Source organism: Onychostruthus taczanowskii, unplaced genomic scaffold (genome assembly GCF_017590055.1).
Source record: "Onychostruthus taczanowskii isolate IOZ18803 unplaced genomic scaffold, ASM1759005v1 scaffold140, whole genome shotgun sequence".
Classification (NCBI taxonomy): Eukaryota; Metazoa; Chordata; class Aves; order Passeriformes; family Passeridae; genus Onychostruthus; species Onychostruthus taczanowskii.
The window spans coordinates 731,079-803,167 of NW_024498574.1; the positions used below are offsets into that span (position 1 = coordinate 731,079).

The 72,089-nt window shown below is 40.0% G+C and overlaps 1 protein-coding gene across 6 annotated transcripts; it reads right to left on the minus strand.

The window, feature by feature from the left end:
* Positions 1 to 445: 445 nt before the first annotated feature.
* Positions 446 to 49,466, minus strand: FAM174A (family with sequence similarity 174 member A). 6 transcript variants are annotated; one of them, XR_005952167.1, is made up of 5 exons: positions 49,107 to 49,466; positions 44,317 to 44,454; positions 44,100 to 44,212; positions 4,439 to 4,476; positions 446 to 512 (listed from the first exon to the last, which is right to left on the minus strand). XR_005952167.1 is itself a non-coding variant. In XM_041398140.1 (3 exons), the coding sequence occupies exons 1-3, from the start codon at positions 49,418 to 49,420 to the stop codon at positions 4,458 to 4,460; spliced, it is 471 nt and encodes a 156-aa protein (XP_041254074.1). In that variant the 5' UTR covers positions 49,421 to 49,466; the 3' UTR covers positions 4,443 to 4,457. The 6 variants fall into 6 exon arrangements, 4 of the variants coding, with proteins under 4 accessions (XP_041254074.1, XP_041254071.1, XP_041254072.1 ...); XR_005952166.1 differs by lacking the exons at positions 446 to 512; positions 4,439 to 4,476 and adding an exon at positions 40,506 to 40,911; XM_041398140.1 differs by lacking the exons at positions 446 to 512; positions 44,100 to 44,212 and having other exon boundaries at positions 4,443 to 4,476.
* Positions 49,467 to 72,089: the final 22,623 nt, after the last annotated feature.

Below are 72,089 nucleotides of genomic sequence, written 5' to 3' on the forward strand. Positions count from 1 at the left end.
CTGAATAGACTGAATACTCAGCCTCTGTTCAAATTTACATTTATCAAAGCAATTTTTTTCTTGAATTAGGCAGTAACTGAAGAATATATGTTAATGCAAAAAAAAATCTCATGAGTTCCATTCTTCTTCTATGACTATCAATTTTTCTGCTGTGTTGGGTGTCCTGGTTTAGGACAAATTAGCGGAAATCTCCGAAAGGGAGCCCCCTAAAAAAACCTCCAACCACCCCTCCCCCAATACCGGGTTCGGGAAGGAATTCCTCGGAGGAGCACAGTGGAAAACAAAAACTATTTATTAACAAATAACAAAAGAACACTCCCCAACACAAGAAAAGAAAAGAAAAGAAAAGAAAAGAAAAGAAAAGAAAAGAAAAGAAAAGAAAAGAAAAGAAAAGAAAAGAAAAGAAACCAGGCAGTGCTGTGGAGGGCACTGAGCTTCTTTCGCAGACTCCAGGGGTCCTGGACGCCGGGGGTCCTGGATGTCCCAGGTCAGGTCCGGAGCCGGTCCAGTATCTTTGGGGGAGGGTAAGAAAGAGGGAATGAAAGAAAAAGAAAAAAAAACAGCATAGAAAGCAGAAAGCAGCAAAACAGCAGCTATCAGCTAGCAGCCGAGGCAGGAGCAAGCAAGCCAGCCAAGCCAAGCAGCCCAAAAGCAAAGGCCAAGGTGCCCGGTCACCCTCACCCCTTCCTCCCCGCCCCGCCGCGGCAAGACGGCCGGGGGAGGAGAAGGCGCAGCTGCCAGACACAACACACGATATTGGGAAAAAGGCTGTCACCCCATGACATTGGGAAGCTTGACATATTGTTAGTGATGGATAGGTTTTTCTTTTATTGTTTCTAGCAAAACCAAAATAAAACAGACCTCTTTCCCCAAAATTCCTAGAGAAAATGTAAGAAGAGCCCTTCTTTTTCTTTTTCTGCAGCTACTTTTTTAGTAGATGTGCTCTAACTTAATTCAATGTAATTTTATTTGCTATTTAAGCTACAATTCAAGAGACACTTAATACAAGTAAACTGGATTTTGGAGTGAACTTCTGTCATATAATATTGGGAAACTCTGACAAAGGATTTGTTTGAGAACTTACATTGGACCAGACAATTTAGTAAAAAATTTTGTTTTCACATTGAAATTAGGAATGTTGGAAGATGTGAAGGGATTGTCTTTCGTTCTGGAGTTGAGGCAAAGAGCTAAGTACAGAGCACGAATCTAGAAAAGTAATATTTAACCATTTAAATAATGAATCCATAAGTAAAGATTGAGTTGTAAAACAACAAAAACAATCTTGCTCTCAAGAGACATTGGTAGAATCGCATCTTTTATTATTTATTTCTTCTTCTTTGCAGATATTCTTTGCAGAATATCTTCCACTTAGATACTGTTGACAATAAAAATCCCTTACGCTATATTAAAAAAGATAAAAGTTATATATGGTAGATATGTATCCAAAGTAAGTGAAGTGAAAATCATTGTCTGGTGAATGTGCATGACTAATTAGACTTATGCAACTGTAAACTAAGTGGAGGTTATAGGAAAAAATTAAAATTCATTACCTATTAGCCTATATCTTAGAAGTTCAGCCTCGAGCTTTTGGTTTGCTTTAGAGAGTTTTTTGGGTAATATTTTACTCCAGAACAGTCTCTATTTGTAGAAGCTGAACCAATTTATTGAATAGCTGTAAAATGAAACAGGAAGAAAAGCAAAAGAGGTCTTTTGAGACCTAGGCGCTGCCTAGGAAGGCATTAGCATTTGGCCACATTTGCAGGCATGGTGCTATTATGCTTTGAATCTCAGGAAAATGAGCTACAAGGAGCTCATTTAGGACCTGTGTACCACAACATCAAACATACAGAAAGTATTCAAGCGGAAAGAGGCGTTGGAACATCTTGAGCCCTGCTTCTGACTATAGCAGGTTCGGCTCTGATGGCAGAGCTGGTCCTGAGGAGTAATGTCAAATTCTTGCTTCCTCCAAGCAGGGACAATGCCTCTTAACTCCTGCTCTGTGAGGACGCTAGCCTTTGGCAGCAAGATTTTGATAGCTAACGTTTGGAGGAAATGTCTGAAGAGTACTAGGTGTTAACTCCTACACTATACCCAATATATTTTTGAAGTGGTATTGGGACTTCCAACAGCACTTCATCTGTGCTATGATTTAAGCTTGTAGTATTCCAGTAATAAAATTCTAAAAGGTATTCTGTCATAATGTTAAACTTTCCAAAGGCAATTTTAGAGGACCAGAAACTCTGTTCTAGGAGATTCTCAGACCCAGTTTAGTACTTAGAAACTGGGTTCCAATAGATGGCTTCCTATCCTTTTTAGGACATAAAATATATTTAAGTGGAAGAATGAAGACTGTTCACTGCTAGTGTGCCAAAAACCAGCCCAGTTTGTGTTAATTAGCCATACTGGCAAAGGAAACTGCAAAGGAAGGGAAGGAAAGATCTAAATGAGCACCATGAATCAGAAAAATTAAATGGTAACTTAAGCTTGGATCTTTATCAAGCCTTGCTTTTCCCCTTCTATTCTTTAATGAATCCTCCAGGTCTGACTACTTTTTCTTTACTTTTCATTTCTACCTTGTATTGGATAAGCTGATCCTCCTGAAAATGAAGATGGAAACCATTATTTTTTTTTCAGTAAACTCTTATAAATATGTTTAACTAACTAAGGATTTCTTATACTACCAGCTCCTTCAAAACTGATTTTTATGTTTTTGTTTTTGGTTGGGTTTTTTTTACATAAGCAAATGCTTAGTGAAAGAGAAGATAGTGAAAGCATTTTAAGAAAGTCATCCCCAGCTACAGTAGAGGTGTGGATGCTGTATTAATTCTGTTAATAAAATTTTAAGATTAAATAAAATTTAGTTCTGAATGATCAAATGGTTGTCCAGTCACAGCTCATTTGTGTGATGCCAACTGCTGGGGTGGAGTGCCTGTGTTAGGAGATCAAAATTTAGTCCACTGGATTTCTCTAAAATGCGTTTAGAAATAACTTAGTAAGTCAGACATGGGAAAGACCGTTCATTCTGTGGAGTTTTTCAGCCTTTCAGTGAAGGTCAAAATAAGAAGAAATTATTGGAAAGTGAAGTTAGGCAAAATCAACCATGAATGCAACGGCCATTTCCTAGAAGTGCCATCTGGCACTAGAAAAATGTATCAGGAGAATAACAGGATCTCTGTCACTTACTCCTTCAGGAAAAAAAAAAAATTGACTAAATGGAGAGGTAAAGACAGGACTAGAAAGAAAAAGGGAAGAAAATCTAGTCCAGCCATAATGTAAACATTAGATGCTAGGTGCAATCTGTAGTTAGTGTGATTTGTGGAATATGTGCAGGCAGGCAGTTAGAGCTTCCTAGGGAGGTGGTTGATGCCTCAAGCCTCTCAGTGTTTAAGAGGCATTTGGATAGTACCTTTAATACCATGCTGTAATTTTTGATCAGCCCTTAATTTGTCAGGCTCTTGGAGTGCATTGTCACTATAGGTCCCCTCCAACTGAACTATTATATCCTTGTCTATTTTAGAGCCTTATGCAATGCTACTAATACTGGACCTCCAGTATCTGCCATGTTCTTTGCCAAGTTTTATTCCAGAAGGAAATTGTTCTGCCATACTAGATTGCCTCCAAAAGCACAGTCTTTTACCACATTTATAAATTTTCTTGGAATGAACATCTTTCTTTTGAGATTAACAATCCCTGTGTATTTCATGGGTATGGGCCTTTGTAAAAAGTCTGATGTTTTTTTCAGACCACCACATGGTGAATTATGATTGCATTTAAAATTTCTGCTTTTGAAGTTCCTGCTTTTTAAGTACCCTCTCTACAGAAGAATAATTGCATTGGAAGAATGGATCTAAAAGAAAATAATTTTAAATCCCACGTTCACACAGAGTGATAATTTGAAAGAATTTTGGAGCTGGAAAAGCTGTTGAGATTTTTGTTGTGCACAAACACTAAGATGTTGTGACTAGGTAGCCTCACAGTTTCACAGGAATAAAACTGAATTCAAATGTCTGCATACCTGCTGTACTCACAAAAGTCAACACTGTTCTCCTAATTTCTTCAGGCTAAACTCCCAATTTCTTCATACATGCATACATACATGCATAATGAATGCTTTGGCAGTTTGATAGAATGTACACTGCTAGTGTGGCCAAAGGAAAAAACAATTCCATATTCAATTGAACTTTTATATTCTGGTTTCCATAGAATACTTGGTGTTCCGTTTGAAAGATTAATTTTTTTGTTTTGTCTCTTCTCTATTTGACTACCTCTTTTTTTCTTTTATTTTTTATGTGTAGGAAGATTATACCTTCAAGGACTCATTTTCTCAGGGCCAGTGTGTTCATTATTAAGAGAGGCTAGCAGAAACACTTTTATACCCATGCAGATAATGTGGTCATGTTTGTTCCCTTAGGAAGATAGGCTAAACCCAGGAACTTACCTAAAATAACAATTCCACTTCAATACTGTGTAATCAAGCTGAGAACCAAAGAAAAGCAGAGATATTTGACGTTTCATTCTACTGGGAATTATTTTTTGCATCAAAAAAATTGCTTGACAGCCATTATACAACTTTACAGTAATTAAGTTACAAAAAGAAAAGATGTCTGGTAAAGGTGCAATTTTACACACAAATAGGAATAGGATTCTATCAAGCATAAAAACAATCTTTAAAGTCCATCAGTAATACAAAATATTTGTCATACAAAAGTGTACTTCTATGTATTTTATTACTTCCAAAACATATTTTGGAATACCACATATTTTGATAATGTAAATCCAAATACAAAATGATCTCCGTAATGATGAGATATTAGTACTTCAGATTTATGTTAAATTTATCATTTTGAATATTATCCAAAAGACATTTATGCACAAAAACCCAAATCCAATTTCAAGTGTTTGATGATATTTAAAATAAATATTAGAACGAAAAAAAAAAAAAGAGTTCTTCTCATCCTTATCTTTCCTCAGGTATTTTTTATTCTGTCCTGTTGAATCCTCCTCAGATTAAATGAGGAATAGAAAGTAAAGTCTGAATTTGGCAGATAATAGATATTTTTCAAATTTTATTAGTCACCAAACAAGTACACAAAGCTTTTACTGAAAGTAGAACACAAGATTGACATGACTCCTGAATAATAGTACAGAAATAGTGTCAGGACACTGGGCAGGATTCAAGAGAGCTCTTTGTGCCTCACTGTATGTGCAATAAAGTGCCAGTTTGTTTGTTTGAAGAGAAATAGAAAACAATGAAAATTATAGCTCAGTGAAATACATAGGTTGTTTATGCAGTCTTAATTGCTGTTGCAAATTCTCAGAGAACGCTACTGAATTTATACCATAGTGTGCATGTATGTGTGTGTTTAAAAAATATAACTAAGAATGGAAAGAGGGTGAATGGTTATGTATGGATCAGACAATTATATGGAAGGCTACAAATTTCTCCATGTCCTTTCACTCACTATATATGATTTCTCATTAAATTGAAGATTTTCTGAATCTATATTGTTGATAAATACTAGTTCTACTTATGTCAAAATGCTCAAAAACTACCCTTTTCCAAGACAGTTTGCGTGTACTAGAAATTATTTTTTCCATTGTTAAAAACAGCTACAGACAGAAAAGAATGCTGGACACTCCTGATTTTTATTAATATGTAATATTTATCACACCTGTCAAATTTTGAACATGCACTTACAGAGGCATTTTCTGCCTTACTAATGTTACTAATCCCGCTGGTGAAAAGCAAAGGCTCTTAGACCAATGCTTGTTCTCTTACATATAGTAGATTATTAAGCATGCTCTCGAAAGTAACTGAAGTATGACATCCAGATCTGTTAGAGGTATGCAATAAATAAAAGACATCTTAAAAAGAGATTCTCAGTTAATCTATTACTGTTTCGTACTAAAGACAAATATAAAATGAAGTTCTAAAGAGGACATACGATAAGGATCTAAATACTTAAAAAGGTTGCTTATGCAGCACCTTTTCCCTAGGGGTCCAGTTTAAAGTAGGCCAAGCTGAGGACAAAGAGCAAATATAAAAAAAATGCTCAAACCTTGAGGAAACATGAAACACCATTGAATGGATGCATAGATATATAGCAGATAAAGCAGCTGCTTTACACAATCAATTAGGAAAAAAATCTGGAAAATTATAAAAAATTGTAGTAGTATTTTGTTCATCGTAACACATTCAGTAAAAGGAGTACCACCTAGTAAAACAAAGATCATTCAGAAAAAATATTATTTCTCTTTGCCAAACTGGTTGCATCAATTTACAAAAATCTGTCCATTTGTCTTAGACTATAAGCTTGCTGCAGGCATTGCCAATAAGTCTTGTTGTCACTTTTGACATCACAAGTATCTGCCAGTGGAAATGACAGAGTTGGTGATCAAAGCATAAATGCATTGTAATGCTTAAAGAGTTTACAATCTGCATATGACTTATGCAGTCAGCAATGTTCATTTCAGAGAACAAAAATACGTGGGAAGGTGAGGCTGTATAGGCACCTGAACACATACATCAGAAAGAAAATTAATGCTGATGAACAATATCCAAAGGATGAATATTCCTTTCTTTCCTCCTTTCTTTGATAGCGTTTCAGATTTATAAAAAATATAAAACGGAAATAAAAAAATACACTGACAAAACCCGAAACTCTTGTGAAGTAAAAATATGTAATTAATAATGTGAGTATTTAATGTTTTACCTTCATCCCAAAACACCTGAGCTCATGTTAGAGATTTTTTGTCTGAATCTACAAGCTGCCCTGCAGATTTTTTCTTTTTACTGGTGTACCACACAAACACAAAAGTCTGTCTGCAAACCTAGGTAGAGCAGACCTTGTGAAACTGAGCTGATACACAGACATGTACTTATTTTTTCATGCAAAATACGAAGTTTTTGTATTATATGTTCAGAGACTTACTCTGCTACCTGGAAGCATTCCTTTTCCAAATTCCCTCAACTCTTCATCTAGAGCAGGTAAACATTCCTACTCCTCTTTGGGAGTAGATAAAACTAATATCCATCCATCCATCCATCCATCCATCCATCCATCCATCCATCCATCTCTCCACCCACTTAATTATATATTAGTCATACTACAGGCACTCTAGAGAAGTGATCACATCACCAAGCCTTACAGAGTTCAAGTGTTTGGACAATGCTCTCAGGCCCATGCAGCAATTCTTGGGGGACCCTGTGCAGGCTTAGGAGTTGGACTAGATGATTGTGATGAGTTCCTTCAAAGTCAGCATATTCGATGAGTGTAAGATTCTAGGATTCTATATAAAGTGATGAGCCTCTGTGTGTTAGAGGGAAATAAGACACAGGTGAGCAGAAATATCACATCTTTTTGTAAACTGAGTATTTGCCCATTCCTTCTATAAATACAGTCTGCTAAAAGTTTGAATAGGTCTTCAGATTTTTGACCTATTCCAAAATGAGTTTACAGCACAAGTTTTCTACTCTTGGTTGTAAAGCTAGCATCTAGAATAGCTAATATACAAATTTTTGCAGAAATACATCATATTGAAATTTTAAGCAACTGAGACTGAAAGAAAGATTGTACTTACAATTTAGGCAGTCAGCCACCCTTTCAGACTGACAAATGTTAACTCTTTTTCAATAAAACTCTAATGATTTTTAAACTCTGAAATGATATGTATTTCTTAGATTCATATTTAGTTTATTCCATTCTTCACTACATCAGAATACAAACTTGCTGCTTTTGAGGGTTTTTTTGGCTGGCTTTAATTTTCTTTCTCTTTTTTTTTTTTTCCTTTTCTTTTTTCATCATGAGCATTCAAGAGGGAAAAAACATTTGTTAGAGTGCATTCAGGTCATTAAAAATTAACTCTACATTCACATCTACAACCTTCAAGATTTTGCAATAGGGGCAGACAGCAGTTCCCTTAAGTTGGACATTTCTTCTGGTATGTTTCTCAATAGGTTATGCATCTTCATAGCTGCTACCTAACAACTGAAATAAGATCCACTGTCAGTTTCCATTTGTTATTGAGGAAGTACTCTACACCATGGTGAAGAGGGTCCTACAGAGATTTGGCTGAGTAACAGCAATCACACCAATATGGCTGCATGTTGTTCTCCTTTATTAAGCAATTTTGGCTTACTTATGCTTCTCTATACACTGTTCCATGCCACTACTGTTTAATGCTCATTGGTTAAGTGGCTGCATTCGCATATACATGTTACTTGCTGATTGGTTGTCACGCTATAAGTGTCTCTAAGGAGCGCTAAATTAGTAGTTCTCACATTGTGTTTGGCATCCGGCTTCATCCTTGCACAATGCTCATTCTTCCTTGTTGTATCTATTCGAGGACAGTACATGGTCTATCTTCTTCTTGTTCGAGGATGGTACATGGTCTTCAAAGTAACTCTGTAATCTGCAGGCCAGGGTTGTCCAGTCCCTGGAGGGGTACAGAATGCCCTCATTCTGCCAAGAATTCTTCTACAGCATAGAATCACAGATTCATTAGGATTGGAAATGACCTTTAAGAACCTTACGTCCAACTGTCAAGCCAGCATCACCACCATGTTCACTGTTAAACCATATCCTCAGTTGCAATATCCACACATATTTTGAACATTTTCAGGGATGGTCACTTCACCACTTCCCTGCGGAGCTTGTTTCAATGTTTGGCAACCTATTCTGCAAAAGAACTTTTCCTAATATGCAATCTAAACCTCCCTGGCACAGCTTGAGGCCATTTCCTCTTACCATATCACTTGTTGCCTGGGAGAAGAGGCTGATCCCCATCTGGCTACAGCCTCCTTTCTGATTGTTATACAGAGTGATAAGGTCCTCCTGACCCTCCTTTTCATTAGGATAAACAACCCAAATTCCCTCAGTTGCTCCTCATCAGATCCTTCCTTGTGCTTCAGATACTCCAGACCCTCATCCAGCTCCATTGCTCTGGACTTGGTTCAGCACCTCAGTGTTCTGAATTGAGGGGCCCAGAACTGAATCCAGTGCCCAAGGTATGGCCTCACCAGTCCCGAGTACAGAAGAGCGGCCACTGCCCTGGCCCTGCTGGCCACAGTATTGCTGATCCAGGCCAGGATGCCCTTGGGCACGGCTGGCTCATGTTCAGCTGTTCGCCAGCACTCCAAGGCCCTCTCATGTTCACCAGCCCCCCAAGGCCCTTTTCCCCAGGTAGCTTTCCAGCTGCTGTCACAGTTTGTAGCACTGCCAGGGGGTTGTTGTGACCCAAGGGCAGGACCCAGCATTTGGCCTTGCTAAACCTCATCCAGCTGGCCTCAGGCCATCAATCCAGCCTATCCAGATCCCTCTGCAGAGCCCTCCTGCCTTCCAGCAGATCAACACTCCCTCTCAGCTTGGTGTTGTCTGTGAACTTGATGAAGATGTACTCCTGAAATGAAGGAGAAATAAAGGAAGACACTAATAAGAACATTGCCAGTCTGAAGAATCAGCTCCATGAACTAGCAAAATTAATCTGACACTTTTAGAGTGTTTATTTAGTAGCTCACAGACTTGGGCCATACAGTGTATGACCAGCCTTTCTCAGCATTGTCACTAAGGTTGATTTTTCACATACCAAACAATCTTCAATAGCAGTAATCACTTTCAGGGGCACTCAAAGAGCAAGAAGAGTACTGGGAAGCCTCAGTAGGACAATCTGTGCATGGCAAAGATGAACAGGAGATATCAAAGCATACAAGGACTTTTAGAAGGCTGGAAGTGATAAATGTGATTGGCTGTTTGTGGCACAGAAGGAAAGAATTTCCTGTATTTTTTCCCAGCCCCTAAGCTGCATATTATTTTGCCTATTTCTTTGAACCAACCATAGCACAGACTTTCTTAACAATTCCACAATAAGTTTTTCATATAATTACTGGTTTATGCCAGACATAACATGGCAGCAGAATCTTTATTAATATGTTGAGTATGCAATACACAGGCACAGTCAGAGTGCCAAATATTTTCAAGAATCATGTAATTGTCTTTGTCTAAGGGTGAAGGATTGTGCTAGTAAAGAAAAGATCTGTATCTTTGAGGAAAGAAGGGAGGGAGAGGAAGAGAATGGATGAAAAAATATGAATTAAGCAGAACATGGTAAAATGCTAGGAAATGCCACTAAATATGGAAGTGCAAGTGATATATTATAAGTGATCTGGTGCCTGCAATATTAATTTTAGGGACCCAGGAGAGGGGATGAAACCATAACTAGAAGAAGAGTATGCCCTTTCTGCATGTAAATATCTATATACATATCTACACAGAGATACAACTCCTATTTTTCCCATTCCTGGGGAATTTTCAGCATCTGTACCTGCAGTGGGGGCGGCTGACCTTAAGGTGTGTCCTGGCTAACTGCGGCTAGCACTGCCGGCAGCACGGGGGCACTCTCCCAATCCGGGGCTCGGTCAGGGGAGCGCCTAAGGCTTTCGCCTTAAGGGACGAGGATCCGCACTAAAAGAGAGGGCTGCTATCCCACAGGAGGCAAATGAAGAGACGGACTCCGGCGGTAGCGCAATCCAGGTTTAATGTCCAGGGGAGCTACCAGCTGAAGACAGCCAACTGGGCTCCGACCTGGGTTTTTAAAGATGGGTGGGTACAAAGAGTCAAGATGGTCTTCAGCCAATCACAGTAAGGGTGGGAGTGGTGGGAGGATAACAGACAGGTAGGGAAAACCAATGGAGGAAGAGCAGTGGCGGACTCCTGGCCCCTGCTCCAATCACTCGATGCCCAGGATGGAAGATTCTAGACAGAAGGGCTGGGGCACCGAGTGACAGACAGGGAACCAGGGAGGGACTGACGGAATGGATACATCAGTTGCTAAGGGTAACAGGGAGGAGAGATTTGATGGATGGGGCGATCAAGGAGAGAGAGAACCAGGGCAGAACCATTACAACTTAAAGGGGTACAAGGAACAAACCAAATCGGCATATAACATAACAAAACACAATACAACATGTACTCTACTCCATTTTCCAATTACTAGCCCAATGATCACAGCTGAAGTGGTTGTGTGACCAGCACTCAGGCAGAGAAAGGAGGAAGTTGAGACTTTGGCTGTGAGTTACCCTGGCCAGACTGTATATTTCTGTAATGATTTTGTAATCTCATCTCCCATCACAGACAGATGCAGCAGATAAAAAGAGAAGTGAAAAAAACCCAAAAAAATTCCAGACATGTATGCTGCCAAGTACATATTTTGGTTGCTTATTCACCTCTATTTTAGTATTTTATGATTTTAGTATTTAATGATTCACTTTTCATCTGGGAGTCCGTTAAAACTCTGTCTAGGCTATGAATAGTCTACACCTAGGTTTTTGAAACAAAAACAACTATTAGTGGTTCTAATACAATGTTATTTTGTTAAAGTCAGGCCTGCTTGTTAAAGCACTACCACATTTGTCTCTTAAGACCCATCTGCTATTTAAGAGCATAAACAGAAATGAAGGTTTTCTTAAAGTCTAGTTCCAGCCCTGCTGAGTCAAACAATGTTTAGATTTATTGGAACTACAGGATCAAGCTTGTGCAATCAAGCTTGCCTTCAGAAACTGAATGTCATGAAAACCTCTTCTAGGCTCATACTTCATGAAAAAGAAACAGAATTCTGAAGTTGAGAGAAAATAAAAATGTTAACCATGTTATTACAAGGGCATTTTTACTCTTCAGAAATTTCCAATACTACAAGAATTGCTCTTTCAAATAAGAACAAAATAGAAAAAGGCAGGCATTTTGCAAATGTCAATACACCCTAAATTATTTTCCAAAATTTACTTTAAAGAACATTTGAATATTTGACTCAGTATTTCAAATTAAATATTTCAGATGTAATTGAGAGCTAAAATGGAAAGACAAATACCTATTTGACACTGGAAATTTTTCTTCACATCAGGAATCAAAAAAAAAAAAAAAAGTAGAATATTCTTGCTTGGAAGAAAACACATAAAAATGGAAAACAGTTTTGTTGCAACAAATATTTTTCTATGTTTTATTTTACCTTCAACAGGTAATATTTTTGGCTAGCAAGATTTCCAAACTACTATTTTTAGTCTGTGTTACAAAAACTGATTCCTGACACTTGAAATACAGGAATGACTGTATTTCAATACAGTCATTCCTGTATTGAAATACTTTAACAAGCATATCCAGTGATTGAATATTTATTTTCTATCAAATTAGCATGATTTTTTCCCCTTCAAACAAAACTTAGATATACACACAAAACCCATTTGTTTGAAATACAACCATATTGTTCTAGCCAATACTAATTCCTCAACTATGATTTAAAATTGTCATAAGACTATAAACAGGGAAGAACTCTCCCTGAAAGTGTTCAAGTCCAGGCTGGGTGGGGCTTGGAGCAACCTGGTCCAGTGGCAGATGTCCCTGCCCTTGGCAACGGGTTGGTCCTAGGTGATCTTTAAGGTTCCTTTCAACCCAGGCCATTCAGTGATTCTGGTTCTATTTTAATACATCAGTCAATAAAAGTCACATTATCTCTTAAAGAAAGGTAACTTCAGCTGTTTTCAACTGAGAACAGTAAGATAATTTTGCAACTAAATTGTATTTTATCTAAATATAATGAAAATTATTGTTCTCTTCATCCTTCCTATCTAAAATATATGATGATTTGTTCCTAGTGCCAAGTTATTCTCCTTTACATAATCTGGTGAGAATTTGCAAAACTCACTCTCTTAGTCTAATAGTTGCCACATCAAGCAGCTCAAAAAAGGTCCTTTCTTTCAGTTGAATACTTATTTCCTGCTGCTTTCAGCAAAAGTAAGCACATCAACTGGTTTTGGATGCTGGTGTCAAGATGTACCTGTCAGAAACCCAACTTATTAACAATTCTGAAATCAGAATTTACACTTGGCCTCAGAACTGCGTCTGCAAACACAAAGAGGGAGCTCTTGAAAGCCCTTCATTTGGATGTGGGGCTCTTCAGAGGGTTTGGTGCTCCTGATTCCTCCCTCCATGTGGTGATGAACTCCTAGGAAAAGAGAGCCTTAAGCTTGAGCTTCGTGCTGCCACCCCATGGCCAAGGAAATTATTAAGGATGGTCTCTAAAAATTCTACACTATTACATATCAGAATACCTGGAAACTGGGGGCCAAAACCCCTGTAAGGTATATAAACCCCTACTTCTGCCCAGTTCACTAGAAGAGCTGTCACTGAGAACTTTCATGGAAATCCTCAATAAATAATTCTTCGGAACTTCACACGGCCTTGTCCTCTCTGCCCCTGTGTCTGCCCAGCACCTTGCAAGCTAAAGAGCTGAAATCACAAAGAGCTGATAATCACTAAGAGCTGATATCACTTGAGGTTGCTAAGGTTGCCTGCAGTTAGCAGCTTCTTGGGAGCTCGGACAGGCTGTGCTAAGCAGAACTGAGCTATCCTGGCCAAGGCAGCCCACCGGGCATACCCTGGTTGAAAAGAGAGAAGTGTTTATACTCCTAGAAAATGAAATAATTTCTAAAGGAGAATAACTTGGCACTAGGAACAAATCATCATATATTTTAGATAGGAAGGATTAAAGGAAAAAAAGAAAAAGACTCAGCCACAGAAATCTTGGATACCAAATGACAAACATAAATTGTTAAACATTGGATTCAGACCAAATATTAGTAAGCATGCATTGTAACCAAATTTGGTTTATCTGCCAATCTCTGTATACACATCCCATTTGTCGGGATTAAACTTCCTTTTGGAAGGAGTAAGTCACCAATGATGTTAATCCCCGGCTATCCATTACATCTTGTTGTTGCTGTGGCCTCAAATATAAGCAGAGTTGAAACTGAAATTTTGATACCTTCTGAAGCTGAGGTATCCAAAATGTTTTCAGAACCTCTGATTGATGGAATCTGGGTTTGCTGGAAGCACTTTTCACTTGCAGCCACTCTGACTCAGACATGTCTGTGTCCACATTCAACCCAATATGACCAAGTATTACACTCAGACACATAAATGGGAATCTGAATAATTTATTTCTTCTCAACTTTGCTCTACACATTGGTAGTTATGCCTAGAACTGATAGGCTGAAGCTATTTCCTACCTGGTCCCCTAACTTGTCTTTTAACTCAGACCAAGAGTTGCACAGTTTGTAGCTCAGTTGTGACCTCTGGAATCCACCTTAACTAGCTTTTTAGGCATTGATGGTAAATTTGTTACTCAGAATAAAAAGAAACCTTTCTTATTGTCATATTTCATTATTCATCTATGCAGAAGTACACTGGTTAAACATTCAATGGAATCAACTTTAGTAGAGAAAGCTGAAATCCAGCCATCTAATTTGTGTTACATGGTAAGATGGGACATACCTTTCACTAGTTCAGAAAAGTCACCTTACTTAAAACTGACCCTTAAACAATGACCCTTACACAATTCCTATATTTCATCTTCATTAAGAGGGAAAAAGGAAAAGGAAAAGGAAAAGGAAAAGGAAAAGGAAAAGGAAAAGGAAAGCCTCTGCTCTCACTCTTCTTGAGTGAAAGATCAGACCAGGTCAGCTCTCGGAATCTCCTCTGGTCTGGTCTGGTTGGGAAGATCCCGAGGTGTGTCTCTGTTAAAAGTCTCTTTTCCCCAACCCAGCAGCCGAAGAACTGATCAGGAGTCTTCGGTTCACATTCTCAAGGTTGTTTATTATTTTTTATCTGAAACATTTCTGTCTGGCCTGCCGAGATCTGTTCTGCAGGTCAGTCTGAGGCATTCTCCCTGCCTCTCGGGCTGGTGCTATCTTTTATACTAAAAACTATGTATACTATGTTTACAATTATGTTCCAATACCTATCACTTATGTTAGACAGTGACTTTCTACTCTAAACCAATCTGTGAATGCCAACATCATCCTGAACATGGATGCCAGGGAGAAGAAAGAAGAAGGGCAGGGCACGCCCAAATCCCTCCATCTTGGAACCCCTGACCCCCATGCACAGAATTCCAAACCCCCCTGTACCATGCTCCAAAATTTTTCCCTTTACCTGTGATTGCTACTACTATGCTACTTAAACTTTTGTGACCTGTAATTCTTCATATAAAGTTGGTAATTTGCTCCATGAGTTGAGATCGAATTCCCAGGCGTCATTGGCTTCCTGTCAGGGTCTCCAAGTCCCTGCCAGGGCCTTGAGCCATCCAGGGCATCCAGAGGGATGTCCTGGGCTCCGACAGTAAGCAAATAATTTATTGTTTACCCCTCTTGATGCAAAGTCTGTGGCAGATCATAGTGGACTCTACACATTATAGTGGTAAACTGAAGACACTGCTGCTTCTTGTCTATTAAACCTTGTCTGCTTCACTTACTTAATTTCAAAGCTCTTGGTCTGACATATTTATTTGTAAGTAAACCAAATACCAATAGCTGGGAAGGAAACAAAACAGGTATCTCCAAACAGACGACATAGCTACACCAGAGCAAGACAGATTGTCAACATATATGCACAGAAACTGGAATAAAGCATATCCTCAGAGAGAATTTAAAATTTACAATCGCAGATAAATGGTTCCTTCAGCCTTTTGGTGCAGGTTTGCAAGAGGTTATTCAAAGCAAATAAATTCAGATTTAGTTTCTCTTGGACAATGAAATAAATTGAAACCTGTGGAAAACACTCCAAAGACTGTTTTTTATCCTTGAAAACATCATCTCAAATCCCCTTCCCTTAAAGAAATCCCTCCTCCTTCAGAGGAATATTTAAACAATTGCAAATTTAACAGTTGCCAAGTTCATCCTTTCTGTTTGTTTGTTTGTTTGGTTGATTGGGGTTTTTGTTTTTGTTTTTGGTGGGTTTTTATGACTCCTCAATACTAGCTTAGTTGTCCAAACACAAATAACTTTTCTTTAATCATAGCTGAAGAAAGTTGCCCCTTTGTGCATATCACTGCAGTACAGCCCTTAATTACATAATTAGAAAGTATTTTTCCCTCTTCATTCAGCATATCAGACTCAGTACAATTGAGGAATGAAGGAGGGATGCATGGAGATTACATCTATGTGCTTTATTTCAAGCTTAAAAGGAAAAAGAAAGGGAAACAAAATTGAACAATGCTCTAGAGAAACTGATTCCACTCTAAGCTCTGCCACTGAGTCTCCAAGTGATGTCAAAGGAATATTTTAACTCAAAATTTGTCCACTTTGCCATTCACAATGTAGTTCTCATTTGCTGATCAGTCAAATTAGGATTCTGGGTCTATAAAAATCTCACACAACACAAAAATGAAAAAACCAGCATATACACAGAACATATGAAATGTTTCAACACCCTGGAAAATCATCTCTAGCTGTTTTAACTGAAGAAAACTTACTAAAATTAGTAAAAATTTAATTTCTCGTGGTCTTGGTATCTTAACTGTAGAGGTGGAATAAGAACTTCTCGTGTTTCTGTGAAAATTGATTTGGTTTTTATTCATTTGAAGGTCTAAGACACAATTGGTGTGGGTGTCTTGAAATAAAACTAAGGAAAAACTAGTCACTCTTTATGTAGAAAAACATTTGAAACCTGGAATATGGCCTAAATCATGCAAGTGTGTGAGGAAAATAGTACAATATTTATTTCTCCATCTGCCAGTAAACAAGAAAAATCCTGTGGAAAGAAAAAGTAGACACAGTCACGAATAATATCATTATATATGTAGAGAATTAAAATAAGATTGCTGAGAAAATCTGTACTTTCCCAAAAATTTAAGCACTTGATCTTTTGTTGTAAATTCACCTATTCTAACTGCTTTATAGGCAACAAGGACATACATAAGCCACGAAAGAACCTAACTAAGGTCAGAGGACTTCTGTTTTAAATACTGCCTTTATAAATATCAACAATCAATTCTCCACTAAGTAATCAAATATGTTATTGTAAAAAGTTTATATTTAAAATTTAAGATTTAAAATAGCAAGTGTGTAAAACCAGACCATTGATACTCGTAGTAAATGAAAGCCAGCAGAAAAATCCCCAAACTTCTGATCATGAAGACCAAAAACACTCACCACCTTATGTCAACAGTGAGGATTACTTGAAACAGATATTAAGGAATTCATGTAAGTATTTCCATCTGTCTTATACAGAGACTCATAGCAAATAAGAGTCTTCAAGCAAATTAATTTCTTTTTGACAATATAAAAAATTTTATTATCTTGTAAAAATTGATTGCATTTTTACTTCAGTATAAAGCAAAGAATAATGTTTAACACATGTAACTAAATTTTTTTATACTGCATACTACTATTAAATATGTAACTGTAAATTTTAAGTTGAGTAAGCGTTCCTCAGTCATATTTCATTATTCATCTATGCAGAAGTACACTGGTTAAACATTCAAAGAACTACTGAAATGCTTGGATGTTCATAAATCTATGGGACCTGACGGGATCCACCCCAGGGTAATGAGAGAGCTGGCAGATGAGCTTGCAAAGCCACTCTCCATCATTTACCAACAGTCCTGGCTCACTGGTGAGGTTCTGGATGACTGGAACTTTTTGTACACTGAAGCATCTGGCCTTCTGAATGTCTGTGGAGCAACATGTGTAATCAAAGTGGTTAGCAAGTTCTTCATATGTTCCAAATTTTTATTTAAGTACACCTACTTCATATTAAGCCTATGATCTGTCATAAGGCTTATGACAGATCTCTATGATCTGTCATAAAGCTTACTTAGTACTACTAAGTATGTAATTCCTTGACATGAACAGGGTAAAAATTGTCACACCTTCCACTGGCACAGAAAAACAAAGTTATTTCCCCTGAAAGAGAATCCTCTTAGTGAAATTCAAAATAGGATGAGAAGGCAAATGATATGCTCTTTGACCTGTAAAGGAAGATAAAGTAGATGGCAATTCATGATTGTTTTGAAAACACCACTCAAAATACCATTGTTGTACCGGTATGACAATAGTTACAGAATCACAGCCTAAGATTTCATGGCAGCATCAGTGACCTTTGATAATAATGTCTGCAAAAACCTCATACAGACCTGGAGATTTTTTTCGGAACCTGAAAGATAAAAATATCCACTCCAAAATATGCAATTTGGCTTCGCATTTGTCATTCCATTGACACAACAATCCACATGGTATTTAATCATCTCTCAAAATAAATAATTGCATAGCAACAGAAACATCTATCCTGGTAACAAATTTAGATGTCAAGGCCAATTCAACTTCTTCTACAGCCATTTTTGCTGCAGCGGTCAAATGTCTCTCATTGGTAGAGGAAGTAATCCCTGACAATAAGTGATACAAAGGTTGCAGTTGAGAATTAGTTATCCTCAAGTATGGCCTAAGCCAACCTATTGCACCAACCAATTTCTGTACGTCAGCAGCAGTTTTAATTTCAATGTCCAATTTTACAGGTTGAGGCACAATTTGTGTATTGGTGATTATCAACCCCAAATATTTCTAAGGCATCTGTCTTTGAACTTTTTCCAGGGCGGTAACCAAACCAAAGGCTTGTAAATTTTTCACAGATCATTGTTCAAGAGGTGTTGTTTAATAACAATAATTGTTTAATAATTGTTGTTTATTTTTGGACGCCAACAAGATAACATCCATATAATGATAGCAATAACAATTGCTAAATTGCTTTTGGACCTTAGATAAAGCCTGTGCCACAAAGCATTGACAAATATTCAGAGAATTTCCCATTCTTTTAGGCAAAACGGTCCACTGATATCTTTGGCCCAGTTCCTCATGATTTAAAGAAGGCACAGTAAAGACAAATTTTTCATTATCCTGATCAGCCAATGGAATTGTAAAAAAGCAGTCTTTCAAACCAATGATAATTATTTCCCATTCCTTGTGGAACCATTGTAGGGAGACCTGATTGTAAAGCACCCATTGCGGCCATCACAGCATTTATCTACTGCAAATAGTACAGAAGTTTCCATTTACCTGATTTCTTCTTTATTACAAACACAGGTGTATTCCATGGGCTAAATGATTTTTCAATATGTCCAGCTTTTAATTGTTTTATCACTAAGCCTCTCAGGGCAAGAAGCTTTTCAGTAGGCAGGGGCCACTGATCAGTCCAGACAGGCTTATCTGTCAGCCATGTTAAGGATACAACTGGATATTTAAGGCACTGCATCTCAGTGGCCCCCCACTAAAAATCCGTTGTAATTTTAACACCCCATTGGGTTAAGCAATCACGTCTCCATAAGTTAGGTTGAGCATTAGTAACATGTTGTTAGCTTGTTGGCCTTCAGGATGTGTTATAGGAATTTTAACAACAGACAAAGCACCACCTAACCTAACAACTCCAAAGGTTGATTGAGTGAGGGGCCATGCTGGAGGCCAAACAAACTGTAAAATTATAGTTACATCTGCTCCTGTGTCAAGTAAACTTGATATTGTAGTTTCTGGGTGACACCTCTTAGCAGTGACCAAGCATTGTATTTCCGGATGCTGATCTGTCACCTTTTGAGTCCAAAGAACCTCAGGCAGTCCTGTAGATCCAAAACCTCCAGTGCCACAACTCCGGCCCACTACAGTTGGAACAGAACTCATAAAAGGAACAAGTTGAGCAATACAAGTACCTTTCAGATAATAACAGGAGGTTCACTAACAGACACCATAGCATGAATTTGTCCCACATAATCAGAATCAATAAGATTCTGATTATGGACATTTTAAATGGACATTAATACCTTGAATAGTGCTACTAGATCTTCCCATCAGAAAAGTACTCAAACCTTGGCCTACTGGACCATACTCATCAAAAGGTGCTTCACATATACCTCTTGTCAAAATAGTTACTGTGTTAGCTATCAGTATATCAATCCCTGCTGAGCCTCTTGTGACCCCTGTGTATCGTTCACAAATGGAGAGTTTTCCAGTGCTGGCAGGGCTCATGATTGTCGTTGGGGTATTTGTGTCTCCATGCGCCCCTTTGCATTCTTCTTCCAGTTTCCCTGCGCTTGTCGACCCCCTGAAAGAGATCTTAACTTACAAAAGTCAGCAATATGGCCAAAGTTACCACAATGATAACAAGGCACTTTACTGTTCCAAATTACCCTAGAGTGTACACATTGACCAGTGGTTTGAGGGCATTGTGTCTTCCCATGCCCTGATTCTTCACAAGCAGAATATCTGGGTGAAGACTTCATGACTATTGCCAAAGCAGCCATTTTATGCTCAACCAAACCAGCCGTTGAGCAAGCAACTACAAGATCAGACAGCGAGGGATCTCCCGGTAAAGAATCAGTAATTCTCCTGCAATCATTGTTTGCGTTGTCCCGGGCTAACTGCATGAAATTTGCCTCAGCTTATCATCTTCTATTTACTGCAGCAATCCTCTCCACAAACTGCAGAAAAGGTTCCTTCACCTCTTGCTGGATGGTAGTATACCTTGGTTTAGGAGCTGCCATTTCCATTGTTTTAAGTAAGGCACTCATACCCAGATGCTGGGCCTGTGCCAGAACCAGGGGATCCCATCTTGCCTGCAAATCTGGATTAGAGAACGGTCCATTGCCCAGCAAGGCATCAACTCCCACAGCATGACATGGATCGTGCTGAGGTAACTGCATATTGTCCAATGCTCTTTCAACCACTTGTTTCCAGGTAGCTTGAAACACACCATACTGCACTGGCTGAAACAGAATCATAGCAAGGTGAACAATATCATAAGGCACAAGTATATCAGCATTTAGAACACAAATCACTTGCACCACCTGTGAAGAGTTAATACCATACTGATCTGCTTTTGACTGGAGATCCTGCACAACCCTCCACGCAAAAACCTGATGGCTATCTTGTTGTCCTGAATTAGGAGCAGCTTTGAAAACAGGAAAAGCCACAGGCCCACCAGAAGCAGCAGCAGCACCTGTCTCCATCCTTTTAGGTGGACCTATTTTCTCTAAAGAATTCCAATCTCCCACTTCAGCTGCTTTCATTCTCACATGCTCCCAAAATTACAAAGGGTGCCAAGGAGTCACAGCCACCTGGCAGGGAGGCAGAGTTCAAGAAGCAGCAGGCTTGGATCTGCTACGAGGTCTCACAGAAACAGATTTCTGCATCTTTCTAGATGTACTTATAACCAGCAATTCATCATCAGAACTATCACTCAAATCAGGCGTCTGAATTAGGTCTGGACCTCCACAGTGTACTTGCTGCCTTCACTCATTTTAGGGTACCCTTCAACTTTTCTTCTCTTTTTTTTTTTCTTTTTTACAGTCCAGTTACAATCATGGCAGGCGGCCACCAGCTGTCGCTATAGAGCTCAACACGGCACAAGCACCAAAACTCAAAGCGGAAGGCTGTGTAGGCTACTTATAAAGGCAACATGTTGCCTTTATAGTTTTACAGGATATCGACATTTGCTTAACAAACACATACACTGCCCACTGGTCATGAAAAAGAAACAAAATTCTCAATAGGTTGTAGTGTTTGTGAGGGTCCCAGGACGAGGGAAGAGATGAATCTGACTCCATGTTCTCAGAAGGCTGATTTATTATATTATGATATTATATTAAAACAAATTATATACTAAAACTATACTAAACTATAGAGAAAATGATACATCAGAAGGCTTAACAAGAAAGAATAATAAAAACCCATGACTGACTCCTCAGAGTCGACACAGGTGATGGTGATTGGTCATTAAGTTAAAACAATTCACATGGAACCAATCAAACAACCACCTACTACATTCCAAAGCAGCAAAACACAAGGAGAAGCAATCAGATAATTATTATTTACATTCCTCTCTGAGGCTTCTCAGCTTCCCAGGAGAAGAAATCCTGGCAAAGGGATTTTTCAGAAAATATAGTGACAATACGTGAAAAGGAGCCATGTCACTCTGTGAGCCAACCAAAGTCCGTATCTTTTGACTTCTCTCTTTCTTCACATTGTCATGGTGATAGCCTTGAGAGACATACAAGGCTTTCCTTCAGGAAGCCTTCACTGGCTCACAAGAACAGCACAAAAATGTCTTTCCTATGTTGCAAGGCAAAGCTGTGAGTAGCGCAGCTGTTTTGTAAATATTTACACAGCCTGTAAGTAAACTGGATCTCCTCTTAGTACACTGTATTGTCAATGTAGAAGAATCTATCTCCATTAGAGCTACTTAAGAGAGAAGTAAATACACTGTAATGAGATACAACTATTGTGTCTAGACTGCTCCTTCACATCAAATCTAGTTTTTAAATTAAAATGTTATTATCTGCCACCTGCCTGTGCTGATATCTATGTAAAATGAGCTAACACAGATGCATTCACCTTGTAAAAAGTAATCTCACAAATATGAGCCAAAGACCTGCACATGCCTGAGAGACTATGTATAGGTCAGCCAGACATTATTTTCAAGGGTTTATTTAAGGCTACACATTTCAACTGTATGCGCAAAACATGCCCACATGGAAAAACACCAATATATCTTCACTTACACCTACACTAATAAACCACAGAGGGACCACTAAATCAAGATTTAAAGAGGCATGAAGAAGGCATGATTTAAGGCAAAATTTACAAGATTTGCTTTAAGTTTGGCAAGCCTTTTCTGGGCCTCTTTTCACTACCAACTCACCAACTCATCAGTTCCTCTCTCATCTACCTTGGTTTTTTAAGGTTTTCCTCCCATTTACCTTCAATGACCAGACACATCTCACTGAGAGAGTATGCTGCCATGACTGACAAGGTGGAGGTAGATAAGGTAGTTTTTACCAAGCAGAATTTCAAGAGACGTCTAGTAAAGCATGGGAGAGGCAGCCACTCAATCTGCAGCAACTTGGTCAGACAAAAAAAAAAAAAAAGACTAAGCTGCTGTCTGAGCGGTTTTAAGCTGACAGTTTTTGAGCTTACGTCCACCATAGTTAAAAAATTACAGGTATATGGGCTGATCCCCTCAACTTCTGTACCCATAAATTTCTGGGTGTACAAGGTTGCATTCCTGAGCTAGTTTTTGGAGGTGGTGCTCTGTTCAGTTCAGCAGCCTCCATTTTCTGGGCTTTTCTTCCAGCAGGCAACACTAACTTCAAAGGGATACAGTTCAATACTGCAGTTAATGTAGTTACAATAAAGATCTGTGGCACCACCTGAAATATTTAGCGTAAGTGCCACAGAATTCAGGACACATATAATGTGAGCCCATAGATAAGAAATCCAGTGACTAACACAGGGAGCCTGCAGTCTCAGTCAAAAGAACAGTGAGGTCACAGCAGTGTCTCAGCAGAACTGTTTCATTCACACTCACATGAAAATACTGGCTGTAAACACTGATGTGTGTCATGTCAGAACTATAGCAGTTGTCTCCTGAGATAAGTTGGCACCTGTTCCAAACATGGGACATCAACTACAACATTGTCAACAGCATTACCTTACTACTACTGTTCCAGTGGCTAACATAGCTCCAATTCTAATCATCAATGCTATTGGAAATAGTGTGCCCTTAATTTCTGCCAGCTAACCATGAACTGAGCCCCCAGGCATTCCCATGCACATATGAGGGATGGGAAACCCAGAGCCTGGTGTCTGGCAGGTTGACTTTGATTCTGGATAGCGATCGTGCTTGGGAGAGCATTTCATAGGAAGGATATGTTTCCTTGTCCTTAGTACACAAAAGAAGAGGGTTCCCTTGTTGAAAGAGGAAGGAAGGCAGAGAGGAAGGAGGAAAGAAGGAAGAAGACAAGACAGGGAAATGTTTATAGACCAGCAAAATGCAATCACTTAGTTCATATAGTCATTAACAGCACCTTTGAATGATACCTGTGCAAGAAGGTTCACCTTTCCATTCCTTTCATGACTCGTCAAAGGCCTCTTCATATTCCACTGCAGTCCATTTCATTTCATTTCATATTCCTTTAAGTGATCTGGACATAGCCTCTCATCCTTGAGAAGCAGACAGCAGAACAACATAAAATGCAGCATTTACAAGACACAGACAGAAAAAAAACAAATGCCTTTCTAAGACAGAAAACCTGTATGTTGTAAAATGCAACTGCTTTGTTGCCAAAAGTGCCAAAAATATACTTAAATATACAATAAAAGGGGACAAATATGTTAGCAGCGCTTCATCCATGTTTCACTGATAGTTGTTTTTAACTGCCTTCTCGTGTTAGTAGGAGTAGTTCACAGAGCTTGCCTGCTTTGACCAAATCCTTCTACACAGCAGCTTCACCGAATGGCTAGAGGGGCCCATTTTGGGGTTATCCTGATCCTGGGGAAAAATCTACAAAATCCTAAATCAAATATGTTTCTTGAGTGCTTGGCCGATTACAATTCAGCTTGGGAGCTACAGCTGAAGAGAAGTCCAAGCTGCCTGATAGCAGATAGTCAAAATAAAGAAAAAAAAATTGGGCTAGCAGCCATCTTAGCCAGAGCTAGTGGTAGAGTGTCAGGTAGCACATTCCAGAAGAAACATTTTACTGTTTGGCAGTAGCCCCAACAAAGTGGGCACTTGGCTTTGGCTGGTAGTGTTAGTAGATGGATGCTCTGTCAATGATGATAGGATACCTGCTGCCACACATCTGTGTTAGATATATCACTGACATTACTAGGAAATATTCTCAGGGAAAAGCCTATGAACACTTCTTTTTGCCATTGTTGGTAACAGAACTTCTGAGATTTGGGCAATACAGGCTGAATGCTGACCCTCCTCCTGTATTTCTGCAACAGGCAAGGGAAACTCTCATTTTCTTCCCACAGTCAACAACACTCCTTGATGCTGTTGAGTCAGGGACAGAAAGAAAGAAAGACTCCAATCCTCAGGTGGATCAGAAGGCAAAAGCGTTTAATGAAAGTAGCGGGTCTTTTTATAAGGTGACTCACTAAGGTGATACTTAACTGGTCTCAAAGTAGAAGCATCTCACACTATTGGAGTACTATGAATAGCACCAACACTCTAGAGAACTATAGCTATAAACAACGGTTACAGAAAGAGATTGTTTTTATTATTATTTGTTTTAATTCTTTCCTCTAAGATTCCCAGGCTCAGCCTTGGAGAAATTATCTCTGTTCTTTCTTCCACTGAACTGAGAATATCCACAGCTCCTGTGAAAGTCTTGCTGGAGTCAGTTTATTCTGAGTAAACTTCATGATGGTGGAAGTAAACTTCATGATGGTGGAAGTAACTAGAAAATACTACTTTGCCATGCTAGTTAAGTTTTATAACACATCTATTTAATACATATGACCTCTTACTGAGATTAAATAACAACATAGGAACTAGATTCCTGATTATTAGGTAGGAAGAAAAGAGACACACTTGGAAGCCTTGCTCCAGAATTTTTAAGGAGATGTTGTCTTTCAGTGTATGGGCACAGAGTTCCTGAGAATTAGGATTAAATGTCATCAGTTTTGAAAAGTGCAAAGGACATTATTGACACATGCAACAATAGTCAAAATAGGTCAGTCTTTTTAACAACCCAAAATGGTCGTTGTCAAGGGCTAACCTTGGACAAAGCATATACTCTCTTCCTTCCACTGTTAAGAGTTGCAACTTCACTATGAACCATTAGCCAAGTTCATAATGTTTCTCTACATAAAAGGCTTGTAGTCCATTGTCAGTTTTAGACTTTAAGTAGGTTCTGAACAAAATATTCAAATTAATTCTGAAAATATGAAACTATTATCATCTTGCCATTTAACCAGAGAAAGATTTTAAGAAGCTGTAGATTTAACTTTTCTGAATAAAACATTCACAGTAGCCTTCCATTGCTTTTGCTCACTGGAGAATGGTACATATGCTACCCAAAACTGAACTTGTGTTTGCTGCAAGAAAAGAAACAAAAGACAATCCTTAATGTTTCAACAGGATTTTGCTGTGGAATGTCTTATTGAAGGCAAGTCTCACACCTTGACATAAGGGGTTTTCAGTACATTTACTTCACTATACTTTGCACTCGAGACCACAGTTGAGGTGACAGAACCGTTACCACAGCAACAGCACACACATAAACCCCCAAAACTTGCATTTTTAATAATAATTTTGCCCTTTTATGAATTTAGAAAGAAAAACTGAATCGAACACGAAAATTTTTATTTTCATTTAAAATTTGAAACATTACAAATAATTTTGTTTCTGGTTTATGGTATCTAGTAGTGCAAATGGGCAGAACAGCATGTACCGTATTAAAATGAGGAAAATATTTCAATTTCATCGGTACTGAAGACATGTATCGGCACCAAGAACAACAGAGTTTGTATTCAAATAAAAAATTAAATAACATATTTTATAATTAACAAGTTTTTAATCTATCCTACTTTAGCTTTCTTTTTCTTAAAACTTACACCAACACAAGTGAATTTAAGGGTTTTTCTTGGGGACAGCTAGAGTTGCCAAGATTATAAATTAAAATCTTAATGACTGTCTACTATTTATACCCAAAAGACTACAGATACTTCCATTAAATCAATATCACATACTGGCATCCATGTATTTCACAGTATGTTAGTGGAAAACATAAAAAATTGGACCAGAAGCACCACAGCTGCTCAGTCAAATAAGCCCTGGTCTTATATTGCCTCTGGAAAAATGCATGCTGTCATGTCCATCTTGGACAGAACAAGGTCTAGAATGTCTATCCTACCTGCAGATATAAAGCAGATGTGTACCCATATTAATTATGGGTATGTAATTACCCATAATAATGTACCCATTATTAATAGCCATATCAAATTTAGAACCCTATTTTCTGCATTTACTTTCTAGTATCAAATGGTTCTGAAGCTGCTACAAAATCTAAGGTTCTAAGTCAACTGAAGTTATTTAGAGAGCTAAAATTGAAAATGTGCTAACTTATCTTTTATATGGGTAGAGGAGGTAGGGAAATTATTTATACAACTCAAGACAAGAAGTACGACAGCTGTCCAACCTTTGTATGTGTTTCTATCACCCTATAATCACAGGAACATAGAATCATAGAAGGTCCCAGATGACTGTAAGCTGGCTAACATCCCAATTTTCAAGAAGGGCAAGAGGAAATGATCCTGGTAACTATCCACCTGTCAGTCTCACCTCAGTGCCTGGCAAAATTTGGAGAAGATTATTCTGTGAGTTATTGAAAAATACCTGAAGGACATCACAGTTGTCATTCACAGCCAGCATGGGTTCATGAGGGGAAAGTCCTTCTGACACCCATTCATGAAAAGATTCTCTACCTCATCGATCAAGTTAAGACAATTAATGTAATCATCTTTTTGGATTTCAGTAGTCATCAATGCTGTTTTTCAGTGTCCTGGACAAAATGTCCAGCACTCAGCTGGATAAACACATCATCACAAGCACAGCAACTCGCTCAAGGGTTGGGCACAATGGGTGACATGAGGCTGGTGATCTGTCACTAGTGGGGTTGGGGTTCCACAGAGCTCCATTCCAGACCCAGTGCTCTTCACTGTCTTCATAGATGACTTAGATGAGGACTTGCAGGCATATTAAGCAGGCTTGTCAATTATAACTATCTTGGGAGTTGTTGTGGATCAACCTGGGCCAGATGCCAGGCCTCAATGAAAGCCGCTCAATAACTTCCCTCTGCAGCGGGACACAAGAGAGAAAATATAACAAAGAGTTCATGGGTTGAGGTAAGGATCAGAAGAGACCCCTCATCAAATGCCATCATGGGCAAAACAGGTTCAACTTAGGGATATTAAGTAAATTTATTTCTAACAAACAAACAAACAAAACAAAAAATCAGAGCAGGATAATGAGACATAAAAAATGCCTTTAAAAGCACCTTCACCCCAACCCTGTCTCCTTCTTAGCTCTATCTCCTACCCCAGCAGTGCAAGAAGACATGGAATGGAGGTTATGATCAGTCCTGTGGCTTCTCCTGTTGCTCAGGAAGAGGAGTCATTCCACCGATGGATCATGGGGTTTCTCCCAGAGGAGACAGTTTTCCTGAACATCTCTGACATTGCTCTATCTCATAAGCAACAGCTCCCCGCGAACTGCTGCAATGTGAGTCCATCCCAAAGGCAGCTGTCCTCCCCAGACTTCTGCAGCATGGGTCACTCTTCCATGGGGTGAAGTCCCTCAAGGACAGGCTGCTCCAGCACAGAGCAGGGCCCCACTCTCCAGAGATCTCCCACAGGATCACAGCTTCCTCCCAGACATCCACCTGCTTTGGTGAAGGCTGTTCCATGGGCTACAGGTGGATCTCTGCATTCCAATGGACCTCCATGGGCTGCAGGGGCACAGCTGCTTTGCCATGGTCTTCACCACAGCCTGCAGAGGAATCTCAGCTCCAGCACCTGGTGCACACCCTCCATCTCCTTCTCCACTGACCTTATGGTCTGCATAGTTGTTCTTCTCCTCACATGTTCTCACCCTGCTCTCCTCTGGCTGGAATTGAAACTGTGCAACAACTTTTTGTTCATCTTTCTTCTTAAATGTGTTATCACAGAGGCATTACCACCACTTCTAAGTTGGCCCAGGCTTGGCCAGCAGTGTGTTTATCTTTGTAGACATCAGGGATTGGCTCTGCTGAATGTGATGGAAGCTTCTAGGAGCTTCTCACAGGAGCCACCCCTGCAGAAGCCCTCCTACCAAAAACCAATGCAAAACCAATACAAGAGGAAAGAAATTGAGGGTGTCTTGTGCAGACAAGATGGAGAGGCAATATAATGATCTTGAAAGAAATGGCAGATATCCAATAGAACAAAGCTCTTTTTACCATTCACTGTAGCTTCAGTGCAATAGGCTTAAAATTACTAGAAACAAGGTTTACATTTCCTATCAGGAAAGGCAAAATTAAAGATCTGACAGAATAGACAGTGAAACTTTGAATTAAATTTTACCACCTATCTGAGCAATCTTCTTACTGCAAGTGTACTACTAACTTTCAGAAACATCACCAAAATTCTGAGGTATATATATCTGCTTTGATTCCCCAGGTTTAATTTGTAAAACTTTATCTTTGTAAAAGATAAAGTGTTTTCTGTTTAGAAAGATGCGAGGCCTTTGGTTGGACTTTATCAGAGCACAGAATAAAAATTACTGTATTTGGTCTGAACAGAAATCCACAGTCACACATCTCTTTTTGGACAATGCCCAAGGCAGATAAAAAGAGTAACATCAGCCCAAACATATTCCCTGTGAAATCTCCCAAGGTTCAAAATGTGGGATATAGACTGTTCAATAATGTAATCTCTTGAAGAAGTTTCTTTAAGATTCCTCATAAATGCCATTTACCTTACCTACAGACTTTTGGCTGGATTTATTTTCTTTTTTTAAGAAAAAGCTGTCAAATAATAAAGAATTTGTTTCTTTAAAATGAGTACTTCTTTATACAATGCATGATCCAGTCAGCTGTTGAACTGAAACTAACTTTTATTTAAAACATGAACAATTAAATTCTTGGGTGAGAATGTGTACTGTTTCATCCTCTGTCTTTATGGACCAAGTTTTCTGAAGCTAATATGAATGAATGTTTGTTTCTGTTAAACAGGATGAAGCTTAGGAAAGAAAATTGATAAACAAAGTGCCAATTACCTGGATCGATACAAATAGGTATCAAAAGGAACTCTGGCATAACTTTTCAACTCAGACTATGCCATACATCCAACCTGAATTCCACTGGATGCAACCTCATTCCCATCCCATCTGCCCTTTCACTGGTCAGCAGAGACATCATCATCTCCTACTCTGCTGCCCCTCTTGCACGCTGCCCTCTCTTCTCCAAGCAGAACAAAGCAGCAGTTCCCTGTCCTTCTCATATAGTGGTGCTCAAAACAGAGCAGAGTGGGACAAGCCCCTCCCTTGCCCAGATGCATCCCAGGACATGGTTGGCCCTCCTGGCTGCCAGGGTGCTGCTGGCTCCTATTCAACTTGCCATTAACTCAAATCCCCAGATATCTTTCTGCCAGGCTGCTCTTCAGCCTCTTGTCCCCCAGTTTGTATGTATTATTATCTCATTTCAGTTGGAGAATACAGCACTTGCTCTTTATTAAATTTCATATATATGGTGATTATCCTGCTCCATAGTCTAATCAGATCTGTAACATCTCTCTACCCTTGAGGGAGTTCACAGCTCCTCCTACATTATTTGTGACAGCAAATTTACTTACTGTGCATTTGATTCATATCACATCACTTTGATTCACATCACTTAGGAAAACATTATATATTGCATTTTATGCAAAGCATACTGCCTTAAGCATTGAAAAGACTTATGTCAAAAATATAAGCTCATACTTTCCCAGCTGAAGAAAGCAGGAAATTACACGCAAAAGATTTCATTATTTAAGAACCTTCTTTGTATCTTGTAGTAAAATCTTAAATATACCCATCCATTCTGATAATACCTTGAAGAAATCTTCTTGTTTTATCATTTCTTAAAATAAGTGTGTTCCAAGATGGCATCTAAATAGAGGGCAAGCCACTTGGGAATGATGAGTAATTGTGGTGTCCTAGGGTAAGGTTATGATGCTTGTATCCCCAGTCGTGTGTTCTGTTGGTGCAGGATGTTATGTACTGTGCCTTCAAGACTGGCTCTGAAGAGCAAGGTTTGTTTTGGTTTGTTATCAGCCTGCTGCCCCACAGCTGACAGGACAGAGGGACGGGGCAGTACACAGTGCAGCTTTTGCTTTGCTTTTTGCTGCTTGCTTTGCTCTTGCTCCTGCTTGCTTCACTTTTGCTTTGCTCCTGCTCTGCTTTTGCTTTTTGCTTCTGTTAGTTAGTTTAGCTAAGCGGTCCAGATTTTTCCCTGGACTTTTTCCTTTCCCTTTTTAGAACCATTCAAACCTGCTCCGGACTGGGACCTGGGAAACACCAAGAGTTTACATCTTGTAGCTGCAGCAGCCATCCCCAGCGCCGGAAGGAGCGACATCAGAGCAACCACTCCCAGGAAAGACTTTCTGAATTTGTCATCCTTTTCAGATCAGTGAAAGTGTTGTCAGCTAGTATTGTTCATTTTGTGTGCTGGGGGTGTTTTGCCTGTTAAATAAACAGGTTCTTTCCACTTCTCTCTGAAGAATCCTTCCTGAACCAGTGGGGGGAAGGGACCATATAAGTTTGCTTTCTAAGGAGGGTCCCCTTTGAAAGTCTTCTCCCAGATTTACCCTAATCCAGCACAAAATTTGGTGCCCAATATGTGGGGCTCGAGAGAGAGGGGAAAAAACCCTGTTTTGAGTACATTTTGGTTACCATTACTCTGTGTTGGTATAAAGCAGTTAATAGCCATGTTTTTTGAATTTGTAATGTCTCTTGAAGTGAAGGCTTGCCTGCATTTCTGGTTCCTAGGGTTTTTTGAGATCTTAATACCTCTACAGTCCCTAAGTTTATTTTCTTATCCAGAAATAGCTGTAATATTGTCCCTAATATGTAGTTTTTACAGTAGAAGGGCAGTGACTTCATAGCTATTCTGCTAGGCTTGGTGGTTATGATATATAAGAAGTTTATGAACATGCTGGGGTCTGTTCCAAGTATGAATAGTTCATAGCTATAGTTATGCACCCAGTTTGTTAGAGGAGGTTTTTCAGCCTTTGCTTTCCTTCTTCTCCGAACCTCTTACATCACTATTAGAGAATGTTCAGTTTCCCATGAATGTTAAAGAGACCATCTTTCTGATATTTAATCTAGTAAGCTTCTTTTATACAGTCTGCAGCTTCTCTAGAATGAAGGCTGAGATTTCTAGACAAGCTAATGAGACCCCTGACCAGGAGTAGACCCAGGCATAGAAAATCCTGAGTAGTGTGATAAATAAGAAGATATGAGCCAAATCCTGAAAGAATTCTCTGACCCTATAGTCTAAGACTTTCCCCATAAACAAATTCAGAACCCAGCTGAAGTGGAGAAATACCTGAAAAAGAAATACCATAATAACCCTAAGGACAAAAGGATCATTGCAGAGAGCTGGGCCCTGGCATATGCTTATCACACACTGCTAAATACCTTAGAGCAACAGACAGAGGAAGGGGGGCAAGGAGATAAATCAAGAGCTATCCCAGTCAATCAGGCTGCAGCCAACACCCCAGGCTCTTGGGTGTCTTCAACACCCCTTGAAGCCAACAGCTAAACCAGATAGTGAGCCTAAGCCAGCAGCTAAACCAGACAATAAGCCTCAACCAATAGCTGTTGCTACTAGCACTAGAAGTGAAAAATGCACAGACACGACCAATCGACCAGTGCATGATGATGATGATGATGGTGATGCAGGAGAAAGACCCTCAGTATTTCCTGACATAGAATCAGGAATCAAAGCAACAGGCGCAAAATCAGAAGCCAATATTGAGTCCTTTTCCCTGAAGAACCTGCATGGCCTAAAAAAAGATTACACCCGACGATCTGATGAATCCATAATTAGCTGGTTAGTCCGTCTTTGGGACGCTGCAGGCAAGGCAGCATCCCAATTCTGCCTACAGTTCTGGACAGCACTGAAGCGAGGCATTTGGGATCCCTGACACATAATCCTGTCATCGACCAAAGCATGATGAGGGGGGCTAACCATCACAGCCTCTGGGCATGAGTCTAGCACAAAGATACCTGTGTGCAGATAATCTCTACATGCAGCAAACACAGTAGAAAATCATAAAACAAGAGATTCAACACCTGAGAGAAATAGCAGTAGCAGAGATTATCTTCTCAAATGACATAACAACTAAGAATCCATGCACATCTGTGATGTGGCGAAAACTGGTACGACTTGGGCCACATGAATATGCTTCTGTTCTAGCTATAATAAAGCGAAATAACAGGAATGAGACTGTGCTTGACATGGCAAAGAAGCTCCGAGCTTATGCAGATGCTGTACCTAGTCCAACACATGCCAAAATCTCAGCGGTGGAAACACATCTGCAAAAATTAAAAGACAAGATAAAAGAGAATCATAAGAAGCTCAGAAAGAAAATTAAGAAAGACCTTCTCCAAATCTCAGCAGTATAGATCAGAAGTTTTAATACCCAACACAGATGTTCCCCTGATAGAGAAAGAAGGTACACCCCATGACCTGAGCTGTAGTTCTTCCTGCATGATTGCGGAGAGAACATGAGGAGATGGGATAGAAAATCCACTGCTGCTCTGGCCCAACGGGTGCATGAACTGAAAGAAGACAGAGCTCAGAGAAGAAGTTCCACCACAAAAAAAAGCAGATCCAGTTGCCTGTAACTGAACTGCCAGGTATGATCATGATGATAACATGTCCAATCCCTTCGAAAAAACCTCTAAGACATATGCCCAAAGAAAGAAAGATAACCAAGCTTAGAAAGACCCTGCCTCTAGCCAAGTAGAAGCAAAGGAAAATTGTGTTTTCAGATGGTGTAGATTCATTAGCCTGGCACATCAGAACCACAAGAGTATAAAGCTTTAGTTGACACTAGTGCGCACTGTACCATAATTCCATCAAGACATGTAGAAACAAAATCCGTTTCTATTGCTAGTGTGACAGGGGGATCACAAGATTTCACTTTAGTAGAAGCTAATGTGAGCTTAACTGAGAATGAGTAGAAGAAACATCCTATATTTTAGACATAAATTATCTCTGAAGCAGGTATTTCAAAGACCCAAAAAGACTCAGGTGAGCATTTAGAACAGCAGCTGTAGTGACAGAAAATGTCCAACAATTAAACATCTTGCCTAGACTGTCTGAGAATCCATCTACAGTAGAGCTTCTGAAAGGAGAAAACCAACAAATACCAATTACCACTTCCACAGTGCATTGTTGACAATATAAAAAAACTCGAGATGCTGTGATTCCCATCTGTAAAATAATCTGAAAGCTGAAGAGCTAAAAAGTAGTCAGCAAAACCCACTCAACCTTCAACAACCCCATCTAACCTGTGCATAAATCTGAAAAAAAACAAAGACTGACGATAAATTACCATGCATTAAATAAAGTAACTCCACCGCTAAGCGCTGCTGTACCAGACATAGTAGAGCTCCAGTATGAACTAAAATTCAAAGCAAGAATTGATGCCACTATCAATATTGCCAATGCATTTTTCTCCATTCCTCGGACAGCAGAATGTAAGCCTCAGTTTGCTTTCACGTAAAGAAAAATACAATACGTCTAGAACCCACTGCCCCAGAAGTAGAAGCACAGTCCTACCATGTGCCATAAACTGCTCCAGAGTACACTAGAAAAAAGTGAAGCTCCAGAACACCTACAATATATTAATAACGTCATTGTGTGGGTGAACACAGCTACAGAAGTGTTTAAAAAAAAGAAAAAAATCATCCGAATCCTCCTGGGATCTGGTTTTGCCATCAAAAAAAAAACAAAGTAAAAAAAGACCAGCTTGTAAGATTCAGTTCCTAAGAGTAAAGTAACAAGATAGACAGCATCAAGTTCCTACAAATGTCATCAACAAGATTACAGCTATGTCTCCACCAACCAATAAGAAAGAAACACAAGCTTTCCTAAATGCCATAGATTTTTAAAGAATGCACATTCCTGAATACAGTCAAATCATGAATCCTCTCTACCTAGTCACCCATAAAAAAACCACTTTCCACTGGAGCCCTGAGCAGCAACAAACTTTTACCCAAATTAAGCAAAAAATCACTCATACAGTAACTCTTGGCCCAATCAAAACAAGACCAGAAATGAAAAACATACTCTACTCTGTAGCTGAGAACCACAGTTTGTCCTAGAACCTTTGACGGAAGGTACCTAGAAAGACTCAGAGTCGACCACTGAAATTTTGAAGTCAAAGCTACAAAAAATATGAATCTAACTACACTCCAACAGAAAAAAAAAAAAAAATCTTGACTACCTGTAAAACAGTCCAAGATGCCTCAGAAGTAATTAGTACAGAAGCACAACTCCCCCGAGCACCCCAACTACCCGTGCTGAAGTAAATGTTCAAAAGCAAAGGTCCTTCCACCCACCATGCCACCAGTGCTACACAGAACAAATAGACTGCTCTTACCACACAACGTGCCCGTATAAATAAACTGAATCACCCTAGAATTTTAGAAGTAATTACAAATTGGCCGAAGGTGAAAATTTTAGTGTCACAAATGAAGAACAAAAACCAGTGACATGGGCTGAAGATTGTTCCTCCATATAACCAACTACCACTAGAAAAAACACGCTGTGCTCTTTTTACTGGTAGTTCCTATCGCATCGTAAAAATAAACCAGAAGTAAAAAGCAGCTGTATAGAGCCCCACACGACAGATAACAGAAGCCACTGAAAAAAAAATAGATCAAACCAACTCGCAAAACTCAAAGCCTTTCAGCTAGCCCTAGACATTACAAAGAGAAGTAGCCAAAGCTCTACCTCTACACTAATTCATAAATAATAGCCAACACTCTATAAAAGTAACTAGAAAATCAAAAAAAAGACTGACAACATAGAAAAAAACCAATTTAATCTGCTAAAGAATAAAAAGGCATCGCTACCAAAATAAAGAAGCTACCTATAAAAATACACCATATAAATACCCATATCCCCAAAAGTAAAGCTAATAAGAAGCACCAAAACAATGAACAAGTAGACCAAGCTGCAAAAATAAAAATATCCAAAATAAACCTAAATTAAAAACACAAGAAAAAGTTATTCCTAACTCGATAAACCTATAATACCTCAAGTCATCAAAGTAAAAATACCACCTATAAGTAAACACAAAACCGAGAAGTAAATTTAACCATAAACAGTATTTCTCAAGTTATCCACAACTAGCAGACATGTGCTGCCATCAAACAAACCAAACAAATAAAACCCCTCTAATATAGTGAGCAGTAGTCCAAATACAAATATAAAAAAGCCTAGCAAACTGACTACATCACACTGCCCCAAACACACCAAAACAAATGCTATTTGCTCACAATAATAAAAGCCAACACAAAACAGTTAAAAACCTACCCTGTATCTCATGCTACGGCCCATAACACCATCCTGGCCTTGAAAAGCAAGTCCTTTAAAAACACAATACCCCTGAAAAAATTAAGTCAAACAATGAAACTCATTTCAAAAACAACCTTATCAACACCTGAGCTAAAAAACAGCATTAAGTAAGTATATCACATCCCCTACCATGCACCAACTGCAAATAAAGTAAAAAAGTACAATAAACTACTAAAAACCCAGCTAAAAACCTTAAGTAAGAAATCTTTCAAAAATTAAAAGCACCATTTAGCAAAAGCCACCTAATTAATTAACACTCAAAGTTCCACCAACCAAGCAAATCCTACTCAGCCTAAATCCCTGAATATAACAAATAAAGTCCCAGTAGTACATGTCAAAAGTTTATTAAAAAAGACCGTGTAAATCAATTCTGCCTTGAGTACAAACAAACCCATTCATAAGGTTGTCTTTACTCAAAAACCAAGTTGCACATAATAAATAATGCAAGAAAAAAACCCCAACACAATATATACTTCAAAGAAATCTGATTATAAAGTAAAAATTATATACAAATATCACTATTAAATGTTACTGCCATTGTCTATACATTAAATCATACAAATATGAAATTAAAAAAAATATAAGTGCTAAAAGTCTGAGCAAATAAAAAATTAAATTTTAAATAAGTAAAATAAAAGTAGAAAATCCTGCAGCTCCGTAGTATGAAACCGAGATTCAATAGTCTAGTGTAAAAATACAATAAAAACATAATAAGTATAGCTTGTAATTTTTGAAGAGAACAAATAGAAGTTTTACATTAATAAAATACATGATGTGTAATAATATATTAATGATATAAAAATAAGAAATAGAATGTCCTACAATACATAGTGCAGCTTTTGCTTTTTGCTTTGTTTTTGGCTTGCTCTACTCTTGCTCCTGCTTCACTTCTGCTTTGCTCCTGCTCTGTGTTTGCTTTTTGCTTCTGTTTGTTAGTTTAGCTAAGCAGTCCAGATTTTTCCCTTCCCTTTTTCCTTTCCCTTTTTAAAATCATTCAAACCTGCTCTGGACTGAAACCTGAGAAACACTAAAAATCTACATCTTATAACTGCAGCTGCTATCCCCAGCGCCGAAAAGAACAATAACAGAACGACCACTCCCAAGAAAAACTTTCTAAATTTATCATCCTTTTCAAATCAGTGAAAATATTATCATCTAATATTATTCATTTTGTATACTAAAAGTGTTTTGCCTCTTAAACAAACAAGTTCTTTCCATTTCTCTCCGAAGAATCCTCCCTGAACCAATTAAAAAAAAGAGCCGTATAAGTTTACTTTCTAAAAAAAGACCTCTTTGAAAGTCTTCTCCCAGATTTACCCTAATCCAATACGTGAGAAAAATCACACAAAAATCTTATCAGAGGACACTACTCCAGAGCATTGGATCAATTCTGCAGAGGTTAACAGTTAACAGTCTGGAATACTATCAGCAGCAGTGCCATAAAACAAGACACCTGTAGCAAACAGAAGTCTATTCCGAAACGATGAAGCAGTTCATTCATACTGGATCTTTTGAGACTAAAGTTTTTCAGTTGGCTTACATATAAAAAGATTGTTCCTGGCTCTCACTGGTCAACACAAAAAATAAAAATGCTTTCTGACTCTTCAATCACATGGATTTCTCATGCTTGGACCCATTCATGATATCACAGGGAATTATCCTATCAATGGACTGAACTAATGTATTTAGATTTGATCAGGAACTACAAATTCTTGTACAAGCTGTGCCTCAAATTACAATACTGAAGGAAAAAAGCCACAAAGCCTTAACACACAGTAATAGATATGCTGTGATAGCCTTAATACTGTAAAATTTGTAAAAGTATCTTTAAACAATATTCTTTTTTCAATCTTCCAAGATTCTTCTCCACATTCCATTTTCTGTCTTCAGAAATTCAAGTTATAGAAGAAATGTAGCCTCTCTCCCAGTTTATTTCTCATTAAACTTGGGCTATCTCCTATCTTCAAGGACATCAGCAGATCAGCTCACATTCTTTACTGGCTTATTAATATTTTAGTTCAAATGGGGATAAAATTTTCCATACACAGCTACTCAGTTGCACATTTCATAATTACTTGTCTTCATTTTTTAAAAGTGATAAATAAGCTTGAAATAAACTTCATTTCTCTTTATGCATGGGTCATTTACTGGCCTCTGTGGTGGCATATTCTTTCCCAAATTTTTGAAAGTATGTTAGAACAGCTCTAAGAACAGCTTTTCACAAGTAGTTGGAAATGGTACTGATGGTGATGCACCTATCAACAGGGGCTGTATGTAACTCTCAGATGCAATTTCCAACAGTTAAGACCAAGATATACAAAACCATGATTATTTTCTAACTAGTGTCTGCAATGCAGTGAGAACCAATTCAGCTACTTAAATTAGATACAATCAACCACATGGTATTGGACATATCAGAAACCAAAACTGTTCCAAAACTTTTTAATGGTCATATAATTGCTGTACAGATGGTTTTCCTGTAAATAGAGCATCATAATTTTGGAGGCATGGATGAAAGAAGCCTATATAAAATTTTTGAGAAAATTTGTGGCCATGTTGCGGTATGTTGTCATGGTGTGCCTCAGTTTCCCTGGTCCCTCCCATGAAGATTCCTTCCCCAGGTGTCAATTACCTCTCCTTTCCCCCACCCTGACTCCTGCTGGGCACTGTCTATCAACCCAGAAATTCCAGGGCAGCATCGAGTGACTGGCAGGTTCAAAGGATGCTCTCCACCCCCTGGGGGGCCACTGGCCCATCCAGGTGTCCCTCTCACCTGAGACCCCCTCCCCCTGTACCTGGTTGGTGCTCCCTGTGTTCCGTCCCCTCCCCCTCGCCCCTGTGTAAAAGGACAGGACACCATGCTCTGGGAGAGTTCTGGTGGAGCTGTTATTGCATTCAGAGGCCATGCGGTCCAGAATAAAAACTCTGGATTAAACCCTCCATCAGGACCGACTCCTTCCTCACCATCACCTTAGAAGGTTTCTCCAGCACAGGGAGGCCTGAGGAGTGACCCTCTTCTACCAATAAAATCCAGTCTGTAGGCACTGGAGCTCGGGCATGCCTGGGCTTGTCCTCACCTGCCCAGCTGTGACCCACCACTACCTAAATGGCATCTCTGGGGAGAAAGGTCCACAGATGCCATTGTTTGGTTCAGCAACAGGGACTGGACAAGCCAAGGCACGACCTGTTCAGTAATATTGGTAAAATCCAATATGGCTGGGGTTTTTTTCCACCAGAAAAATTTGCTTGGAAACATAAATAATCTGTTCCATTTTGGTTTTTTCTGCAGAAAAACATCAAAGTTTACCTGCAGCATTTCAATGCAATTAAAGACTGATTGCATTTCAAGCGATTTTAACTTGCTTGAACAGTTCATATATCTGTGCATAACAAGGATAACACCTCCTCAGGGTGGCTCAAATCCTAGAAAGATTCTACAGATTTGAATTCCATAATATCAGGAAGACAGTCTATACTTCTGAAAGATTTCAATTATGTTTAGTTTAACACTGATGGTCCCCTCTATATATGGAAACAGCATACTTTGCCGTCTATCATTTACTGTTCTCTCACCTGCAGTCTACAACCCAGTTATTTACTATTTACTATTTCTTTACTATGTCTCCAGATTCCTCAACTAAGCAGTTCGAAGAATTAGTGCTGTATTTCCATTTCAGTTTTATCTTTACACATAAGCAGAAAAAGCTAGGTACAACAGGAAGGAAAATAAAGACTTGCATTTATTGTAAATACAATCTATTTCCCAGCTGTATGTGGTGCGTGGGCAACTGCAGGTGAAAATTACCTGGAGAGGCTCATTTGACCTCTGAGCTGTTATTAGTGCAAGTAAGAAGGTTTCAATATAACAAATCAGCTGGTAGAAGAAAATCTACAGCAGACTCCCTCTCCACCCTATCACTGTAGAAATTACCTCAAAGAAAAGTACTTCAATTTTGTTCAATCACCAAGAGGGTGAAATCAGGAAAAATTATTCCTCTTTCTCTGTAGCCCATAACTTAGGCACTTTGAGGATACATAGTCACTCCCATCAATACTGCTATATGAATATATGGAATTAGCAAAAAAATTACACATTAATTCTAAACTAGAATTTGAACATTTTGTCTACATTATGAAGATTATGGTGGAAACTGCAACACATTAAAAAAAGTATATCTTCCAGGTCTTAAAGACTGTTCTAATAATTTTTATGGCACTAGCCAAAAACGAGATATAACTGCTGTTTGTCAACTACATTCATAAAAGTACTACCACACATTTCAGTAACAGCTGCTTCTGATGTCAGTGTTTAATTTCAGAGTTACAAAATATTTAGAATTTTCCCAAAGGCTTATCTCTGCTTCACTACAGGTCTGAATACTGACATCACACAGCAACACCCTAAAGTCACTGAGCCACATCTGCTCACACAAGCTGAAGACAGACCTCACAAAAAATTAACTCAACAGTTGCAATCAGAAGTCTTAACAGCAAGAAGATGTTGCAATAGCATGTTTTACACAATTATATTAATATCCCAAGTAACTTTAAAACGTATAGTGTTGGAGCATCACACTAAATGCTAGGAGCACTGTAAACACTTTTTATTTTTTCACTGAAGTTTACATGAACAAAACATGTTAAATCAGTTTTTAAAATTCTCAACACAGAAGGCAGTGGTTTGGCTTTTTGTTGGTAAACAATATATCATCTCCTCAATTAAAATAATGTTCTAACAATACTGAGAAGTCCACAGTGGCTTTATTTACTTACAATTTAATATCAGAAGAAAAAATTAACATTCCAGGTTACTGTAGAAAAAAAGTGTATACCACACTTCATGGCACACAAGACTTGTAACAAGGAAAAATACCCTGTTTTACAAGTAATCTCCCTTTCAAATAGGTTTTTATCTTAGCACAGTTAGTACTCTCTCCCCATAGGTTATACATTGAGAATCTCTATATACAAAAAGATACAACAAATTGATACATTACTTATTGCAAGATACAAAAGGATGCCATAACATACACAAATTAAATCAGTTCCCCCCCACTTGCATACCCTCTTGCTTCTTATTTCTCCCATGAAGCAGTCTCCTTCTCTGGTTCTAAGATTAAGTTCTTTCACTGAAAGGCATGTACTTCTCTACAATAGAAGAAACAGATGCATTAATCTGAAATGCCCTGTTTCAAGGCAAATTTAGCCTACATTTTCAAAGATGACACACTATGAAAGAACTCAGAGAGACATGACATTTTATTATTAAATTTGACTGGAAAAACTCATAGTTGCCATATTACTGTGAAGTACCATAAACCTGCATTCATTTAACCTTTCCAAACAGAGAGAAAACTCATTTACAAAAATAAAGAGGGATTTACCATGATGAATATATTTTTCAACCTTCAAGGCTCATGAGTTCCTAGTGAAAATCTGGCAAGTCTTGGTAGCATTCCAGTTATGGATACTATAAATAGAGTACATTCCTGTCCTTGTGCCTTGCAGCACTGAGCAAGTAGTTTCTGTGTGAAGTCATTGAGGACTGTAAACTAGTAGTGTGATATAATTTTGAAAAACAAAGATGTGATAATAGTATACTGTCCCTCAGTCAGCATCTATGTAAAGCTGTATTGCAAGAGACCAAAGACTAGAATTTCACACTTGGGCATTTAATAGTAAGCTATTAAGCAAAATGGCTAAAACCTACTCTTTTGGTAAACTGTCCCAAACAGCAGCAGCACAGAGACTAGTAACATGGATGATGATCACAGTGAGTACACTTAAATTGTGTCTATGTTACAGCTGAGGGCACTGGGGACTGTTTTTCATACAGCTCTGAAAGAAAACAGCAATCCTTGAAAGCAGTAATGTATCTGGACACCAGTATACTAACACTACCATAGTGATTTTTAGGAGAGAAGCCAGTTTCTCTGCCTAGTCCTGCAAAGGGTCTAATACAATTAACAGCTAATCCAAAATAAGCCTATAGGGATTTCTAATATAGGCATACTATTTTCTAGAGTATCACCTTAAAAAAAGCTTGATATTTTCAAGGAAGAAAAATGAAAGCAGACTGGGTGCAACTACAGTCTTTTAACAAGTCCCAAAGAAATTAGGAAAAAAGACATATTTTTATATATAAAACAATACTTTTATACATATACCAAAACTTGACTACTTTGATGTCAATAACAAATGTAAATGAACATGGAGAAAAGAATTTCCTGTAACTGCATTGTTTTTTAGTGCCTTCCGTTATAAGTTGCAAGGGGAAGAAAATTAAGCACTAAATAAGTTCAACTGTTGAGTCTAAGTTAAGTAAAACTGCACTGTTCTTTATTTAACAAAGCACTAAACTCAAAACGTTTTGTTTATTAAAAGCCTTCCTTCCTTGTTCCCAGGTTCCAGGCCTGACTATATATTTAAGCTACCTTAAAAAAATTCAATCAACCATACCTCTGAATTACTATGAATGTCAGAACAAAGTGTAATGACATCTCCTGAGAATATGGGGATATTATTTTCATGATGTTGTCCTCAGTATCAAGTCTTTACTTACTTAGGCATTCCCTTTGGTCATTGTGCTTAAGCAGTAATGTGAATACTGATTACTAAGCTTCAGTGCAGATGCAAACAAGTTGAAACAAGAGGTAATAAATTAACTTTAAAAAGTACATTCCCAGTCAAGATTAAAAGAAGTATCTAGTTTTCAAACTATCCTGCCAGCAGTGATGTACCTTTGCAAAATTTGAACACCATTTTATCAAGCTGGTCTACAGAGATTTATGGAGTAAATTCACATTGTTCAGCACTGCTTTCATCCTACACATGAACACTATTTCAAATAAATGTAGCTCTTAAAATTTTACAAGCTTCTCCCCATAAAAGAGAACACAGGATGATATCAATACACAAAACCAGAGACAATTCACCATCTTCACTAAATCTAACGGAAGTCCTTGTTTTCCTGAGTTCCCAGTATCAAAACAAGGACTTCAATAATTTAAGCACATACTTTCAGAGCACTATTGAAACAACAGTTTAAATGCTTCTACTATGAAATACTTCAACAAATTTTTCTTCTCCTTCAAAATCAAGTGTTTAGGAAACAGGAAGGCAGAAAAATCAGAAATAGGCTCTCTGAAAGTTATAATTGCATAATACTGTTTGTTAATGATGACTACCTACATTATTATTTTACTTCCTACTAAAATCATAGTTGATACTCCTGTAAATAAGCATTTATAAAGAGTATCATGTTAACTTCTCATCAAATACCTCAACATCAACAAGTATGCTGAATTACAACAGAAGCTAAAAGATTTAAGGAAGACATTGGGGGAATTCCTGGATATAATGTGACAATTATCTATTATATTTTACATATGTACGTGTATATATATGTACTGGAACAAGACTAGTAACATAGGGTAACGGTAAATGCCACATAATTCTAAAATGCAGAAGAATGCTAAGTTGAGATACTCTAGCTATTTTAATCTATTGTATGGAGGAGAAAAAAATCAAGAGAGGCTTCTACTTATGAAAAAAAAATTAAATCAGAAAGATTCCCATTAAGGAGACAAAGTTAAAGCAGACTGAACATTTCTCTTCAAGTGCAAGAACTGCATCCAAAGTTCCTCCTGATAAAATGTAGAACACCTGACTTACCACTCCAATACTTTTAATTCAAGACATCATGTATTGCATTTATGAAACTGTTTTGCTTGAGATTGAATCGGATTTCACATTAAGCAGTGTGAATCAATTACTTGCTGTGACTGGAAGAATTAATCTGATCTCTTCTGATACTTGACAGTAGTCAAGTAGCCCTTACTATGAACTATGACTATGATAATCCCATCAATTATTTTTACTGTATCTTCACACATGCAATGTGATGGCATTACTCAGTAAGGAAAAAATTTAAGTGTGAATTGCATAAATTTAAATTTTAATTGATCATGTTTAAGGACACTGAGAAAACAGAACAAAAGTTCAACCAAAATTTGGTTTTGGAAGTTCAAACAAAATACAAGAAAATTTTCCTGTATCTACAAAGTTTCTGAGAATAGCTTAATATAAATCTTTCAGTGCAGCAGTACCAAATGTAAAACCTGGTGCAGGGTCATCATCAACTAATTGCTGACTACTTTAGCCGTAAGAAAGCCAACTGAAGCAAAGCTGCTTGAAGCAGAACTCATAGGTGAGAATACACAGGAAAAACTGGGGAGCCTCCAGTTAGGAAAAAAAAAGAAAAGAGAAAGCTAACAGCTAGTTGTTGACTTAACATTAGCTTCAATGACACTATATTTGTAACAAAAATATCCTACCTTCCTCTTCATTTCTCTGGAACTCACATGTTGAAGACAAATGGTGTTTATCTTCTTGCCCACTAAATTCTTGCCCATTTAAAATTCAAGTGATCTTGACATCCCTTCTCCAACTATGCATATGAAACACAGTAGTGAGCTTTCTCAGAGAAACTACTTATAACCCACACTCCTTCACTTCTATAGCTAGAAGTACCTTCAGGTTCTAAATACAAACCTTCGAGGATGGCTGGCATCAAATAGTGTTGTATCATCATCATCATCATCATCTTGTTCTAACGGAGTCAACTCCATGTTTTCTATGTTCGTATCCAGAACTCCGTATCTTCGGGTTTTTCTATTTTGCCTTCTGAGCCTGAAAAGTATTTTAAAACATTCAAGTAATGTAAATCTTTTGCTACGTTCTGATCCAATAATGTAAAATACTGCTATATTGATACTTACTCTAAGTTTTCTAAAATCTATGATAAGTGTACACACTTAGCTCTATGAAATTCAGAGGTCTGACAGTTCTAAGTGTCAACAGCTTACATGAAATTATTAAGGCCACTAAGATGTCATCTGTAGTTTTGTACAGGATTAATGTAGTGAATACAAAATGGCACTTAGCATCTAAATATAAGAGCCACATAAAAAAATATATGCAAAAGCATACTTCTACTGAAAAAAAAATTGGCTTGCTACATATTCTGTATGTGTCTTACAGATCTGTAAAGAATAGCAGATCAAATCAGGTAGAAACCAAACACAGCTATAGCAATGCTATAACTTATAACACATGTCATGGCTGACACTAGAAATTTTTATTAGAATTTGTGAAGTCTTTTATAGATATCAAGTTTATAAAATCATCTATAATTACACTTTAGAATAAGACAGATCTTGTAGAGTCAATTTCTTGTCTGCTTCACAAAGCACAGAAGGAAGAGGCAGTAACTTATGTTTCAGGATTAAGCCACAGTGCTTATTACAGACAAGCAGTCTGCATCTGCTTTTCTCTCTCTCCACAGCTTTGCTGCATGGGCCTGGGTCCCATGTGCATCAGCCACACAATGAACCATTCCTTTGGCTTTCCTAAACTACTCTTTCACCCATGGAACAAGCCTTGCTCAAGTTCTGGAACTCAGACCAGAAGCCACTCACCAAACACTGTGCAAAGACATCTGTTTACAGAATGCTGACATAGTCACTTTCATTAACTGGCTAACAACTTCATGAAAGCTATAGGACTTAAAAAAAACCCAAAGAATTTGTGTCTAGGTATTTAGTGCTAAATGCAAAGGTGGTAACAGTTCTTTCATTTAGAAACTCCAGAATTTACAACCCCAAGCTCGGTGCCTACCAAACATGCTTACTGCATTCAGGAACTTCAACCTAGAGTATTTCTGAACTAATATAAAAAAATTTACTAATGTATTACAATATTACGGTATTGCTATCATATTACGTATAACACATTATACTATTATATACTGTGCATAGTGACTTCTCTGTCCCACATTTAGGCACCATTTTAACTATCTTGTAAGCGATATCAAACACTGAGATTCTCAACTTCAAATCCTGCCCTGAAACTCTAGTGTACTTACACTTGTTTAAATACCCTTCTTGAAAGAACACACAACAGCATTCAATCTTGGTTTATCTTTTCACTATACTCCAATGTAGAAAATATATCTCCTTTTGGAACTGAGAAGTAAATGTAACCTTGTAAGAATGTGAAAGAGATAAAGTACATACCATTCTTCAAAGTTCTCAAATTTCTAATGTTATAAGAAATAATCAACATGGCCATTTCCTCCACTCTCAATTATGATGTGAAAATGCAGTAACTGTTATCCCAGGCATTTAAGTGCTTCAGACCAGAACAAAATAGTCAGCTTTTTCATTTAAAGCTAAGGCTATTACCAAAACAAAAAATTGCACTTTTCAGTTCAAGACAAAGTCTTTTCCATGTTCCTCATTTAGTTCATCTGTTTTTTATTCCTCAACATAGAAAGAAGTTCTAAAGAAGTTCTACTTCAAAGCACCAAGTGGAATAAAATTCTAAAACATTTAAGAAGACAGTATGATGAAAAATAGGGTTGTTTCTTACATATTGTGCCTTTGGTTTTCACTAAAGTAGAAGTTAAGCAATTGGGACTAGGACAAGCATTGTGGATAGCCTAGCAGGTAAGAAACTATTTTAAAAACACACACATACACACACAAAAAAAAAAGAAATTAAGAAGAGGTAGTACATGCTACTCATACAGTCAATATTTCTGTCAATCTCACTTTACATTTTACCTTTTTCCCATAAAGGATTAAAATGGAAAGTGAGTAGCTACTGTGATTTGAGAGTAACCTAAGACAAAATGTCTAGGTTGTAGAAAATGCAAATAAAACTTATCACAAAGCTGGCACAGATTTTAGATTCAAGCAAATTGTGTTGAAAAAACATACTAATCACTTGCAACTCAAACCCTTCTCTATCTAAGTAGTTTAAAAACTACAGCTACAGGAATACTGGAGATGTTTATGCAACATGCATGTATGATCATAGCCATGACTCTAAAGCAGTGTCTTGAGTGTTAACAAAAATAACTTAAGATCTTTTACTCTGTGGCTGACAACTGCTCAGTTGGAAGGGACCTACAACTACTATGTCAATTGCCTCATCAATCCAAAATTTAATCCAAATTGGTATTGTCCAAATGCCTCTTAAACACTAATCCCCTTTCTAAGAAGCCTGTTCCAGTCATTGACCACACTACCAGTAAAAAAATGCTTCCTAATGTCCAGTTTATACTTCTCTTGGTGCAACTTTGAATCATTCCCCTGCATCCTATAAGCTGGATCTCAGCAAGAAGGGATGAGCATCTCCTTCCTCAAGGATCAGTGGCACCTCAGAGAGCAATGAGGTCACCCCTCAGACCTCATCTTCTCCAAAGCAGACAAACTCAGTCCTCAGCCGCTCCTCAGAGGACAAGCCTTCCAGCTCTTTCATCAGCTTGGTTCTCCAGTCTGGTTGTATTCATGTCTTAGTATGCTTCTTACTGCATAAGAAGTGACAATGCTGAACAAAGTTAGACAGTCTCCTCTCTTGACTGTTTGGCTGTGCTGTGTGTGATGCACCCAAGGGTGAAGTCGCCCTCCTGGCTGCCAGGGCACATGTTGGCTCATACTGAGCTTGCTGTCAACCACCATCCTGAGATCTCTCTCTGCATGGCTGGTCTGCAGTTGCTTCTCTCCCAAGTAAAACTAGTATCCTGTTCCAGCTGAAGAGCCCAGCATTTGTTCTTGTTATATGTCCTGCCACTGGTGACTTCCCACTGCGCCAATCTACCCAGATTCCTGTGCAAGGCCTCTTGCACCTTGAAAGACTCAACTGCACCTCCCACTTTGGTGTCATCAGCAAAGTTGCTAATGGCCCATTCAACTTCTGTCTTTAGATAAGAGTATTGAGCAAAGCTGGCCCTAGAACTGAGACCTGAGGAGCAACATTAGTGACTGGGCACCAGCCTGATGCACCTCTCCTTACTACAACCCTATGAGCCCTGTCATTTACCTCTCTCTTCTACCAGTGCACCACAAATTTGCTCACCCCACAGCTACAGAGCTTGTCCAGAAGGGTACTGTGAAGAACAACACCAAAAGCGTTACTAAAATCCAGAAACACTACACTCACTTTCTTCCCTTCATCCACTGGGCAAGCAAGAAAGTAGAAAGTTTGGTAGAAAGTTTGCAAAAAAGGTTTTATGTCTTGAAACAAGATATGCCTTCATGCCAAGGAAGCCCATCCAAAAAAATGGGTCATTTGCACTTAATCCTTGTATTTCTTATATAACCACTGCAAGAACATTTCAGCTACAGGTTCAAATTCAAAAACATACACTTTACCTATTCCAAAATTCAGAAGCAAGATGCCACGGAATTACAGAATAATTTGAGGTGTAAAGCTTCCAGCTTACAGTAGCACCTAGAAGACAGCAGTCCTCTTGCAAATGCAGAATAGCAAAACAGATATACTGCCAAAACCAGAATATCAAGTAATTACCACTCATCCAGAAAATAATGGCAATAGATATAATTTTCCTCTCCAGCTCCTGCAATGACAGAATTTTATTTATTTATTTATTTGGCCTTTCCACAGTACTACTCACATCTCCAAATCTAACAGACTGGCGTTACAAGATACACTAACACTGAGAAGTGCCCTCAAGGCTTCGCAAGTGTGATTTGCAAGATGTATGAAACAATCAAAATATCCTAGTTTACTTGGACTGTGTATCTTAGTACATGATACACAAAAAACAGTCCTTAAACTGCCTTTCTAAACTAAATGATGCAGATATTAGACACAATGGGTAAATCTAAATGTAATGAAAAGTGCATGGAGAACTTGCTCCATAACTGAGGTGCTTTATGCATAATCATACATTTGGGCCTTGCTCTGAAGAATTCAAGTTATTAAAGCATGAGAGAGAGAAGTAAAACTACCAGGACAAAAAAAATACAGGGACAAACACTGCAAAAGCACATCGAGTTATGTGAGAAACAGAAAGACAGGTAAGTGGTAGCAAGCTTCATAAGTGCCCTTTTCTTTAAAAGGCACAAAATAGGTTCATTTAACTGTGAAAGAAAGCATAGACGGAAGATGTTTACTGACAAAGTCGGGGAGGACAACTTTGGTTTAGCAATACAGAAGTTTGCAAACTTATCAAAAATCACTGTAAGAACATACAAAATAAATTTAGATGGGCTGACGGATGCCACCAGTGACAAGTCCACCCGGAGGGCACAGGAGGGAGTCGGGAAAGGCCCAACACTGATGCGCGATTCTCGGCGACGTGAGCGGAGCAGACCGAGCTGCTCCCCGCCCACACGGGGGAGATGGCACCGGGAGCTTCCCAGAGCTGTCGGGCGCTACTCGCTGGCTCCTCAGGAGGCGCGGGGCCGACACGCTCTGCAGCCCGGCCGCGCAGCTGCGCACCCCGCGCTCACACAACCACTCCCCGCCCTCACCGCACGGTCCGGATCACGAAGTAGACGATGAGTGCGGCGCTGGCCAGCACCAGCACGGATAGGGCGCGCTGGGTCATGGGCTGGCCCTGCTCGGGCGGCGCCGACACCTCGGCCAGGCGGCTGCTGCTGTTGCTGTTGCCGCTGCTGCTGCTCCGCGTGGAGGTCCCGCTGGCCGCCTCCGTGGGGCGCGGGGAAGCGGTGACGGCGTCCCGGGGGTCTGGGGCCGCAGCCTCCCCGCAGCGGGCGGCCTCCAGCAGCAGCAGTAACACCAGCAGTGGCCCCACCAGGAGCCGCGGCAGCGCCGGCGACCGCATCTCCCCCTGCCTCCCGCCCAGCACGGCCGCGCAGTGCGGCCGGGCCCCGCCGCCGTCACTGCGGCCGCCGGAAGCGGAAGCCCCCCCACTCCCTCTCCGTGTCGCCACATCTCTTTTGTGGGCAGCACCCTTTTTCTCTGGATAGTCAGTAGTGCTTGGGCGCGAGTGAGGGGCTACTTCGAATGTAACAAATTTAAGGCAGGATAGTTTTTTTAAACCAGTCCTCTGTTTTAGCCTGGTTCTATGTACAAAAGAACCGAAATTTTATAACTGACTTTAGTGAAAAGAGAAATGTTAAGGAAACTTCCCAGTGTGACCATTTATGAGAGTCCCTGGCAGCCACTTCCCAATGCCAGAGCTGCCACTGCTGACACCGAAGCCACCTTCGCAGCGGCGGATCCTGTGACCCGATGTGTCCCCCCGATCTCCCCACACACACCACTGGCGCAGTCAGACCGGACTTCCCACAGCAGTCTCAGATGTCTTGCTTGTTGACGGTGCAGGACCTGGTCCTCCGATGCTACCGAGCTACCTGTAGCAGGTGTATTCCTCAACAATAAGCAAAAGGATGATTTGAAAAGTGGTAGGTCCTGAAAATTCTAATTTTTGCTTGAGCTGTGGTCCAGTGGTGGAAAGACCAAGAAAGGGCTGTGTCTAGACGGACCACAGCCAAAGGTGATGGAGCAGTCAGTATTACAAAGCCAGTGAACATGGATGACAGGACCCTGATTTAGGGTGATGCTACAGAATAACTCTCCATAAATTTGTTGCTCTTGTGTCGCATTGTTCCTTGACTAAACGCTGTCCTGATAGGATAATCCTTTAGTTGTTAGAATCCATTACAAGATTCTTTTTCTTGGCTTGTTTGTTTCTTTGTTTGGTTTGTTACTGTATACTTCGGGAAAGATTTCAGGGGTATAGTGTGCCTATAGAATGAGAAATCTGGATTGGTGGTGAGCTCTTTAACGTTTGGCACTGTGTCGAAGGGAATGAATAAAATGTCAGAGTAGCAAAGAAGCCTTGTGCAGATATATATCTGCAGTTGAAGTAACAGGGGCAACAATCAGATTTTGTTCAGAAGCAGACTCATTATCACAGAGGCCTTAAACTTAGCGGTGTATCAATCATATTGGGTCATATAAAATCACGTATAGATACTGTGAAAACAGTGATTAGTTAACTTATTAACAAGTTAACACATTTAGTTGTTCATTAACTGAGAAAACAGATTAAATGTCACAAAATTAGCCTGAATTTGGAAAGTGTAAAACTGATTTAAGCAGCATATGAGGCATTAAACTATCACGTGTCTCCCACTTGAAAAATTGTAGGCTTTTAATGGGAATAATGTTTCGGATTATGTGAACAACAGATTTTGCTGAAGGTGCTGTAGGGATGGAGCATGGAACATGTGAATAAGCTTCCATGATAGCTTTTTACAAGGTTTATGACTTCAACAGAGCTTGACTGATTCAGGTCCTCTCAGTGCCAATAAGTATCACCCTGCTTCTATCCTATGAATTCCTGTGAGATATATTTTCTCTTGACAAGTCCAAGCAACTTATTTGCAGCACAGGGACATATGACAGAGGAAAGTGTTATATTCAAAAGTCAAGGAGGAACATTTCTTAGAAAGATAGTCACTGATGTTAAATTGTCCTGTAGAAATGTCCTTGATTCATGGACTGTGTAAAGTCTAACAATGCTGGATTGCTCACTTAGATGATACGATGACATACAGTGTAGTAAACTGCAAGTCAGATGCAAAGCATGAGGGGAAAAGAAAAAAGGATTGCCTTGGTCAGTAAAAACTATGGCAGGGCAATATTAGTATTTTAAAATGCCCTCTTGGCAAAACTGGCATCCTTAAAACCAAGGGTTCTAGTGCTGTGTAGGGAAAGTTGTTTTTTGAAGGTTTTTTTTTCCTGAATCAGAAGCTAGTGTTCTTAATAATCAGCAGATTAAGATAGTCTTTGAGTTTTCAGATAGAAACAAAAAAAATAGAGCAATTTATCAATTTATGTTTTTTATTTTGAAAGAAAAAGAATTATTGAAGTCCTTGAATATTTGTTTGTTTCTTTGGTGTGGGGGAGGGGTGGGGGTTGTTTAATCATTGAAATGCATAGATTTGTTCAGTATTCAAGTCAGATATAAATGCAAAAACCTTGTATCCAAAAAATTTGAAGGCAAAAATTTGCTTCAAGACAGCTATGAGACAATTTTTTTCATGAAGTGTGACAACTTCAAGCCTGTGTGTGGAAACTGGCAGTCATTTTTAGATCTTTTTAGAATTCCTGACTATTAGTAATTGATGTCTAATTTATTGGTTAGAGTCAAAGTCAGGAAACAGAATTTTAAAAAACTGGGATGTTCTGTGATCGTTATGATATACAGCAGCTTTTGAAAGCTGTGTCTTTGGGTTATATTTTCCCATTCTGAGTTAAAGTGTAGAACCTTTTTCACTTACAAAAGGAATATGGAACTTTCTTGTCTTATACGTAAAAGGTAAGAATTTGAGGGCCAGTGAAAGACCCTGAGACAGTTACATTGCCCATTAAAAATAATGGAGCTTACTTGAGTTTCACCTTTGAGAAAAACAAAAAAAGTCTTTTTTTCTTTTTCTACTTCCATAAAACAGACCTTGCAGATTAATTGGAAGAGCACAGAAATTTACATAATTATTTACATGTCAAGGATGTCTGAGAAGATCTTCTTATCAGAAAATTAAACAGTAATTTGGAGAAAGGCACTTAAGAGCTCTGCATATTTTCTATTTTTCTTGTTTAGCTAGTTGAATTGAAATGTCATTATATGGTTCCCATTACTTGTAACACCAAAGGGCAACACATCTATTTCCTTTTCCCTCATAACTATCAGTCTGTCTGTATCACAGAATATTCTATGGACCTATTGTTGTAGTGTGCTTTTATACTCTGTAATAGTTTTGGTTTTGTATCCCCTTATTTTCCCCAAATTGTGTACCCCTAATTGTACCCCTCCCTCTACCTGTGTAATCATTCTCCTGTGTTGAGATCATCCCCAAATCCCTGCTCTGGCTCTCTGTCAGTCACTCAGCATCCCATCCCTTCTATGGAGAACTTTCGGTCCAAGTTGTTGAGTGATTAGTCCGAGGCGAGGGGTCAGCCCCCAAGTATTATTTTATATGCTATCCCAAATGTCCATCCCTAAGGTTGCATCCCTTATCGCTGTCGAGGCAGTCACGACACAAAGCAGAGACCACAAGCAGTCTCAGTTGGCAACTCTTTATTATCGAACATGGCTGACCTTTTATACACTTTCTAATTGTTTATGCTTCTTTGACCCTAACTATTGGACACAATAAATCAACATAACACCATTGGTGAAAAGTTACAATGACTTAACTAGCTTTCTAAAAATACTTTCTGCAGCTGTAAAGTTCTCTTCTTGTCTTTCTTCAGTTCCTCAGTTCTCTTGCTCTCCTTGGTTACAACCTTGGAGAGAACTCCTTATCAGCTTCTTCTTTCTTCTCAGCTTCTTCTCGCTCCTTTAGCTAACAGGCCCGCTGTTAGCCCCTTCCACAATTCCCCCATTTTGTTTTTAAACACAGCTGCTATGGATTTTTGCAGGGCCTTTTGCAAAAATCCAAGCAGACAGGGGAAACACAGAACAACAATCACAACCATCAACAAAATCAACATCCCCATTCTTAGTACAATCATCCATCTATAAGTGCTTTTAAATTTCTTAACTACTTTACCCTATAAAACCATGAACTATAACCACCCTAAAGTGCTCAAAAGGAGCTGCAGGAATACTAGAACAAAGGTTGTTTGGGCTGACCAAGACAATGCAAACCTGCATTGTCTTGGTCAGCCCAGACCAAAGCCACACCCTTTAATTACTATGAAAGCACATGAAGAGTAATGAGATACATATCCTGATTTATATATCTAGATATAGCCTTAGCCAGTGTCATCCGCACGTTCTGCTTCAGCTGCGGAGCCATCCATCTTGTCCCTGCCTGCACGCTCCAGATAAGGTTTGACACAGTGAGTAGGAACCCATCGAGGACCATTATCTGTCAAAACACAAGCATAACCTCTTCCCCAGTTATTAATTCCACTGAGCCAGACCATATGTCAGTAATTAAATCCTTAACCCATACCTTAACATTTCTATGGAGATCTGTTTGCTTAGAATTCAAAGAAGAAAAATGGTAAAAAATTGGAGATAACTGTGAGTCAGGTAGAGGACGCAAAAAGTTTAACACATAAACAGCTTTATCTAATCTCACTTGAGGTCACTCCTGTTGCATTCCCCCTTTTTGTTTTTGAACCTGACGTATATTTGCTTGGTGTAAGAGCCTGAACGAGAGATGCGGGACTCTAGGCAGCTCTTCCAAATGCAGTTTATTACGTCCAAGATGTTACAGCAGTCCAGGGTTGTGGGTGACAGAGCCTGTACCTACAGCTGTCAGCTGCATCTGCAGGCAGGCCTGGAGACCCCGAGTTTAGGTTACAAATGCATTATATACTTTTCTTTACTGAGCATCTTAATACAATAGAACCAATCTATACCTTAGCTTTTATCTATAGCCTATCACAACTACTATAATTACCATATTCATGTTACTATTCTCCAATCACTAAAAGTTAGTACATTACAGTTTAAGCTAGAAGTTGTTTTTCAGTTTTCTTGCAGTGGAAAATTCTGAGACCTTTTTTCTTCTTGCAACATTTGCTGACTTGTTTGCCTGTGCTTATCTTTCTGCTTGGTAAAAGCATCTTCTTGTTTGAGGTGGGTTTATCCTTTGCTCTAAGTCATAAAAACCCCCTTCTAACTAACATACCCTTTGCCTCCTTGGTTATCCAGTAAGACTGACTCAGCAATTTTTTTCTTCTATATCAAAATTTACTTCCATCACTATTCCTTCCTCAGCTTCTACATTCAAAAATCTTTCTGTTAAGCATACATATCTGTGAGACTTTCTTGTCAAACTTTCATCCTTCCCAACAGCTTGGCCTGTGGGGACATGTGGAATACCCGTTGAATGCCCAATGCCCCAAGCACGAAAGAATGCTTGCATTTTCTGCGAAACATATGCTGGGCCATTATCCGTTTTTATGTGACACAGAACACCTAGGATAGAAAAGGCATGATAAAAATGATGAATAGCATACGAGTTTTCTCTCCTGTGAATGCTGAAGTAATCATTGCGTGAGAAAAGGTATCAACTGTAACATGAACATACTGAAAGCGACCAAATTCTGGCATTTTTGTAACATCAGTCTGCCATTCCTCTAAAGCGGAAAGACCCCTAGGGTTGGTACCATAATATTGAGTGACATGAGTCATGTGATAGTCAGGACAAGAAGAAAGACTTGATCTTGCTTCACCAGGAGACAATTTAAATTGCTGCTGTAAAGCTCGAGTGCTCTGATGAAAAAATTGATGAGATAAAATTGCCTGCTGCAACACATTAGGTATGGTTTTGATTGCAGCAGCAGCTACTAGAGAATCTACATAGGCATTGCCTTCAACAAAAAATCCTGGTAATGATGTGTGGCTGCGAATATGCATGATGAAATAAGGATGTTTTCGAGCACCAATGACTGTCCATAACTTCACTAATATGGTAAGCAATGGTTTCTCTTGGATATTATACAACACTGCTTGATCTAATTGCTTAACCAAATTGGCAACATAGATAGAATCAGTAACTATATTTAGAGAATCAGGAAATAAAGTGAAAGCCAAAAGAACAGCACAAAGCTCAACCAATTGAGGAGATCCCTGTTGAATCATTGTCTCATATTCCCAGTGACCATCTTTTTTCCAATCTGCAGCTGCTTTTCCAGTTTTCTCAGATCCATCTGTAAAAACCGTTATACCTTCCACTGGAACAGGAGAACAAATTTGTTTTCCTTCAAAAGGAATCTCCTTGATCAGTTTTAGAGTTGGATGAGAAGGTAAATGGTATTTTATTTGGCCTGTAAAACAAGACAAGGCAGACTGCAATTCATGATTATTTTGAAAGCACCATTCAAAATACCACTGTTGTACAGGTATCACAATGGTCACAGGGTCATGTCCCAAAATTTCATGACAACGCCTGCAGCCTTTGATGATAATATCTGCAAAAAGCTCATAAAGTCCTGGAGCTGTTTTCTGAGATCTGAAAGACAAAAATATCCATTCCAAAATATGCAGTTGATTGTTGTGGTACACCAGTTTAGTTGTTCTCTTGCACTGGATGATTGGGAATTTGCAAAGAATAGTTTTGTATTGCACTGTATAGCCTATGTTATATCACGTAGTTTGTTACCCCTTTTCGTTATCACATGGTCTTTCCCTCACCTGTCCAGGTACCACCTGGTGGTACCTCCCCTGGGTTACCCCTCCCCTCGCCACTCCTCACTGGTATTCCATTAGCTGTGGACCTCTCCCTCTGTCCCCATCCCGGGGGGTATAAAAGCTCCCTGCTGCCAGGGAACGCTTTCTTTTCTCCCATGGGTTTGTCCGCCTGATGTGTGTCTTGGAATAAAGGACAACGTTTCCCACGTGGAGGAGAGCGCTTCTCTAATCTTTTACCTTCGTCTATGAAGTATTGTGTGGGCAAGGGTCTATAGCTAGCCGGAGTGGACCCCGACAGCCCAGGAAACACGCTTCTTCAGGTGGCGCCCCACGTCTGAGACAGCACGAAGAAGCTGGTAATTCACTCACATGGATTATATTAGCTTTTGGGACTCTCATCTACCTCATCTATCTCTGCTCCCTTCGTCACGCTCTAGTCGGCAAGGAAGCAGTAGGGTAGGATCGACAACCTGCCATCCCTGGGCGGATCGGTCCTGGACGAGGACTTCTTTACAAAGTAGCAGCCAACCAAAGTCCCCTGGACGGCATGAGTATTCCCCACCAGTGCTAGTGGGACCCCGGGGTGCCCCCAGAGGGTTTGGGTGTGCTCCGGTGCTAGAAAGGTTCAGTCCCAATTGTGCGGATTTGTGTGTCCGGTGGGTTTTTTTGGGTGCGTGCGGCACTTTTTCGCACAGTCTGAGCGGCGCGGAGCGGCGCGCGGGGGTTTCACCGCGGTGCGGCAGTTTGCAGCAGCGCAGGCGAGGTTCAGAGCGGTGGGACCGAGGGCAGTGGCAGGAGCCGTGGCTCGGGGGGTTTTCTGCCGCGAGCGGGCACGCTCAGGCGGTGCCAACCCTGCGCGGCGCCCACGTGGCTCAGAGCAGCTCGGCAGCAGCCGCCCGCCATTTTAAAAACCGTGTGGATAGCATGCAAATAGCTTCACCTTCCCCTCAGAGGGAGGGGAGGCGAGGCTGCCCAGATTCTTTCTAGGATTGGCTGTGAACACAGTGCTTTCAGTTTTTTGTTTGCGCTGCATGTAAAGAAGGCAGATTTAAGTTGTGGTAGAAAACAAATAACATCACAATGGGGGCAAAGTTTTATACAACACAGAGGAGCATTTATACCTTAGTTTTAGATACCCTAAGTAGTGGAAATGTTAAAGTTTCCAAATCAGTTTTAAAACAGTTTGTTCGATGGATATCCTTTCATTTCCCTCACTTAACCCAGCAGAATGTTAATTCTCTGTCTGCCTGGGACAAAACTGGAGCGTTGTTAACAGCAAAGGCAGAACAGGGAGATGGGACAGTGTCTCCTTTTTTTCCCTTGTTCCTTGTAATTTGGAAAGAAATACTTAAGAGGGATTTGAAAGGACATCCAGAGCAAATGTCCCCTCCCGCGGCTCCCCCTACCCCTCCTCCCAAACCCTCTGCCCCCAAACTGAGAGAGAGGAGCGAAGCTCCCCGGCATTTGCAGGGTACCTGGCACTGCCACTGTTTCCCTGGCTTCCCACCTCCCTCTCAGCACCCAAGTTCTGGCAGCTGTGCGCAGGCTGCCAAGACACCTTTCCTGCACCCCTCTAACCAGCTGCTGTTTCCCCAAATTCACGTACTAGCCCCCCTTATCCCCAAAATAGCCACGATCACATGCTTAGCATTCAACACACTGCTGACCTCGTGGTCAAAGCCCAAAATGGCAGTGGCCACGTGGCTGAGTCCTCAGCTCACCCTTCTTCTTCCCACAATCCCTTTCTCTCACCTGTCCCCTCCCCCAACCCCTTCCGGTGTCGCAACCCCTTCGGTCTCGCAACCCCTTTGTTTCCCCTGGACGCTCCTCCCCCTCCCTTCAGTCCCTGCTCCCCATGATGTCATCCTGCAACCCCACCCCCAGTTCCCACAGTTGCCCCACCCCCTGCCTTTTCTCGTTTCCCACGGCCCCTTGCCTGGGTTCCCAAGAGAGTGGGGCCAAGGGTGGAGAGGGTGGGGCCGAGGGTGGAGAGGGTGGGCCCCTGCCTGGTTCCCATGGGGATGAGGCGGGGGGAGGGAGTGTTCCCCCTCCTCGGTTACCGAAGTGAAGGTGCAGGGGGAAGGGGTGTCCTGCCCGCTCCCTAAGGAGGTGGAGGGGGTGGGAAGCCCCTCCCATTCCCCAACGGGGTGGATAGGGGGATCCCTCCCCAGTTCACAAGTGGGTGGGGTTGGGGGAGGGGAGGTTCCCTTCCCAGTTCCCAGTGAAGGTGAAGGTGGGGGAGCAAGTGGTGCTCCTGCTGGCCCCCAACAGGGGAGTGACCCCTCTGCTGGGTCCCACGGGGGTGGGGCTGAAAGGGAGAACCCTGGGGTTTGAAACCAGGGGGAAGAACTTATTCCCTTCGTAGCTCCTGTCCAATACACTGGTGGTAGAAGTGGCCCTAGAAACTACCAACCCTTCTCATATCAACCAAAGCGCGAGTTATGTAAAAGTCAGTTAGAATTTGGAAGAAGCAGTGAAATTTTCAGAAGCATGATGAGGGCTACCTTAACATCGCTTGAATTTGTTCCCACTGACCTCATAGATCTTTTCCAGTGCCTGCTTACCCAGTCGGAGTTCGATTTATGGGAGAGCAACTGGGAGAAATCTCTGAGGGAACACTTAGAGGAACTTAAGCAAAGTCCACAGGGGGCCAAGGATTTACCAAATAATAACATTACTTATGAACATCTATGTGGCAAGGGGGAGTGGTCTAAGCCAGAGGAGTCTTAGACTCCTCAGACTAACCAGGCTTGAGTCTTATCAAAATTCATTCTAGATAAGATCTCGAAAGCTGCCAATAAAGCTTTTATTGGGCTACCAACTGTTGAAGCTACGGGTAGTTTCCTTAACATTTAACAGTCTCCTTCAGAAAGTTTCTTGCAGTTTGTCGACCGGCTCCGTGCACAGGTTGAGAGACAAGTACTGGACCCCAAGACACAAGTGGCGATAGTCAAAGAGATGGCACAGAGAAATGCCAGTGATGTCTGCAACAGGGCGCTCCTGGGACTGCCTCTCAGCCCTCCACCTACCCTAGCACAAAGGGTGTGCTAGGAAGGCAGAACTGTTTGCTGCACGGGAAGCGTGGGTGGTGCCGGCAGCTATATCTCCTGGAGTGAGGAGGCAACAGATGTCACTGAAGCAGCTTCAACACATCATCTGCTTCATATGTAAAAAGCCAGGACACTTAGCCCAAGACTGCCCCCAAAGCCAGCAACCAAAGAAGACCTCCTTCACACAAAAAAACTGGGACACGAGCGCGCAGCTGCCCCGCGCTACGACATCAATGCTGTGGGCTTCCCTAAAGGGAAAACCTCCCTCGAAACAGAAAAGGGGGAGGAAGGGAAGCAGGGTGTGGGAGAGCAAAATAAGGGTGTACAAAACACCTCACAAGTGTTTCAAGCTTGTGACCACCAAAGCTTTTGTTTTCAGGTCTACCCAGTGGATGGTCACTGGAGTGGACCTGCCCAGAGATTTACAGGACTTGACAAAAGATCGCACAAGATCCAATAGTGAGTACTTTGTTATTGGGGACACTGCACACACACCTGTGGAGATTGAGGTGGCTCCTAGACTATAAAGCGGGACATGCCTAACCTCATTCTCCTGGTGCGCTGTCCACAGCCACCCTTCTGTTTGGCCAAGGGGCAAATCATTGCTCAGGCCATCCCAGTTCCAGCAGAAATCTCAGTAGATAACAAGGCACCAGGTGTGTACTGGGTAGAAGTGGTTGGCGAGGACAAACCTATTATGGGATGCAACCTAAAGCGTGGAGCAGACCATCTCTACATGGAAGGGTTGCTTGTCACGGGGGCAGATGTGACAATCATACCAGAAAGGTTGTGGCCATCACATTGGGAACTGCAACCCGTGGATCGTAAAATCCAAGGTGTAGGAGGAGTCCCACTGGCAAAAATATCAAAAAACATTGTACAAATTGAGGGGCCGGATGGAAAATTAGCCAGTGTCCGGCCGTTTGTCACTGACTACAAAGCTCCCTTGTGGGGAGGAGACACCATGGCCCAGTGGGGGGTCAAATAAGTCATCCCTAAAACGCCCCAGGATTTTTAGAAGCGGCCACTGTGGAGCACCCTGCCCACAAGTTAATATGGCTGGATAATAATCCGGTCTGGGTAAATCAGTGGCCACTCAGTATAGAAAATTTGAAGGCGCTCGAGGAGCTTGTTGAAGAACAATTGGCTAAAGGACATATTGAAGAGACAACTAGCCCTTGGAATTCCCTGGTCTTTGTGACAAAAAAACCAGGGAAGGATAAGTGGCGGCTCCTGCATGATTTAAGGGAAATAAATAAGGTAATTGAGGACATGGGGTCTCTCCAACCAGGGATGCCTTCCCCAACCATGCTTCCCCAGAATTGGCAATTGGCTGTCCTGGACATCAAAGACTGTTTCTTTCATATTCCCCTACACCCAGAGGATGCCCCACTGTTTGCCTTCTCGGTTCCTACCATTGATTGAGAAGCCCCAGTGAAGCATTACCACTGGAGAGTGTTACCTCAGGGTATGAAATGCTCTCCATCTATCTGCCAGTGGTACATGGCTTCATTGCTGTCCCCAGTGCTTGCCCAGAAAAGGGAGGCAATCATCCTGCATTACATGGATGATGTTCTTGTGTGTGCCTCCAATGACATAATACTCCAAGACATGCCTGACCTAGTGGTTAAAGTTTTAACCTCTGCTGGATTCCAACTGCAGGAAAACAAGGTTCAAAGGATGCCACCTTGGAAGTACCTGGGCTTGGAGATCACTGCGCGGACTGTTGTTCCGCAGAAATTGGAAATTAAGAGTGATCCCAAAACCCTAGCAGATCTCCATTCCCTGTGTGGGTCTTTAAACTGGGTCAGGCCTCAGCTGGGCCTCATCAATGAGGACCTAGCTCCCCTCCTCAATTTATTGAAAGGGGAGAGAGAGCTGGCTTCTCCCAGGGAACTGACCCCGGACGCAAAAACCACCCTCCAAATATGCAGAAGGCTTTGTCCGAGAGGCAGGCTCATCGTTATAAGCCCGAGCTGCCTTTCCAATTCATTGTTTAGGAAAGTTACCACACATACATGGGTTGATATTTCAGTGGTCTGAAGAGCAAAAAGTTTCACTTTTAATCATAGAATGGGTTTTTCTCTCCCATCAGCGATCCAAAACCATCACACAGCCACAGGAGCTGATAGTTCAGCTGATCCGGAAGGCCAGGGTAAAACTGCGAGAGCTGGCTGGTTGTGACTGTCAGTGTATTCACCTCCTGGTTAAACTCTCTAAAGAGGGAAGAAACTCTCCCGAGAAGCTGACCAAGGAGATGCTTGAGCACCTGCTCCAGAGCAATGCCAGTCTCCAGCTATCTCTGGACAGCTACAGTGGACAGGTGTCAGTCCACGCCCCGTCTCACAAACTGTTCAATGAGGAATTCCACCTCATTGCTCCTGAGATAAGGAGTCATAGGCCACTCAAGGCGCTTACAGTATTCACTGATGCATCTGGGGCATCCCACAAGTCAGTGATGACTTGGAGAAATCCCCAGACCCAGCATTGGGAAGCTGATGTTGAGTTTGTGGAGGGATCGCCCCAGGTTGCTGAACTGGCTGCAGTTGTGAGAGCCTTTGAGAAGTTCTCAGAGCCAATTAACTTGGTTACCGATTCAGCCTATGTGGTGGGAGTAGTGTCCAGGGCGGAGCAGGCAGTTCTCAAAGACATCGAGAAAGAGCATCTCTTCAGGTTGCTTTCAAAACTAATTTATTTGGTTTCGCAGTGGGAGCATCTGTTCTATGTGATGCACGTGAGGTCACACGCCAATTTGCCAGGCGAGATCACAGAAGGTAATAGCAAAGCAGATTCCCTTGCCGCTTCAGCAGAAATGGCACACCTTCCGGACATCTTCCAGCAGGCAAAGCTAAGTCACCAACAATACCATCAAAATGTGCCAGGTCTAATTCGTCAGTTCCAGTTAACACAGAGTCAGGCTCGGGCCATTGTGGCCATCTGACCCAACTGCCAGCTCCAGGCCGTGCCATCACTGGGTGTTGGGGTTAACACCTGTGGCCTTGGGAGTTGCAAAATATGGCAGACAGACATCACACACATTCCCAGTTTTGGTCGTCTAAAATACGTACATGTCAGCATAGGCACCTATTCAGGTGTGGTTTATGCCTCTGCCCATGCAGGGGAAAGGGCTGTGCATGCCAAACAACACCTGGTGCAAGCCTTTTCAGTGTTGGGGATCCCTAGGGAGATTAAGACAGACAATGGTCCAGTGTATGCCTCCAAGGTGTTCCTAGAGTTTGTCCAGCAGTGGGGAATGGAGCACAAGACAGGCATTCCCCACTCCCCCACAGGTCAAGCTGTGATCGAGTGTGCCCACCAGATGCTCAGACAAGTCCTGGCTAGGCAAGGCAGTTCTGCAGTGTGGATGACACCACAACAAAAGCTCTGCAAAGCCCTGTTTACGATTAGTTTTTTGAATTGTTCATTTGAAAACATGAATCCTCCAGTAGTGCAGCATTTCCAGAATAACAATCAGTTTAAGTTATCACAGCATCCACCAGTTCTCATTAAGGACCCAGAAACTTGGGAAACCAAGGGTCCTTATGAGCTTGTCACCTGGAGGCATGGCTACGCGTGTGTGTCCACCCCCACAGGCCCTCGATGGATACCCCAAAAGTGGGTAAAACCTTTCATCCCCAAGAATCCAGCTCCAGCAGACGGAGAGAAGCAAGCAGCTGTCGCCTCCAAGAGAACGCCGCCAGAAAGAGGAAGAATTTTCCTAAAAGCATCAGCTGCATTCTGGCAGAACCCTGAACTTGAAACAGAGATAGTCCAATGCTTTTCCTTTAATTTTTTTTAACAGCAAAGGGGGAGGTGTTGTAGTGCACCAGTTTAGTTGTTCTCTTGCACTGGGTGATTGGGAATTTGCACAGAATAGTTTTGTATTGCACTGTATAGCTTATGTTATATCACGTGATTTGTTACCCCTTTTTGCTATCGCATGGCCTTTTCCTCACCTGTCCAGGTACCACCTGGTGGTACCTCCCCTGGGTTCCCCCTCCCCTCGCCACTCCTCACTGGTATTCCATTAGCTGTGGTCCTCTCCCTCGCTCCCCATCCCGGGGGGTATAAAAGCTCCCTGCTGCCAGGGAACGCTCTCTTTTCTCCCATGGGTTTGTCCACCTGATGTGTGTCTTGGAATAAAGGACAACGTTTCCCACGTGGAGGAGAGCACTTCTCTAATCTTTTACCTTCATCTATGAACTATCATGTAGGCAAGGGTCTATAGCTAGCCGGAGTGGACCCCGACAGCCCAGGAAACACACTTCTTCAGTTGATCTTTGCAATTATCACTCCATTGACACAGTATTCCACAGGGTATTTCATGGTCTTTCAAAACAAACAATTGAACACCAACAAAGGTATCTATTCTGTTAACAAATTTGTGTACTAAGGCTAATTCAATTTCTTCTAGGGTCTTTTTTGCTGCCGGAGTCAATTGCCTCTCATCAGTAGAGGAAGTGATGCCTGAGAGCAAATCAAACAATGGTTGCATCTGATGATTGGTTATGCCTAAATATGATCGAATCCAACCAATTTCTGTACATCTGTAACAGTTTTAACATCAATATTTAATTTCACAGGTTGAGGCATAACTTGAGTGTTAGTCACCAATACCTAGATATTTCCAAGGCATGTGTTCCTGCACTTTCTCTGGGGCAAAGATCAGACCAAAAGCTTTCAAATTTGTCACAGTACATTGTTTAAGAGCTGATAACTGTTGTTTGTTATCAGATGCCAACAAGATATCATCCATGTAATGGTAACAGTAGCAAGTATTAAATTGGTCCCGCACTTTTGACAAGGCCTGTGCCACAAACCATTGACAAATAGGTGGCGAATTTTTCATGCCTTGGGGGAGTACCCTCCATTGATATCTTTTGTTGGGTGCAGCATGATTTCTGGAAGGCACAGTAAAAGCAAATTTTTCTTTGTCTTGCTCAGCCAATGGAATCGTAAAGAAACAATCTTTCAAATCCATGACAACTATCTGCCATTCCTGCAGAATCATTGTGGGTGTAGGAAGGCCTGGTTGTAAAGCTCCCATTGTTGCCATTACAGCATTTATCTGCTGTAAATCATGTAGAAGTCTCCACTTCCCCGATTTCTTTTTTATTACAAAAACAGGGGTATTTCAGGGGCTGAATTGTCTCCGTCTCTCTGGGTGCCTCCCAGTGAACCCCGGCCAGCCCCGGGTCAGCAAGCAACGGGGGGGCAGCCCCAAAGTGACTGACAGTGGGGGGACACTCTCAGGTGCCCCGAGGGTACTGAGGGCAGCTAGGCTTGTCACCTTTGCATCAGAGGAGACACTGGAGACATCGGTAGAGGATAAAAGGCCGACTCTCAGGAGGGGGCCAGTCCAAGATTTATTTGGAGCTCCTCAGGGGCCCCCACACCACAGTGCGCACCGTGCTCAGAGTGAAACAAAGGAATTTCAAGCTTACATTTAAAGGGGGGGAGGAAACCGAGGGTAGATACATTTGCTGACCAATAAAGACCCTCCAGGGATGCAACCTTAGAGATGGACATTTGGGATAGCGTATAACATCATCCTTGGGGGGCTGACCCCTGGCTTCGGGCTAATCACTCGACGGCTTTTACAGAAAGTTCCAGCTAGAGGGGATGGGATGCTGAGTGACTGACAGAGAGCCAGGGCGGGGATTTGGGGGATGATCTCAACACAGGAGAATGGTTACACAGGTAGAGGAAGGGGGTACAAAAAAGGGGTACATCATCTGGGGAAAATAAGGGGATACAAAATCAAAACTATTACAAAGTATTACCAAGTATAAAAACACACTACAACACTGAATGATTCCTCAATATGTCCTGCTTGCAATTGTTGTGTGACTAATTCTTGCAGGGCAGTAAGCTTTTCGGTGGTATGGAGCCACTGGTCAACCCAGACAGGTTTATCTGTCAACCATGTCAAGGCTATTACTGGACGTTCATTGCCCTGCATCACAGTGACCCCTATTAAAAATCCGTAGTAATTTTGACACCCCATTGAGATAAACAATCTCTACCCCATAAGCTTTGAGGAGCATCAGCAACATAGGGCCTGATGTTAGCTTGTTGGCCATCAGGATGTTTCACATTAATTACAATGGCTGACAAACCGCCTGTTGTTGCACCGCCCAATCCCATAAGTCCAAAACTTGCATGAGTGAGAGGCCACGGTTGAAGCCAGCAACGTCAGTAACTTGACATTCATGCTTATACCACTTGCCCTGTTTTCTTTCTTATTTTAAAAATAATACAGAAAGCAATGATCCTATTACTATATAGCATTTCTGTTAATTACAGGTTCAAACCAGCTCATCTGCAACCACAGACCAGATTAGACAGAACTATTTATGACAGTTCTTGCAGCGGGATGAACTTCCTCCTAGATAAAATCAGTAGTACAGCAATTTACACTGCACAGGAAGTACTGAATTGAAACTCAGGCATCATCAAAATTAGTGGATATCTGAATATATTGTATTAGAAGTTTGGTTTCAGCATAATACACTCTGTTTTTCATTTTGTGTTTAATAGAGTAGCTAAAACACCCAAAAGTAACAAAATACATAAAAGTAATTAATATGAAGAGACTAACCTGCTGTTCACTTTGCATTTAACATGCTCATCTCTTGTTTAAGATAGCTATGAGGATAATTAAAAAGGTCAAGGTATAAAGTATGTTGTAGGAGACAACAAAAATAATAGCTACAAAGTTTTAAAGTCTCTGGGCACTTAGGCCTAATTGGAGATTTGCCTAATTTTACAATATACAGGAAGCTACAGTATGTGACCTGAGAAATGGATAAATTTAATGAAAAACAAGAATGTGAAGCTGGCAAAAAGGCTGTGAGAATGAGTGGTTTTCCAGGATAGTTATGAAGGCTTGTGCGAGAACTGTACAAAATTCACGTGCAACTGGAAGTGAATATTGGATTTCACCGTGGGGATTAGATGATTACAGAATAAACGCAGCCTATATCATCAGTAGTACCAGAGAAGGTTGCGTAACCATACCAGAAATATCAGATGGTATGGTTGTAGTGACAGCAGGACCAACAGGATCAATAGGGGAAATCATCAAGAGGGGGATAGCTTTTTTAATAAGGGACAATAGACAGAGGGAAGACTGCATGTGTGTGAGGAAAGACAAATGGAGAAGATGAAAAGTGGTTTGGCTGTAAGCAGTCTGATTCTGACATTGCACGCCTACCTGTTTGGGCTTTGTGCATTGTCTACTTTTGAATTTTTTTTAATGTGTCATCTGTAGCCTCTGACTGAGTGCATGTACATGTAAACTAAGAGCAAGGACTATTTGGCAGTAGATGGACACCAGCATTTAGTAATACCTAAGATCTGATACAGCAATTATGTAGCAAGTCTGTGTCAGTATTTGAGAAAAACATGATGGTCACTTTTCATACGAAAAGAGGGAGGGAGGATGCATATGCCTAGTAAGGACAATCCAGATCAACTAGGACAAGTAAATGGGTTCTGGCTCTTTGTGGTTTTAATTTATGTGTGTGTATATTTCCAGTGCTTATATGGATGTATGTAAGTGCACAGCTATCTAAGTTGATTTGTAAACACCTCACGTTTTTTGTGTTTGTGTGTGTTTGCACCTTTGGAATTCACACTCAGTGACATTGATGGGTGGATATATAATCTGAAAGAGCAGGAGTATCCATCTAGCAGATCATGAAGGAGAAATCTTTTTCTTAGAAGGTCCACTGCATGTTGTTCTGGTTTTTTTTTTAGTTCTTCTAAGCCTTCTGATATTTATATTTTTGTAACAAACTTTTCCACGGACTTTGTGTAAATAATTACTTGTTTTACATTCTTTTCTGGAGGAGGAGAAATTTGATAGACTGTTGGTTTCTCAAGTGTCGTTGGAGAGGTGGCACTTTCACCCTACAATTCACTGTCACTTTTGAAAATTTATAAATATTAGAGTCAAAATTAAAACTACCCTCTTTTTTACCTTGGAGAATCCAGTGTCTTTCTATTTTGTGTCCTAGACTGTCAACTGCATTCAGATATACCCTAAAAAAAAAGAGCTTACATGAGTTGCTAATAGCTTGGGGATTGAGGCATTGCTATTTTGTCCTAAAGCATTCTTTAATACAGCAAAATTTGCATGGCAAATCTATATTTTAAATATATATATGGAAAAAATCTTGGAGAATACTGTAGGGGGAGCCAAAGAAACATCTTTTCCCTCAGCATCCTGTGCTTCAGAAGTGAACACTGCTTGAAAGGCTGAAGACATATCTCAGTATCATGGTCTTTCATGTGGCCTGACTGGATGAAATGTCTTTGCAAATGAGATAAGAAGCACTGGGGATAGCTTTGGCATCAGACTGATTACATGTGATCAAGGATCAGCATTGGGTCCAGTCTTATTCAACTTACTTTTCAACAACCCGGACAATGCAATAATAGATATTTTCAGCAAGTTTGATGATGATATTAAACAGGGGAAGTAGCTGTACACCTTAAGCCTGTGCTGCCATTCAGAGTGTCCTTGATTGACTGGAGAGCTGGGTGGAGAGAAACCTAATGAGGTACAACAAGGGCAAGTGTAGGGTCCTGCACCTGGAAAGGAATAACTCTGAGTATCAGTACAGGGCAGGGGTTGGTCTGCTAGAGAGCACTTCTGCTGAGAAGGACCTGGGAATCCTGGTGGTTGCCACTTTGACCATAAACAGGCAGTGTGCCCTGGGAACAGGAGTCAATAGAATCCTTGGCTGCGCCAGGAAGAGCACTGGGAGCAGTTCAATGGAAGGTGATGCTGCCCTTGGCCCTGATGAGGCCACATATGAAATGTTATGTCAAGCTTTGGACTCCTCAGTACAAGAAAGATAAGGAGATATTTCAGAGGGTCCAGTAGGACCACAAAGATGATTAAGAGGATGGAGTACCTCTCAAGAAAAAAGACATGGGAATGGGGCCAGTTTAGTCCAGAGAGAAGAGGACTTAGAGGGGATCTTTTTAATGTACATAAGTGTCTCAAAAGTGAATGTCAATAGGAAGGTGCCAGATTCTTTTCAGTGTTGCCCAGCCCCTTAATCGTTTTGATAATCTTTCTTTACACTGAGGTTGGCAGAGCATGGGAACAGGTTTTCAAGGAAGTTTGTGAATTTTCTTGCTCTTACATTTAAAACTTATCGCTTTTTGGTAACACCTCTTCTAGGTGACCCTGCCGTGGCAGGATGGTTGGACTCAATGATCTCCAGAGGGTACTTCCAACCCCAACAATTCTGTGATTCCATATTTCTGTAATTGTGGCATACAAAAGGCAAATTATTGGAAATTAGGTGAATGGTTTTAACAAAGTTACAATTTATTTTGAAGCTTAACTATATTCAAAAGTCAAAGCAAATCACATAGTACGAGTCCATATGATAGAAATGTATACAGGCATCCCAAAACAAAGGCTTTGTAAAAATATGTCTGAAATTACCAGTCATTCATGAACTGCTACAATTTTCTGTTGCTTTTTATACATAGCCATATGCAGCAGTTCCCTAGTGGGACGTCGTGATTAAAAAGTGAATTTAATAATGTTTTGGTTTAGGACAAATTAGGGGAAATCTCTAAAAGGGAGCCCCCTAAAAAAAACCTCCAACCACCCATCCCCTAATACTGGGTTCGGGAAGGAATTCCTCGGAGGAGTAAAGTGGAAAACAGAACTTATTTATTGATAAATAACAAAAGAACACTCCCCAACACAAGGAAAGAAAAGAAACCAGGCAGTGCTATGGAGGGCGCTGAGCTTCTCTCGCAGACTCCGGGGGTCCTGGACGTCCCAGGTCAGGTCCGGAGCCGGTTCAGTATCTTCGGGGGAGGGTAAGAAAGAGGGAACGAAAGAAAAAAAAAAAAAAAAAACAGCGCAGAAAGCAGAAAGCAGCAAAACAGCAGCTATCAGCTAGGAGCTGAGGCAGGAGCAAGCAAGCAAGCAAGCAGCGGCAAGCCAAGCCAAGCAGCCCAAAAGCAAAAGCCAAGGTGCCCAGTCACACTCACCCCTCCCTCCCCACCCCGCCGCAGCAAGACGGCCGGGGGAGGAAAAGGCGCAGCTGCCAGACACAACACACGATATTGGGATAAAGGCTGTCACCCCACGACAAATAAGAAAATGTGAACATATATATTTTGATTTAAATTATACCAGTGACTCTTTTTCTGACTGATGCATTGCGTAGATATAGCAAAACAAGCCAGTAATGAACATTTCTATAATCAACTGTAATAAAGTAATTAATTTTGGTAGAAAACTTGAAATGGATTTAAATGTGTGGGTCACACACAAAAAAAGGTGCTACAAGTCTTAAATGGAGAAACTGGAAACGAAGTTTTATTGCAAATAAAAGTCTAGGAAAATGTAATAGTGAAGTGTTAGACTAGAAGAAATTAAGCAGAGAGGCAAGCTTTTGTACAAAACTGATAATGTGAGGATGAAGCTAATTCATCAAGCTAGCCATCTGACACTGTCATACAAAGGCTGTGATTATTATTATTTTGACTTTCACTTATATATTAAAGAAAGCAAAGAGAATCACAATTCAAACATTCAATAGCTTACTGCTGTAGTTTTTTAGCTGGTCAAGATTTTTTAAGATTTGTCATTTGTTTGTCATTGCCATTCCATGAAGAAAAAGTATGTTTAATACTTTCTGCTTGTAAATTCCATATTCACCTAGTCTGTTTTCCTTTATCAAATAATATTCAAAAACTACTTGTGGAAATATTAATGAAATTAGTAAACAGAGATTTGTTACTGTTTACATATTTTCTCATAGGGGTACTTGAACTGCAGTCATAAGCCTTTGTTCTAACATATTGCCTTAACTAGGAATGTCCCTCTCAGGAAAAAAACATTTAGTACTACTTTATTACAATTTGTGACTGAGAGCTTTAAAAAAAAAAAAAAAAACAACAAAAAAAACCATTTAATTTTGGCCCAGCAGTTCAAACTGTGGATTTGGAACTACTTGATATATAGAGATAATGTAGTGTAGTTCAGTTTCCTTTGGTCTGATTCATCAAATTGGACTTTTGCAGCAAAAGAATTTGCTGAAGTCATTGATCCCCATCAAGTCTTCACTTTAGCCTCTAGATTCTAAGGTAAACAGCTTGGGTTGGTTGTGATCTTTTGGTATTGGGATGTTAAAAGTAACTTCTACTTCTCAGTGAACTGCCCCAGCTCACCACGAAGACCTAGACATGCACAGACAAAACTCCATCAAGGCAACTAAAGGGGAAATCAGAAGTTGTCTGGGGTAGAAAAGAATACTGTGAGCCATGGTCTTATCTGCTGCTACTGAAAAGCTTCATGTCTCCTGGAATATTAAGTAACTGCAGCAAAATAGAGAGAAAATTTTAAATGAGTGCAAGGCCTAAGCAGAGTCTGGGACTTGGTAAACTTTCCTAGAATATCTTTCTATTTTATAAATTTTAAGAGTTTTTACAGGACATAGTAGAACTGACTATAAGTTTTGCTGAAAATGAGATTTTGTAGTGCAGGTCAGTTATAAAAAAAAGCTCTCTAAAACTCTTCAAGGCTAAACAAAGTAAAAATGTTAATGTAAAGTGGTAGTAGAAATGAACACATGAACACAATAAGTGAACACATTAATTCATGAAGATAATTTACTGTAAAATTTCTTGTGCCTAATCTACTCACTAAAATGCATCAATAAATGATCTTTTATGTTCAGGAGTGTCAAAAGGGCAGAAGGTGGAAATTACAGGGGAATTGTTAAACATGCTTTTGACTTAGCAATATTGTCTAAGGAATATAACCAGCGGGATAGAAATTATCTTCCTCTTTTAGTTATTCTGAATGGCTTCTCACCAGCACAAGTATAAATCTTGTAATGCTATTCAAAGGGAAGAAAAAATTTGCTCAACAGCTTCAATAAAGAAAACTGTTACTTTCTGGAGAAATGTACTGGTCACATTTACATTGTTATTCCTACAGGTCAGTGAAGACAAAGCTATGACTAATCACCTAGCGAGAATGAATAGATATGCTAATATATGATGATGTATGCTAATTTTTCAGTCTAACTCTTAGGTATGGGTCTGAAGAATTTAAGATGTTGCATTCATGATATTTCAATTATCTTGCTGCATTCTGGTAACAACTGTACGTGTAACATGCAAGGTAAAAAAACCCAATACCATACACAAAATAGTGTCCAGTCTTTTCTGTGTTTGAAGTTACTTTAGCTTAATTTCATGTACAGCTTAATTATTTTAGCTTAATTTCAATGTACAAGGTAAATTTATATTTCCTTTTTCCTAAAGTAAATTTATTTTTTATAATTCTTCATAAGACCTTTTCTCTCTGACATAGTATTCACAACATAGCACATTAGTATATAGGCAAGGATTCCTGACTTCTTCTGTAGAATAAAATCAGATCTTGTAAACTGATCAGATTGAGATAAATAAAAACTAAAAGCAAAAATAATCCAAAGTATACAAATGCACTTATGACATGTCTCATACTTCACTAATTTTCTTTTTCAAACTTGGCTAACAATTAAGCTCTTCAACATCCTAAACTTAAAAAGTACAGCAGCTCTGTCAGGATGCTTCATCTGGCATTTCTCCTGATGACAGGAAACAGATTTTACTTGCAAGTTCTACTGAAAACAGCTTTTTCATTACCACATAGTTCCTCTCTTGTTGTCAGACTGATGCTCATGCTGGAATTCTGTTGTGCTCTGGATTAACAAGCTTTGCAAGGAAAAGGCTTTCAAAACTGTTTAATACCTCCCCACACATCAGAAAATTTTTTTGTATGTGTACTCCCCACACATCAGAAAATTTTTTAAAATTTCATGTGATGTTATAAAGAACAGTGATATCAGGAACTCCTTCTTAAGTTAATCTTACATGTTATTTACTGATAATCTGATAAATAGCTTTAAAAAAACCTAGGGGTAAAAACTAACCCCCTTATATATTTTGTTGGCAGTTACTCTCTTCTGGATCAGTGAAATTGTGTAAAACAACTGTGTAAAACAAATTTGAAAAGGACATTCCCCTTTTCATGTGTGAATAAATTACATCATTCTGTGGAATTCAACTCAGCTTTCAGGATATGTAAAGATTCTGACAGAGAAATTGTGACAAATAGGAGTGCCTAATTTGGAAGATCTATTTCAAGTGAGAAGGATTTTCAAATAGCTATCAGTGCACTTTCCAAATTTGTAAAATTTAGACTAAAACCAATGCAGATAATTTCTATTAATTAATAATAAAAATTATTA

Bases quoted from the DNA above. Each gene is read 5' to 3' on its own strand.
- FAM174A (XM_041398137.1), bottom strand. From the start codon at position 49,420: ATGCGGTCGCCGGCGCTGCCGCGGCTCCTGGTGGGGCCACTGCTGGTG. The intron at 44,455-49,106 runs GTGAGGGCGGGG...AATACTTTTCAG, and splicing joins TTCGTGATCCGGACCGTGCG to GCTCAGAAGGCAAAATAGAA. The intron at 8,437-44,316 runs GTTTGTATTTAG...GTACCCCTCCAG, and splicing joins GATGCCAGCCATCCTCGAAG to GGACTGGACAACCCTGGCCT.